Genomic DNA, 72,089 nt, shown 5'->3' with positions numbered 1-72,089 from the left:
CCTCAACATGTATATCAATGGGAGGTTTCTCCCTACTTATTTTGCCCAGATTGAAGATATGAGCATCTGTACCAAATCTCATTTCAATCATGTCTTCAGGAGTACTGTTCTTGTTTCTCCAATTTATCTACACAATCGACATCCCTCATCCCTCTAATCATTCTCGGAAACCTTTTTTACACTCTCCCCAAAACATTCCCATCCTTCCTAAAATGTAGTGCTGGGACTAGACACATTGTGGGGGTGTCCTTACTGCACTGAATGACATGGGTATTAGCCAGACAGCTGAGAAAATATGGCAAAATGGACAGAAATTAGATTTTTGATGATGAGAGACAAAAGTTCAATTTTTGAAGTGAGGAGGGTTTGTCTGCTGAGTCGATATGGGTGGAAGTCAGAAACAGGAAAGAAGCAGTCACTTCATTGGGAGTTTTCTGTAGACACCCCAATAGCAACAGAGACTTTGAGGAACTGATTGGGAGGCAGATTTTGGAAAGGTGCAGAAGTAAGAGGGTTGTTGTCATCGGTGACTTCAACTTCCCCAGTATCGACCGGAACATCCTTAGTGCAAACAGTTTGGATGGAGCAGATTTTGTCAGGTGTGTCCAGGAAGGATTCCTGACTCAATATGTAGATACGGGAGGCCATATTAGATTTGGTGCTTGACAATGAACCAGGCCTGGTGTCCAATCTCTCGGTAGGAGAGTATTTCAGTGATAGTGATCACAACTCCCTGACCTTTACTATAGTCATGGAGAGGGATGGGAGCAGACGATATGGGAAAGTATTTAATTGATGGAAGGGGAATTACAATGTTATTAGGCAGGAGCTGTGGAGCCTAAATGGGAGCAGATGTTCTCAGGGAAATGCACGATAGAAATATGGAGGTTGTTGAGGGAGCACTTGCTGTGAGTGCTGGAAAGGTTTGTCCCACTGAGGAATGGAAAGGATGGTAAGGCGAAGGAGCCTTGGATGACAAGACATGTGGAGCATCTAGTGAAGAAGAAAGCTTACTTAAGGTTGAGGAAGCAAGGATCGAACAGGGCTCTAGAGGGTTACAAGTATCCAGGAAGGAACTGAAGAATGGAGAGCAAGAAGGGGGTATGAAAAAGCCTTGGCGAGTAAGGAAAACACTGAGGCATTCTATACTTATGTGAGGAAAAAGAGGATGGCCAAAGTGAGGGTAGGGCCGATCAGGCATAGTAGGCGGAACTTGTGTGCGAAGTCGGAGGAGGTTGGGGAAGTCCTTAATGAATATTTTGCTTCAGTATTAAAAAGGGGGAGGAATGTTGTCATTTGTGAGGCCAGTGTGAAACAAGCTGATATGTTCAAACAGGTGGATGTTAGGTAGGAGGAAGTGCTTGAAATTTTGAAAAATATGATGATAGGTAAGTCACCTGAGCCAGATAGGATATACTCAAGGTTTCTATGGGAAGCACGGGAAGAGATAGCTTCACCTTTGGCAATGATCTTTGCGTCCTTACAATCCTCTGGAGTAGTACCAGATGATTGGAGGGTGGCAAATGTTATTCCCTTGTTCGAAAAAAGGAATAGGAATAACCCTGAGAGTTACAAACCAGTCAGCTTTAATTCTATGGTGGACAAATTATTGGAAAGAATTCTGAGAGACAGTACTTATGATTACTTGGAAAAACATGGTTTGATTAAAGCTAGTCAGCATGGCTTTGTGAGGGGCAAGTCATGCCTTATAAGCCTTACTGAAATTTTAAAGAATGTGACAAAACTCATTGATGAAGGTGGATCAGTGAATGAAGTGTATTTAGATTTTAGCAAGGCATTTGATAAGGTTCCCCATGGTAGGCTCATTCAGAAAGTAAGGAGGCATGGGATTCAGGGAAATTTGACTGTTTGGATACAGATTGGCTGTCCAATCAAAGACAGAGGGTAATAGTAGATGGAATGTATTCAGCCTGGAGCTCGGTGACAAGTGGTGTTCCACAGGGGTCTGTTCTGGGACCTCTGCACTTTGTGATCTTGATAATTGGCTTGGATGTGAAAGTGGAAGGGGGGGTTAATAAGTTTGCCAATGACACGAAGTTTGGAGGAGCAGTGGATAGAGAGGAGGGCTGTTGTAGGTTGCAATGGGAGATTGAAAGGATGCAGAGCTGAGCAAGGAATGGTAAATGAATTCAACCATGAAAAGTGTGAAGTGATTCATTTTGGAAGGTCGAATTTGAATGCAGATTACAGGATTAATGGCAGCATTCTTGGCAGTGTGGAGGAACAGTGGGATCTTTAGGTCCACGTGCATAGATCGCTCAAAGTTGTTAACCAAGTTGATAGGGTCATTAAGAAGCCATATGGTATGTTGGCTTTCATTGGCAGGGGGATTGAGTTTAAGAGCCACAAGGTTTACTTTAGCTCTATAAAACCCAGGTTAGACCACACTTGGAATTTCATGTTGAGTTCTGGTTACCTCATTATACAAAGGATGTGGAAGTTTCAGAGAGGGTGCAGAGGAGATTTACCAGGATGCTGCCTGGACTGGAGGGCAGGTGTAATGAGGAAAGGTTCAGGGAGCTAGGGCTTTGCTCCCTGGAGCAAAGGAGGGTAAGAGGGATAGTTAGACTTGGTAGCCAATGACTTTTTCCCAGGGCAGAAATGGCTATAACGAGGGGCCATTATTTTAAGGTGATTGGAGGAAAGTATAGAGGAGATGTCAGAGGTAGGGTCTTCCCACAGAGAGTGGTGGGCATGTGGAATGCACCGTCAGCGGTGGTAGTAGTGTCAGATACATTAGGGGCATTTAAGCAACTCTTGGATAGACACACAGACAATAATAAATTGAAGGGTATGCAAATTTGTTTGATCTTAGAGTAGTATAATAGGTCAGCACAACATCATGGGCCAAAGGGCCTGTACTGTGCTGTACTGTTCTATGTTCCATTTCTATGTTCCAACCACATTTTGAACAGCAAGGCAAGAATCTCACTAATGAGCAGCAATAGGCCTAACGGCAGACACTTTCACATCTTTATTACCTAAGCTCACCTCATTGATCGGCAGTTTCCTGCTCTCCTACATACTGGACAGAAATTGGATGGCAACAATTCCTGACATGAAAACCAGAAAGGGAGCTATGGAAACTCTAGCTCACCAATTGCTCACCAACGTCTATATCTTGGATAGCAGACCCAAGCATCACAAGGCACTGTCCATAAGCAGAGATTGTCCGCAAGCCCACTATTCACAGAGGTTAACATTGGACACATACCAACCTCACTGCCTCACCATAATACATCTCCAATTCATTGTCAGTGCAGTAGTGTACTGGAAGCCTTCAGTGCTGTTCATTAATTGTATTGCAGTTTCCTAATGCTGCTGCCAGAACACTTTGCTGTAAGGATCCATCTCATGGATTCAACCAGGCTGTATTTCAGGCCTTCTTACTTGCCCTCATGGTGCTCATTAACTTTGTGCCTACTTGCAAGCTCACAGTATCTCTACCTTGACTTCCCTTTTTGCACTTCTCCCCTTCAAACAGAGCTTAAAGCGTACTTCTGAATTCACTTGATGTCTAGTGCAGGCAACAAAGCCAGGCAGCTTGCCATAGTTGTCAATGGTCATCAGCCAAGACTTGTTACCACATGACACCAAGCTACTGAAATCCGAAGTCAGTCCTGCAGGTCCAGTGCAACCAGTCCAGGGAGCAACATTAAACCAGTTGGGGAGCTAAATAGAGATCAGTCAAAGGTCTGGTCTGTCAGCAATCAGAGCTGTCGGTCCAATTTTGTCAGGGGGTTGGACCAAGGTCTGTCCTGTCGGTTAGCTCCATAAAGGTCAAAGGAAATTCACAGGCTACTTCTGCGGGAAGGAAGTTGGGAATTCAGCTCTGGTTACAGAGGCTGCATGCTAAAAGCAGAGGTGACACCAATTGTGAAAAGGAGAAATTCAGCATATGGAGGAGACAATGGCATTGGAAGATATTAGCTTACTGTGGAGGTGGTTGTGAGCGTGGCGGTCATTGAAGGCCACAACCGCCCTGGCTTCAATGGGTTGGGGGTGGGGAGAACAGTGTGCCACAATAGATGGCATGACTAGGTTTAAATGATTTACTGAAGCAGTAATATCAGGGGATTAAGTGTAATTCGAAGATGTACGTGGAAGCTTAGTAGTGAAGGCCTTGACAGGGAGTACAGGGGGGGAAGGAACATGGAGATTCAGGATATGTCCTTCATTACCAGGCTGCAACTGTGACTCACAGTGCTAAGCATGGTCTGTGTTGTCCCCCATCCTCCTGTGAACCATAAATGCAGAATGGAAATGGAAAATCACTGTGACCATACCCAGCTTGAGTGGAGTAAGTGCTTATTTTTCTGTCTGAAACTCGTGGGCTCATTGACAATTGCATTAATCAGGCACTCGTGCAGTGTGGATGAAGATACCTGTAACCATAGTACCCTGAAAGTGAATGCATGCAGCGTCCAACTGTGTGGGATACAAATCCTGGTCACAAGTATTCTTGGCCATGTCACTGATCAGTACAAATTGATAAAATAATAAAAACTGAAAGAACCACAGATGCTGTAATTCAGAAACAAAAAGAGAAATTGCTGGAAAAGCTGATTAGATCTGGCAGCATCTGTGAAGAGAAATCAGAGTCAGCATTTCAGGTCTGGTGACCCTTCCTCAGAACTGATGGTAGCTGGGAAAACATTGTCTTTTTATGCAGAAGATAGAGTGAGCAATGGAGTAAGGGGTAAATGATAGGTGGAGATAAAGCCCAAAGAGAGAGAAGAACAATTAGACAGACAAAGGAATGAATTACAATCTGGCTAGGAGGATGAATAGCTAATAATGGGGAATGTTAGTGGCAAACAATAGGTTATGTGCAATAGCACACTATATGATCACAAGGCCTGGTTTATCGGGGTGGGGGCTGGGACATAGGACAGTTCAAGCCCTAAAGTTGTTGAACTCAATGTTGAATCCTTGAGGCTGCAGGGTTCTGAAGTGGAAAATGAGATGTTGTTCTTCCAGCTTACGCTGAGCTTTGCTGGAGCACTTCAGCAAGACTGAGACAGAGAAGTTGGCCAGGGAACAGGGTAGTGTGTTGAAATGGCAGGCAACTGGAAGCTCAGGTTCATTTTTGCAGACAGAAACGTAGGTGTTCCGTGAAGTGGTCACCCAGTAGACGCTTTGTTTCCCCAGTGTAGAGAAGACCATGTTGTAAGCAATGAATGCAGTAGATTAGATTGAAGGAAGTGCAAGTAAAGTGCTAATTCACTTGTGAAGTATTTTTGGGCCCTTGGATACTTAGGAGGGAGGCGGTAAATCGGCATGTGTTACACTTACAGTGATTGAATGGGAGGTGCTGTGGGGCTGTGGTGTTGGGAGTGAAGGAAGAGTGGACCAGGGTGTCCCAGAGGGAACGGTCCCTGAAGAAAGGGAGGAAAGAGGAATATGTGTCTGGTGGTGGCATTCTTGCTGGAGGTGGCAGAAATGGTGGCTAATAATTTTCTGGATGCGGATACTGGGGGGATGGTAGGTAAGTCAAGGGGAACCCTATCACTGATCTGGGAATGAAAACACGGGGTGCGAGCCAAGGTGCAGGAAATGGATTGTCCCTGTTGAGGACCCTGTCAACAACGGTGCTGGGAAATCCTTGATTGATGGAAAAGGCTCTCAGACTCCCTTGCGGAAGTTGGCTCATCTGAACATTTGCAACAGAGATGGAAGAACTGAGAGATGGGATGGAGTTTTTACAGGAAGCATGGTGTGAAGATGTATAGTCCAAGTAGGTGTGAGAGTCAATGGGCTTATGGTGGATTTTAGTGACCAGTCTATCCCCAGAAATAGATGTCGAGGAAGGTAGGAAGGAGTCAGAGATGGTCAGATGGTAGAGTGGAAATTGAAAGCAAAATTCCAATTTTCCGATTCCAGACAAGACAGTGAAGCAGCACCAATGATATCATTGAAATATTGGAGAAAGCATTTTGGGTGGGGTTCGGAATGGACTGGAACAAGGAATCTTCCATGTACCCTACAAAGTGACAGGGATAATGTCTTTGGAACAGAAGCAATAGCAGGAGATGTTAATCACAAAAGCATAAAAATGATCCAAAATGACCCTATTGTTGCAAATGAAGAATTCAGAAATTAGAGTTTTTAAACCAAATCATTTTATATCTTAAAGCCAATATAAATAAATTTGAAGAATCACTTCAAGCAGCAAGGAAAACAAGTTCTAAAATGATGAGCCGGATTTTACAGGGATTGACAATCTCATGTAGATTAGGTGAATGGGCCAAAATTTGGCAACTGAAGTTTAATGTGGACAAATGTAGAGTAATTCATTTTAGTTGAGGAATAGAAAGGCAACTTATTATCTAAATGGAGATAAACTGCGATGTGCTTAAGTGCACAGGGTTCTAGGTGAATGAATCGCAGAAAACAGTGTGCAGTTACAGCAGAGAATAAGGCAAATGGAATTCTGAAAATTATTACTAAAGGAATAGAGTATAAAAGTTGGGAAGTGTTGCTGCAGCTGTATAAGGCACTAGTGAGACCGCACCTGAAGATTGCACACAATTTCAGTCCTCTTACTTGTGGAGGAAAGTAATTGCATTGGAGGCAGTTCAGAGGAGGTTCACCAGATTGATTCCAAGATAAGGACCTGGTCTTATAAAGACAGATTTGAAAAGTTTAGTCCAACAGAAGAATGAGAGGAGATCTAATTCAGATATATACATAGTATATACACAGTATAAGTAGACATAGAGAGGATGTTTTCTCATGTAGGGAGGTTTAGAATGAGAAGTCATGGTTTTATGATGACGGGAGCAGATTTAGAACAGAAATGAGAGGAAATTACTTCTCTCAAAGGGTTGGGAATCTGTGGAACTCAATAGAGTGTGGTGGATTCCAGGATATTGAGTAAATTTATAGATGGGACAGGCAGATTTGTAATTAGTGATGTGTTGAAGGGACATGAAGAGCAGGCAAGAAAGTGGAGTTGAGGCTGAGATGAGATCAGCTACGATCAAGTTAAATGGCAGAGCACCTTCGAGGGGTGGAATTGCCTACTCCAGTTCTGATGTTCTTACCTGCTTACGATCCAAGAGCTTTGCTGGATTTTAATTCCTTTCATGATGATAATGGTCAGTTTATGATAAACATTTACAGTCACGTGCACGGACAGGCGATATGCTAATAAGAAAGGAACCCTGCCCGCTTAACTCCTGACCAATTATGGACTATTTTAGAAACTACTTATGATGTTTATACAGCGTACTTTGTGGCTCTCACAGATTCACTATGAATCCACTGAACACTGAGTTAGATTTTCTGCTGACAGATGGTAACAAACTTATCAGTTTCAGCTGTAAGTGACATTCTGACACTTTTTTCAGAGAGTGTGAGGTTTCTACTATTGATTGTTTTTGGTCACATTTTGGTCATAAGGAAATGCAACTTTATGAAGATGCTAACAAAGTGTGGAGCTAGATGAACACAGCAGGCCAAGGAGCATCTCAGGAGCACAAAAGCTGACGTTGCAGGCCTAGACCCTTCATCAGAGAGGGGGATGGGGAGAGGGTTCTGGAATAAATAGGGAGAGAGGGGGAGGTGGAATGAAGATAGATCGAGGAGAAGATAGGTGGAGCGGAGAGTATAGGTGGGGAGGTAGGGAGGGGATAGGTCAGCCCAGGGAAGATGGACAGGTCAAGGAGGTGGGATGAGGTTAGTAGGTAGGAAATGGAGGTGTAGCTTGAGGTGGGAGGAAGGGATGGGTGAGAGGAAGAACGGGTTAGGGAAGCGGAGACCGGCTGGGCTGGTTTAGGGATGCAGTTGGGGGAGGGGACGAGCTGGGCTGGTTTTGTGCAAGAGAGTTGCAGTGGGAGAGAGATTCCCTGAGGTTGGTCCGGAGGGAGGAGGGTAACTTCTTCAGGTTAGGCATCCCTGGAAGAGGCTTCACAGTGAGGTTAAAATTGTATCAGTGATAATGGGAACTGCAGATGCTGGAGGATCCAAGATAACAAAGTGTGAAGCTGGATGAACACATCAGGCCAAGCAACATCTCAGGGGCACAAACGCTGACGTTTTGGGCCTAGACCCTTCATCAGAGAGGGGGATGGGCCCCCCCTCCTTGACCTGTCCATTCTTCCCTGGGCTGACCTATGCCCTCCCTACCTCCCCACCTATACTCTCCTCTCCACCTATCTTCTTTTCTCTCCATCTTCAGTCCGCCTCCCCCTCTCTCCCTATTTATTCCAGAACCCACTCCCCATCCCCCTCTCTGATGAAGGGACTAGGCCCGAAACGACAGCTTTTGTGCTCCTGAGATGCTGCTTGGCCTGCTGTGTTCATCCAGCTCCACACTTTATTATCTTGGATTCTCCAGCATCTGCATTTCCCATTATCACTGATACAACTTTAACCTCACTGCAAAGCCTCTTCCAGGGATGCCTAACCTGAAGAAGTTACCCTCCGGACCAACCTCAGGAATCTCTCTCCCACTGCAACTCTCTTGCACAAAACCAGCCCTGCTCGTCCCCTCCCCCCACTGCATCCCTAAACCAGCCCAGCCTGTCTCCGCTTCCCTAACCTGTTCCTCGTCTCACCCATCCCTTCCTCCCACCTCAAGCTACACCTCCATTTCTGACCTACTACCTCATCCCGCCTCCTTAGCCTGTCCATCTTTCCTGGACTGACCTAATCCCCTCCCCAACCCCCCCCCCCACAACCCCAACCCCCCCCCCCCCCCCCCCCCCCCCCCCCCCCCCCCCCCCCACCGATACTCTCCTCTCCACCTATCTTCTTTTCCCTCCATCTTCGGTCCACCTCCCCCTCTCTCCCTATTTATTCCAGAACCCTCTCCCCATCCCCCTCTCTGATGAAGGGTCTAGGCCCGAAACACCAGCTTTTGTGCTCCTGAGATGCTGCTTGGCCTGCTGTGTTCACCCAGCTTCACACTTTGTTGTCTTGGATTCTCCAGCATCTGCAGTTCCCATTATCATTTGTGAACATGCTGATTGATTAAGGGAATAAAATTCAATGGTTTAAGTGTTAGAGCCAATATGCTGCACTTCCACTGGGAACAGCTATGAGGATACTCAATCGACATTGAACTTCTGCACAAGCATCACTTGAAAAATAACACGCTCACCCCTTTTATTATTGTGGCCTACAATCTGCAACCTAGCCGAACTTTCATTTCCAAAGAAGCAACTAACTGTTTGATTGTAGAGAGAGATAATGGGAACTGCAGATGCTGGAGAATTCCCCGAGCACCAAACCATCATCTCCAACGCCATTCACGACCTCATCACCTCAGGGGACCTCCCACCCACAGCCTCCAACCTCATTGTTCCCCAACCCCGCATGGCCCGTTTCTATCTCCTTCCCAAAATCCACAAACCTGCCTGCCCTGGTCGACCCATCGTCTCAGCCTGCTCCTGCCCCACCGAACTCATCTCCACCTATCCGGACTCCATTTTCTCCCCTTTGGTCCAGGAACTCCCCACCTACGTCCGTGACACCACCCACGCCCTCCACCTCCTCCAGGACTTCCAATTCCCTGGCCCCCAACACCTCATATTCACCATGGACGTCCAGTCCCTGTACACCTGCATTCCGCATGGAGATGGCCTCAAGGCCCTTCGCTTCTTCCTGTCCCAGAGGCCCGACCAGTCCCCCTCCACCGACACTCTCATCCGCCTAGCTGAACTCGTCCTCACACTCAACAACTTCTCTTTTGACTCCTCCCACTTCCTACAGACTAAGGGGGTGGCCATGGGCACCAGCATGGGCCCCAGCTATGCCTGCCTCTTTGTAGGTTACGTGGAACAGTCCCTCTTCCGCACCTACACAGGCCCCAAACCCCACCTCTTCCTCCGGTACATTGATGACTGTATCGGCGCCGCCTCTTGCTCCCCAGAGGAGCTCGAACAGTTCATCCACTTCACCAACACCTTCCACCCCAACCTTCAATTCACCTGGGCCATCTCCAGCACATCTCTCACCTTCCTGGACCTCTCAGTCTCCATCTCAGGCAACCAGCTTGTAACTGATGTCCATTTCAAGCCCACCGACTCCCACAGCTACCTAGAATACACCTCCTCCCACCCACCCTCCTGCAAAAATTCCATCCCCTATTCCCAATTCCTCCGCCTCCGCCGCATCTGCTCCCACGATAAGACATTCCACTCCCGCACATCCCAGATGTCCAAGTTCTTTAAGGACCGCAACATTCCCCCCACAGTGATCGAGAACGCCCTTGACCGCGTCTCCCGCATTTCCCGCAACACATCCCTCACACCCCGCCCCCGCCACAACCGCCCAAAGAGGATCCCCCTCGTTCTCACACACCACCCTAACAACCTCCGAATACAACACATCATCCTCCGACACTTCCGCCATTTACAATCCGACCCCACCACCCAAGACATTTTTCCGTCCCCACCCCTGTCTGCTTTCCGGAGAGACCACTCTCTCCATGACTCCCTTGTTCGCTCCACACTGCCCTCCAACCCCACCACACCAGGCACCTTCCCCTGCAACCGCAGAAAATGCTACACTTGCCCCCACACCTCCTCCCTCACCCCTATCCCAGGCACCAAGATGACATTCCACATTAAGCAGAGGTTCACCTGCACATCTGCCAATGTGGTATACTGCATCCACTGTACCCGGTGCGGCTTCCTCTACATTGGGGAAACCAAGCGGAGGCTTGGGGTCCGCTTTGCAGAACACCTCTGCTCAGTTCGCAACAAACAACTGCACCTCCCAGTCGCAAACCATTTCCACTCCCCCTCCCATTCTCTAGATGACATGTCCATCATGGGCCTCCTGCACTGCCACAATGATGCCACCCTAAGGTTGCAGGAACAACAACTCATATTCTGCCTGGGAACCCTGCAGCCATATGGTATCAATGTGGACTTCACCAGTTTCAAAATCTCCCCTTCCCCTACTGCATCCCTAAACCAGCCCAGTTCGTCCCCTCCCCCCACTGCACCACACAACCAGCCCAGCTCTTCCCCCCCACCCACTGCATCCCAAAACCAGTCCAACCTGTCTCTGCCTCCCTAACCGGTTCTTCCTCTCACCCATCCCTTCCTCCCACCCCAAGCCGCACCCCCATCTACCTACTAACCTCATCCCACCTCCTTGACCTGTCCGTCTTCCCTGGACTGACCTATCCCCTCCCTACCTCCCCACCTATACTCTCTCCACCTATCTTCTTTACTCTCCATCTTCGGTCTACCTCCCCCTCTCCCCCTATTTATTCCAGTTCCCTCTCCCCATCCCCCTCTCTGATGAAGGGTCTAGGCCCGAAACGTCAGCTTTTGTGCTCCTGAGATGCTGCTTGGCCTGCTGTGTTCATCCAGCCTCACATTTTATTATGTTTGATTGTAGATATGGCTCAGGAGTTAAAATCATCAAGGCTTCATACCAACAGAGTCAGAAGGACAGATCTGATTTTCACCCATGACCTGCCAGCTGGAATCCTTATGTATCCGTCAAATCGTTCCAAAAATTACGTGTGTTCCACAGGATCCTATATTCCTTCATTTTTCAGGCAATGGCTGCTTTCCTTCTTGGTCATGCATTCTGAACTGTCTTACGCTTTGTTTTTGGTGAGAACATTCTACAGAGTCCAAGCAAGATGTCCTCTCTCCTTTCGTTGTAAGAATGGCCAAGTGGTGTTCAAGCATAAATTATGGATCTGTGAGAGCCACACAATATACTCTATAAATATCATGAGTGTTTCCTGCACTTGCTTCTGCCTACTTCCAACTTAATGCTAATGTGCTTAGCCTGAAGCCTCACTCATACAAAATCCAAGAAACAATCAACTTTATCTACAAACTACATGCAAATATTAACTAGAGATTAAAATAAAAGTTGAAAAAAATCTCATGTCTAACTGTACTTCAATGATTAACTATTTCAGGGTTGAATGCTCGCAAGGATTAAATTTCCCAACACTCTTTTGGCTTTCGACAGAGCACTCGCCACTTTCAACACAAACCTGATCCTTCACTATTTGGCTCAACACTGTCCTCAAATTTACAATAACCCACCTACACGGGAAAGCATCAGTGAATCAGAGAACATCCATAAACGTATCTCTTCCTTAGCATTAAGTAAGCAGTCACTTGACACCAGGTTATAGTCAAACAGATTTATTTGAAATCGTAAGCTTTCAGAGCAGATAATACAAATCTTGGCTTCACCTGATGAAGGAGCAGCACTCCGACAGCTTGTGACTTCTGACTTTAGCCTCCCCATTCCAACACCGACACCACCACATCATGGTTACTCAATATGAATCACATCATATGTATACCCAATTCAGTAATCTATTGCCAGCTCAGGTCGGTCATAGAATCATAGAATGATGGCAGCATTAAAAGAGCCCTTTGACCCTCGGGTCTGACCCTCTAAGGGAACAATTTACCTAGTGCCATGGCCTCCCTTTTCCCTCTAGAACTATGATTTTTGATTTCTTTTCAAATAATGACCCAATTCTCTTTTTAATAGCCTCAATTTAACTTGCTTTGACCTCACTCTCAGGCAGCAAATTCCAAACCTTAACCACATGCCAAATGAAAGGTTTCCATTGCTTCTTCCTCCTACCGAAATGAATCACATCACATTTTTATCTGCCACTTGTTCAGCCATTCTGCCAACCCATCAATATGCTCTTGAAGTTCTGCACTGTTGTCCTCATGGTTCACAATGTTTTCAAGAACATAGAACTTTCAACAACATAGAACATAGAATAGAACAGCAGTGGAACAGGCCTTTTGGCCCACGATGTTGTGCTGAGCATGATGCCAAATTTAACTAATCCCTTCTGGCTGCCCAAGGTCCATATCCCTCCAATCATTGCACATTCATGTGTTTATCTAAAAGTCCCTTAAATGCACCCTTGTATCTGCCTCCGTCACTACCCCTGACAGTGCAATCCAGACTCCCACGACTCTCTACGTAAAAAAATGTGTCCCTCACGTTTCCTTTGAACTCCCCTTTCTCACCTTAAATGCATTCCTCCTAGTTTTCGACATTTCAACTCTGGGAAAAAGATGCTGACCTTCAACTCTATCTATGCAACTCATAATTTTTGTAGACTTCTATCAAGTCTCCCCTCAGTCTTCTCCATTCCAGAGAAAACAACACAAGTTTTTCCAGGCTCTCCTTATAGTCCATACCCTCTAATCCGGGTAGCACCCTGGCAAACCTCTTCTGCACTCTCTCCAAAACTTCTACATTCTTCCTGTAATGTAGCGACCAGAATTGAATACAATACTCTAATGTCATTGTAGGTCTACAGAACATGGACTGCAGTACTTCAATGAACAGCTCACTAATACTTTGTCAAGGGCAATTAGGGAAGGCAATAATTGCTGGCCAGCCAGCATCACCCATATCCTACAAGTGAATAAAAACAAAATCTGATGGGGAGTACTGTGTTAAATGTCCTTTGAAAGTCTCTGTATACTACATCAATAACATTGCCCTCATCTACCCTCTTTGTTACCTCATCCATGCTTGTAATCACTTATTCATTTGCATTTGCCCAGGTGATCATTATTGTGCTACATTACCATTTCTGAACTGGGATTAAAACTGGCTGGCCTGTAATCAAGCTCATGTGGTACATGTTTAAAACACCAAAATAGAAAATCTACAAGAAGTTAAAACTCATTACTTTTAAAGTACAATAAACTGAATGAAATGAAATGAAATCATCAGTGTATAAGCCCAAGACATGCCCCTTTCAGTTGTTTTTCAAATTCTTCTTGACTTTCACGCTCCACTGACCTCCTAAAGTTCAGCTAGTGATGTTATCAAACTAACTTCCTCCTGAAATTCAGATGTAAACTGAGGATAAATTTTATTGTATTCTTCCCACTGGGCCAGAGATCAAGGAGCTGTATGCAATGATTAGTGCCTCGTCCCAGAAGATTTTTTGCTCTCTGCTATGAAAGCAAATGCATAAAATTCACTCAGATGTTCAGATACTGCTAAAGAATACTGCAAAAAAAAGCACAGAGATCAGAGGGCTGTAGAGTCCGGAGGATTACTGCCTGCCTCTTGACCTGGTAAAGATGAATAGAAAGACAAAGCAGAACAAACAAAATTAATGCTATGGATTCTGATCATGCAAGGAGAAGTCCACAAGAAAATTGTGTAAAGTTTTGGAAGCTCTAATACAAGATTATACTGGAATTTCTGTTTTAACAGAATAAAACAGGCCATGCCACCCTGCTTCAGCCCATGACCAAGATGAGCACTCCTAAATTTAAGGGGTCAGGACACTTGTATGGCTGCCTTGCACCCCAGATAGAGGCAGTTGTATTGCAACCCTGTCCATCATGCTGTATGAGCTCTCTGCACTATTGCTCACTAGGAAGTCATTTAACTGCCATTACCTTCTTTCCTGGTAGGGATCTACAGGGCTTGGTTGGTCTGGTCTGCTAGTGGAAAACCACTTGGAGGTCTAATGAGAGGAAGATCTTGACTTATAACACGATACAGTTTATTGAATGATAAAACCATATGCAAGTTACAGTGATGCGATAGACTTGAGAAAAGCCTGAAATAAAAACAGAAAATGCTGGAGAATCTCAACAGATGTAACATTGCCTGTGGAGAAAGAGTCAGAGCCAACATTTCAAGTGCCATGACTCTTCTTCAGATTGCCATTATCTGCAATATTTTGCTTTCATTTTCTGTGAGAAAAACACAATAGTAACCCTTAGTCTTTTGAGATCCTAAGCTGTTCTCCTCCCAAATTCATGTGAAATCATCACTATAGTGGGTTATGCTTAATGCACACCTCAGCAATAACCGTTTCACACTTCCACACCCTTATACAGCAGCAGGAACATACAGCAGCAACAGAGGGTGAAGATGTAAACCTGAGAAGCTAGTTGTTATATGGCTGATTCAAAATCCCTTAATTTGTCTGAGTTTCCTAGTGTCCTGCCAGTTATTGAGCACTAACTTGTTTTTTTTACTTCTTCCAAAGTGTATCACCTCACAATTATCAGGGTAACTTCCATCAGCCACTTGATCTGCCTATCTGACCAATCTGCCTATATCCTCCTGTAACCCAAGACCTCCTTCCTCCTGGCCAATCTTCATCTTATCTGCAAATTTGCTTATGAGCACCATCTAACCCCCCACATTTTTTTCGATATGGTTTTTATGCATCATGAACAATAAGGATCCAGCACTGATCCTAGTGGTATACCACTGGATACTGGTCTCCAGTCACACAAACAGCCTTCAACCACCACCCTGTCTGCTATCAAGTTGTGGATCCAATTTGTCAAGCCACCTGGATTCCATGTGCTTTTGCCTTCTTTATCAGTATCCCATGTGGGACCACCTCAAAGGCCTTGCTGAGATCCATATATTAATAAAGTCATATATCAGACTACATCAACAGAGCTGCCCCCATCTACACACCTGGTCACCTCCTTGAAAATGTCAATCAAATGTGCTGTGCACGACCTCCCTCTTACAAAGTCATACTGACTATCCATGAGCAAATCTTGCTTCTTCAAGTGTAGATTAATTCTTTCCTTCAGAATTTTTCCAATCGTTTCCTTACCACTGGTCTATAATTTCCTGGTTTGCTGGTCCAGCTCCCCATGCAATGTATGCTCTGACCACAACTGATTATGTGCTATCAGCAGTGGGAGGAGATCCTTAATCGGGCATTCGTAGTCCATGTAAGAACCTCAATTGGCATTGCATTAGGAAGATCATCTCCATACCTTCCTGCCCTGGGATTAACCAGGGCAGAGATGGAAAGGCGGCAGTGTTCCCAAATGAACCCCTCTTCCGATTAAATTGCCCTCTCCAAAATTACCTTGGGAAAGAGCAGTAAATTCCACACTTAGAATTTAGAAAAACTAGCAATGTCTTTAAGTGAACATGAGAAGACAAAAATCAGGATGAGTAGGCCATTCATCTCCTCAAGCCTACTCTCACTACTCATAAGACCATGACTGATCTGATTGTGCTCTCAACTTCACTTTCCTGTCTGCCCTGTCATGAGCCTGGTTTTGCTGATCAAAAATTTAATTCAACATTGAAAGAGATTTGCAAAGATGATTTGTGGGATAAGAGGCTTTAGCTACAATGAAAAGTTTGAGGAAACTGGGCTAAATATAGATCTGATGTGAATGTTCAAATCTATGAAGAATTTTAGTCAGGTGAGCTGGATAAACCATTTCCACAGGATTGTGAGTCAGTCACTAAAAGGTGTGAATCTAAGATTATGACCAAAAGAGTAAACATTAGGAAATGTTTTTACATAGCAAGGTGAGCTTTTTAGATGTTAAAATCCAATCCATAACAATTATTCTCTGTATTCTCTGTTTTTTCTTTAAACATGCAGCTGGAACGGAGTTAACATATATCCTTCTTCCTCTTAGATGTTTCACATGTTGCAAAAGTTGTAAAATGGTCCAGGTGTTTAATGACAGGCAGCAATATTCACATCAAGATCTGACGAGAGATGCAGAAAGAAAACGAATTGAAATCACTAAAAGTAACAAAGTAAGATTCCATGACAAATTTCATCTTTTCTCTGCTTGGTTTCACATGATCCTACTGTTGTATATAACACTGAAAGCATGAATATCTAATTGAGTGTAATAAGTACTTCCCAATATGATGTCATGGGGACTAGGTCACAGTAAAGAAGGAGCTTGATGGAGATAGCCCTGTGCTCGAATGTTCCTAACAACCTCTGTAATAACATAGGTCATCTTCCTGTAACCTGAAAATAGTAAATAAACTTCATAGTGCTTACTCAATACGCTTGAGTTTTATAATTAGATGGAAAAGATGACACTCCAGACTCTTTTGGGTTTGAAAGAACTGCACACATTACCACCATCTACAAGCAACCAGGTACATCATTCATTGCTTCCCATGGCTAACCAGTGTTTAATATTGCTTCTTTTCTCCCTGCCCTCAGATCCCCAAAATCAGTTCTTTTATGCACAATATTTTAGCTGTTTGCTCACTTCCACTGCTCTTTACTGTCAGTATGTTTATTGTAATAAACCAAATCCATGAATGGTTCTGCAACTCCTGTACGTCCTATATCTGTTTTGAGACCATCCTTTTCCACTGCTTTTACACCTACCCCTTTCTCTGACAAAATTCTCTCGAAATCTAAGAATTTCTAACACATGCATTTTGACATTCAATTTGAAATAAAAACAACCTTCAGAATAATACTGCTATGGACAATTTTGTAATTTCCTTTCATGCATCTCTACCTCTCTTTGTCAAAATTAGCAAACAAGGGAAATTATCTCCATTATGCTACATCTTGTGTGACTTAATAGGCTGTGTCCATAATTTCTGTTGCCTTGTGTAAAGTAAAATTATAGTAGAGCAAATGACTAAGTTACATTAAGCAGCACACTTATTACAGTCTATCTTAATTTAAACCATGTTCAGTAAAAACAAAGGCATGGCAGGTATGTAGCATAATGTATAAGTTTGTGTCTGTTTTAGCTTAAAACAAATCCCTGGTGTGCCCAAAGTAACTTTCATAAACCTGAAAGAGAGTCTACTGATTTATAGCCACCTGTTAACATAGCAGTAACATAGTTCATTCCTGTTGTCTAGATGTTGCCCGTGCAGTGATCTTTTCATTCGAAGGTGGCTGAAGGGCAAGGCTGATCTGTAAACTACAGCTGTCTAATCATTTCTTATTAGCAGACTTTCTCTTTGGACAGCTTGGTACCTCTTAGAGTAATTTCACGGTGTTTAAAAGCAACCCTTTTGCAATGCCGTATTGCCAACTGCCACTCACATAAAGACATTTAAAAAGAACAGTTTAAAAGGTTCTAAATAATTGTAGTATTATTCCATTGTTTGTGCAAATGTACTAACTGAAAGGTTTGAACTTCCTCAGCATTAAATGCAGTAATTGAAGGTTACTATTCGATAATTTCAATTATTTGTAGTTGACAGCTAAATTAGAAAGACCCCGAAACGGCCATGGGGATCATAATTCACTATTAACATATGCATATGGTTTGAAATGCAGGCCATACGCTTTCTCCGTGCTGCCAGTTCATTAGCATGATTTCTGCATGCAGTCAACTCTAATTACAGTGCTCATTTACTGCAGTCGTCAGCAGGAGGCCTAAACTTGTAACTCCCTGGCACTGTGAAACGATAGCCCGCCCACCCCCCCATTAAAAATACTGGTGAATTGTGGTTGAGAGTTATGCAGGAAGTGAATCTGACCTAACAAATGCTGAAAAATTGCATGATATGGAACAACAGGTTCAAAGGCTTTCCAATGTTGCTCTGGAGATTTTGGTTGAAAGGAAGAGAGATGTTTTATATCTGCTGGCGACCTGGAGCCCTTATGAAGTCAAATGGCAGTAGAAGCAGATAGTCTAGAAAATTAATGGTAGGAGGATCTGAAATGTAGTGGTTGAATAAGCTCAATGATCTCATTCAAATGGTCAAGGTCAATGAATGTAGCTCCAAATGCCATATTCATGTGGAATCTGTCCTGATTATGAGAGATAAAGCATCAATTGAACGTCAGAATGAAGTATACAGATGTTACACCTGCTAATGTTTGTAGAACACTACCCACTCATGTATCTTAATCATAGAGCTTGCTACACTAATCATTCATAAGCATTTCAATCTACTGGCTCTTCATAAATTCAGGCAAAAAGTGAAACATGTCATATGTAGTAATTCTAAACTGAAATTTGACTTGCTTAATTTTCTATCAGTAGTTGCATTCAAAGACAGTAACTCTTCAGGAGAATTTCTAACTGCTACACATATTTATTTGATTCAAATGCACCATGCATACAATAATATTTCAAATCAATTATCTGATAGAATGTACAATTAGCATAGAATTTCCTCCAAAAGAAATGCCCATTGTAAATATGGACTTGGAGATCAAAGCACTCTGTTCAATCTTCCATGCAATAATCATAACCATACTTCTTGGCCCTATGCACATTCAAGTTTATTATTTTTCATCTTGCAAGTAACATGTTGTGAATTCATCTTAGTGTGTGCATAATCTTTTTACATAGAACATAGAACATAGAACATTACAGCACAGTACAGGCCCTTCGGCCCTCACTGTTGTGCTGACCTGTCATACCGATCTCAAGCCCATCTAACCTACACTATTCCATGTACGTCCATATGCTTATCCAATGACGACTTAAATGTACCTAAAGTTGGCGAATCTACTACCGTTGCAGGCAAAGTGTTCCATTCCCTTACTACTCTCTGAGTAAAGAAACTACCTCTGACATCTGCCCTATATCTTTCACCCCTCAATTTAAAGCTATGCCCCCTCGTGTTTGCCGTCACCATCCTAGGAGAAAGGCTCTCCCTATCCACCCTATCTAACCCTCTGATTATTTTATATGTTTCAATTGAGTCACCTGTCAACCTTCTTTTTCTTAAAAAAATTGGTAAATCTATAATGAGAAGATGCAAATTTTATTCAAGATTCAAGATTTGGACCCAAGATGGCGGTACCAGCAAGGTGGACCGCATTCGGGATCCTGGGCCCATGTGCTCCAGGCAGCTGCTTCCTTCCTTCTTTCCTTACCATTTTTGGCTTCTTTCTTTATCTTCAGCTTCCTCCTGTTGGTGCTAGCAGAGGGGGTGACATCGCAGAGGGGATCAGCCGGGGCAGGACTCCTGGCAAGGTGGCTGTCTGGCCTGGCAGTGGAGCCAGGAACTCCTGGTTACAATAGGCCCAAAGTGGGGACTTCTGGTTATCGGCATGGTGGCAGCTGCAGCTCCCAGTTGTGGTAGGCCCAGAGCAGACTCTCCTGGTGGTTGGTGTGGTGACAATGGCAGCAGAGGCCGGGACGCCTGGTTACAGGGCCTGTGTGGGCCCAGCACGGGTCATAGCATCAGCAGCCCATTGGCAGGGTGGACGCAGCAACAAAGAGATGGGGCCTGCACAGTGATGATGCCAATATTGGTGGGTCTGACGCAGGTGTTAGTGTTTGGCTGCCTCAAAGCCCAGGACTCATGGTGGAGGAGGTGAAGTGAAGAGGGATTTTCTTTCAGCTTTGTCTTTTTATTCGTTTTATTCTTGAAGTATTCAAATGACACTGGATTGTGGCGACCATCAAAGCTTTTCACTGTATTTTACCATGTTGTTCATTGTAGAGCATGAGTGACAATAAATCAACTTCCTCAAATTTCAAACCACAACTAATTCAAAAATATTATATACATGGGATGCAAAATTAATGGCAAGCCAGCATTTATTGTCTATCATTAATTGCCCTTGAAAATGTTGTGTTGAGTCACCTTATGAGACCACTGCACTCGATCTGGCATAGTGCGGCTAGTAAAGCAATTTATAGAACTTTGATCTTTCAGCAATGAAGGAACAAGTCATTCACTAGCTCATGAAACAAGTTGGGTTCCAAAGTGACTAATCAAGGTAAAATTGTTTATTGTAGGTACACACAGAAGTTACAAACCCATCCCATTACATGGAGTAGGATTAAAAAGTATCTTAGAAAATGGATGTTTTGGAGTTGGAGCAGTGAAACAAATTCCAGTGGAAGGAATTAGTTTTATCTTGAAGAGCGATCTTGTTTGTTCAAAAATATTGAGTCATTGACTGTGTTCAAGTAAGCAGTGAAAGTAAAAGAAACTGAGATGCCACAAACGGAACAGATTGGATTGTGTCCTGATTAGGCTATGATTAGATGTCATGCCTCTGGAACCAGGCAAGAAGAGGAGGCATCTATGAAAGAGGAAGATAATGTGAAAATTCAGCAACCTGACATGATTTTCATAAATTGAAGTTAAAAAGGTGAAGGCGAAGAGAATAAAGCTAACATATTTGGCCCATCTTTTACTACAAATGCTATCAACAGATCTTTCTTTGAGAGAGTAATACAAAACAGCTCACTTTAAAAACTCAAACCAAAAGTAATGCCGAATGTTATCATTTAAGATGCACATGTTAATGAGGAACTAAAGACTACCTCAAATACAAGTTGGTAAGGAATGTGCAGAAACAAACACAGGGAATGCTGAAGAACCTCAGCAGGTCAGGCAGCATCCATGGAGAGAAATAGCCTGATGTGATTCTTCTTCACCACTGGGATCTGCAATATTTCATCAGATGATAGCTCCAGCTGAGTACCATAACAAAACATTACGAGTGGCTCACAAAATTCCAAGCTCAGGTCACTTGCATCTTAGGAAGACACAGGTTAAATACTAAAAGAGTTTTATTAGCCAGGATTGCGCAAAAACATGACACACACATCAGTTAGTGGGGAAACCAAAACCATTAAGGCCACAGCATTAAATTTGATACCAGATTTCATAGAACCATTTAAATAGATGTGAAGGATATCGACCTAAAGTCAAATGTGGAAAAGTGGATTATTTCAGCAACTATGGATGCTTCAACAAGATTTTCTGAGGCAGTACCTTAAAATTGCTACAAAACTGGTCATGAAAAACTTTATCTGATTTTTGACAAGATATTGATTACCTAAAGAAATATAAGCACATCATAAATATTCAATAAATAATTAATAACTTAGAAAGAAAAAAGATTAAGTTTTCAGCTTATCATTCTCAATCTCAAGGACAATTATAAAGATTACATAAAACTTAAATACCATGTTTAAAACTTATTGTTTGTGATTATGGATGCCTCTAACGAGTCCATGAAATTCAACATACATGGACATGAGCTGAGAGGACCGCCTTAATTTATTTTTAAAAATTTGTAAACCAAACTTCAACTCCTCTTCCAACCCATATTAGATTTTCAAGAAAACCAATCAATATGCAAGTTGCCCAAAAAGCTTCTGAAAGTGATCAGCAAACAACAAAAACTAAAGCAGATAAAAAAAACATTGCTCAGAACTTTGTTGCAGGATAAGGTGTCTCTGGGGAACCATTAAAATCAAAATTCACTGGACACTGCAAATGAAGAAGACACTCAACAATGTGAAATCAAACATAAGGACATAAGAACTAGGATCAGGAGTAGGCAGTTCAGCCCCTTACGCCTGCTGAGCCATTTGATGCAATCATGGCTCATCTCATCCTGGCCTTGACTTCAGTTTCCTGTCTGCTCCCCGTAACTCTTCAACACATTTCTAATTAAAAATCTGTCTGTCCCCTCCTCCAATTTACTCAGTGTTCCAGCATTCACTGAACTCCAGTGTATTTCACAGATTCACAAGGTTTTAAGAGGAATACCTTTTCCTCGTTTCTCCTTGAAATCTGCTACTCCATATCCTAAAACTATGACCTCTCAATCTAGATTTTCCCCCAAGAGGAAACATCCTCTCTATGTCTACTGGTCAACCCCCTTTAGCATCGTATATGCTTCAATTAGATCATCTCTTACTTTTCCAAATTCTAGGGAATATAGATCTAAACTGCTCAATTTGTCTTCATAAGACAAACCCCTCATCACAGGAATCAATCAAGAGAACCTCCTCTGAACAGCCTTCAATGCAACTTCATCCCTCCTCAAGTTAGTAATTAGTAGTCAGTACCCCGAACAGGAGAGGGGTTCAATGAATATGTCATGTTTATATTTTAAAGTAATATTTAGTGCAGGGAGAGGAGTCAGAGCACAGGTGTATTTGACTTGATGAAACAAATGTGTTTGCCCACTCACTCATCTTGCTAAATCACCTTGAAGCCTCCTTGCCTCCTCCTCACAATTCACACTCTCATCCAGTTTTGTATCATAGCAAACTTGGAAATGTTTCATTTTGTTTCCTCATCCAAACCATTTCCATTTACTATGAATAGCTGGAGACCAACTACTGACCCTTGCGGTGCCCCACTAGTCATTGTCTGCTATGCAAAAAAAAAGCAGCATCCGCTCTCTGTTTCCTGCCAGTCAGCCAACACTCAATCCATGCCAATATATTACCCTATGCTTTAATTTTGCCCATTTTACCAGTTGACTTGATCAAATCAATTTGACTAGAACCCAGTCATAGAATCTCCACAGTTTGGAAGCAGGCCATTCGGCCCACCAGGTTCACACTGACCCTTTGAAGACTATCTCATTCAAACCTGTCCCCGCCACCCTATACCTATAACCCTGCAATTCACATGGCTAGCCCACCTAGCCCACACATTCTCGGAATCTATTGGCAATTTAGCATAGCCAATCCACCTAAGCTGCACATTTTTAGACATTGGAAGGAAACCAGAGCATCCAGGGGAAACCCATGCAGACACAGGGAGAACATGCAGACTCCATACAGAGAGTCACCATGAGTTGAATCAAACCCCAGTCCCTGCGTTGTATTCCGAAAATCCAAATACATGCATCTAACTGTTCTCCTTCAACTATATTACTAGGTATATCCTCAAAAATACTCTAGTAGATTTGTTAACTTGACTTATCTTACATAAACCATACAGTTTTTAACCAATAACCAATACTGTTAATGCCTTCCAAATGTTTCATACATACCTGGCGACTCCAGTTTAGTTTCTGGCCAATGGTAATCTCCAGGATATTGATAGTAGGGATTTTGGTGGCAGTAATACCACTGAATATCAAGTAGATTCTCTTTTAAGATGGAAAATAGAAGAGTGCAACACAGGAACAGGCCTTTCAGCCCACAATGTTATGCCAAACATGACGTCAAATTAAACTAATCAATATACTCAAGCGCTTATCTAAAGGTCCCTTAAACACCCTTATCATATCTACCTCCACCACCACCACAGGCAGCGTGTTCCAGATTCCTTCCACTCTCTGTGTAAAACATTTGCTCCCCACATATCCATTAACCATCCTCCCCACCGCCTCACCTTAAATGCATGCCTCCTAGTTTTCGACAATTCAACTCTCCTAATTGAGCAGACGTTCCCTGATGTTTATAAAATAGATTTTGCAGGGTTGACTGGGCTAAGTGTCATTATCATTTCCGGTATCTAGATTACCATTCCGTGGTCCATCCAGTTTTATTGCTTTTCTGATTTTCTTTTGCAGTGATTTGAATAGCAGTTGATAAGTGACCTCTAGACTCCATTAGACTGCCAAGGGTTTACACCTCTATAACCATATTTACCAGTGATCTTAATTATTACAGTGCCAGAATTCAAATTGGAGTGTTTGGGAGGAATCTTCTCCCTGTAGACCCTACTGGAAGGAGTTGGGAATCTGACTAATATTCTGCCTAAAGGAGAGTGGGTGATATGATGATCTATCCTGTCAAAAGATGAATTTCTAATTGACACATCACAGTATGGGCTCAACTGACCCTACCAGCAATGATTATTGAGGAACATTACCAACTGACAAAATACTTACCTTCTCCCCAAAGCTGTCTGCATTTCCCTTTGGCTAACATATTTCCTGAGGCCTAAACCCAGAAATCCACAGTTAAAATTGTAAAACTAGTTAAACCAGAGGCTTCCAGCCTCACTAAAATATTGAATTGGCCAATGCATCTTTTGGAATTGTGTTGGGACCCTGTCCCTTATCCACCTCAATTAAATCTAATTTGAAATTTTAACTCTCTTTTTAAATCTCACTTGACCTCAATCCACTGATGTTATTGTTTCTAATACAATAACGTTCAGGGAAGGATGGCATGATTCAGTTTTCCGTTTCTGAGAAATTTATTCCTGCGTGAGTGTCTTTCTCAGCTTTTAGTCAACTAGCAACTGCCTGAGATAATGTTCATTTTATACAAGCCATTGGAAGGAGGGTCTTCACAGAGTAAAATACCATTTGCAATTCCACATTTGTTAACTCATTGCCAATTATAATTCAATTAGCATTACTAATCAGCCAATATTAGCCCAAAAGTAAAAGGTGTACAAGAATGATTTTAGTGAAAAGTTATACTTATCAAAATGAAGGATATCAGCAAAAGGAAATTGAACACATTCTAGTTTGGGTCATCCAGGATCATCTTCAAATATTTTCTTTTCAGGCATAAATAAAACTCCCCTCGTACCCATAGATTCTTGATCAGTACAGGAATCAAAATTTATGGGGAAAAATGTTGGAAAGAGGAATGTTGGGTTAGCCATGATCCTATTGAATAGCAGAGCAGGCTCAAGGGGCCAAATGGCCCATTCAAAGAACAAAGAACAAAGAAAATTAAAGCCCAGGAACAGGCCCTTTGGCCCTCCAAGCCTGCACCGATCAAGATCCTCTGTCTAACCTGTCATCTATTTTCTAAGGGTCTGTGTCCATTTGCTCCCCTGCCCATCCATGTACCTGTCCAAATATACCTTAAAAGACGCTAACGTGTCTGCGTCTACCACCTCCGCTGGCAACGCATTCCAGGCACCCAACACCGTCTGTGTAAAGAACTTTCCACGCAAATCTCCCTTAAACTTTCCTCCTCTCACTTTGAACTCATGACCCCTAGTAATTGATTCCACTCTGAAAAAAAGATTTTTGCTATCCATTCATAGCCCTATTTCTTATGGCCTGTACTGTCCAGCGATATGCCTCAACAAAAAAACCTCATGACAGCCTCTCTTAATTATTTCCCACACTTATGATCATAAGATGCCTCTTGAATGGATTTGCCAAACAAAAGAGTTTGCATCCATTGAAACTTGATTTGAGGTTATCTGAGCTGATTTCATTAGGGCTGAAACTTACCACTTTTTGGTAAAGTACAAGCCATGTCCAGTTTGGTGGAGTGATTGTTAGTACAAGAGTGAACACATCTTCTTGCAATACCTTATCAATCTCACCGCATCAATTTGAAACAAATAGAAATATGCTATTAAACTTGAGAGGGTACCGTAAAAATTTACAAGGATGTTGCCAGGACTGGACAGTTTGAGCTATAGGGAGAGGCTGAATTAACTTTTTTTTCTCCCCTGGAGCATCAGAGGCTGAGGGGTGATCTTATAGAGGTTTATAAAATCATGAGGGGCATGGATAGGGTGAATAGTCAAGGTCTTTTTCCTAAGATGGGAGTGTTCAAAACTAGGGGACATAGGTTTAAAGTGAGAGGGGAAAGATTTAAAAAGGACCTGAGGAGTAACATTTTCACTCAGAGAGTGGTTTGTGTATGGAATGATCTGCCAGAGGAAGTGGTGGAGGCTGGTACAATTACAACATTTAAAAGACATCTAGATGGATATATGAATAGGAAGAGTTTAGAGGGATATGGGCCAAATGCTGGAAAATGGGAATAGGTCAGATTGGGATGTCTGATTGTGGCAGATGAGTTGCACCGAAGTGCCAGTTTCCATGTTATATGACTCTTTGACTCTATTCCATTAAAGTATCCATTTCCCTGTTTTCAAAATGAATGCTTTCAGCTAACCAGTTTTTTAAAAAATGTAAAAATATTATGTCACACCTTATTCTGTAAGTGTAGTCGCTGTTGCTGCTTCAGGCTTTACAGATGCTGGAAATCTGAAATAAAAACAGAAATTACAGGAGAAATTAGTCAGTTCTGGCAGCATCTGTCGTAAGGAAGTAGAGTTGACATTTTGGATTTGGTGATTCCTCATCAGAACATTAATTCACATTAATATCATTGACTCACTGCTTTATTTACCACTTAGCCCTCACAGTGAGAATCTTGGCCTATTTCTGCACCGTCTTACCACAGACCCTTGATGGAGCAACTCACCGCTCAGCAGGAGTCCTCCATCAGACTATCATCCCAAAGGGCTGCACCATCTTACAAAGCAAATTGTACAGATGTTTTGCCATCTGCAAACTGTGAATCTTGGCTGTGCTAGACAATGACAGAGATGGCAGTGAAAGAGAAACTGATACCATATTTCTCTGAGAGGGACATTGAGGTCCTTGTGGACAAGATGGTGGAGAGGAGTTTTCCGCCCAGAGGACTGTCTGAAGATGTGATGCCACCATACCATGCCAGCTTGATTGAAGATCACCACCTGGATCAATGCAATCTCCAGAGTAAGGTGGGCTGGGCAGGAGAACTGTCAATTATCTTCCCTGCTCTGTCAGGGTCAACACAATGCTCTTCTCTCTGCAACCTCACACTTATCTATGCCACCACACCCACCTCCTACCAAATCTACTGTCTCACACCCTTCTGCACTCACTCTTGTTACCCCACCCCATCCTCGCACATCCCTAACCCCGCATGGTCTCTGTGCTACCTCCTCACACTTTTACAACACCTCAAAACATTTCCTTAACATGTTCCAGTCTTACCAGCCTTGCTACCCACTTTCATTTTCCTCATTCACCCACATAATGTCATTGCAGTAGAAAATATCCCAGTACAGGGATGAATGATGCTGCACTCCAAAGTCTTCATACCCCCTCAAAGAAAAGTCTTCTTGTCCTGGGAGGGGAAGTCAGGGACCTCTCCTGTGGGGTGCAGAGGTAACAGTGTCCTGACACCTGAGTAAATAACAATTGTCATCCTACTGCAACAGTCACCAGGTATCAAACACCACAATAACCAATGGCTACAATACCTTCTGCTTCTTATGTCTTACTAGCAGATCCATCCTCCTAAGGAGAAAGCTGTCTTCTGCCAGGACCTGTAAATTATCATTAGGAAAGAATTGCACAGATGAAGATGTCTCTGTGAGGTAGCCCATTGAGTTTTACATAAAAGCTTCTCATAGATGGGTGAGGGACAAATGCCCAGGCTTCTGGCAGAGACCAGGCACCTGTTGAAGCTTCAGAAAGAGGTGACCCTATGGTCTTGCCTGTGAGTGACTTGGTGCAATTATGCAGGGAGGAGCAGCAACAGGCTAATGTACAGTAGTCCCTGGTCTTTATTGCTGAAAAGTTGGGCCAATGCAGCCAATGTACCAATACACTCCCTGTCATTGCTCAGATGCTGCTGCAGTGTAGGCAGTCCATTGACATCACCCAGACTCTGCCACACGGTAGCTGGTCTTGTGACAATCTGTGTGTCTCAGTAGACAAGTTGGCAGCTGCCATCATGAGATAGGACCAGCACAATCAGGCGGCTGGAAAGTTGACAGCATCTATACTCCATTGCCCCACGCAGTCAGTGTCAGAACCGAAGGCAGGATGAAACTGCAACAGGAGCCAGTGCTCCCCTCTCACAAGCGCACATGAGGCACTCAGATGGGGAAGAGTCACACACAAACAAGCTCCTTGACAGTCTCCACTCAGAAGACAGTGGAACTGGCCAGGCCCCTCCATCTCCACACTGCCCACAAGCCCCTTCCCGAGTTGACCATTAGAAGTTCAGCCTAGGATGGTCAACTTGTCTCTGACAAGAAGACCTTATGCGTGTGGACCCGCACACAGCCAAATGCCCTCAGGTTGTCTGACCAAACTTCCAGGCCCACAGGCATCACATTACAACAGGTTCCCTCCAACCCAAGTGCAAAGTAGGGCAGCTCAGAGTGTCACAGCTGGAGAGACAGGAAGAGGAATATTATGTGTGGGTGATAGTTGACAAGCCTGTACAAAGTATATTGCTCATCATACCTGATGTAAATACTTTGTTTACCATATTGTGTCTACAGTTTATTTTAAATAACCTAATGTTCAAAGCTTTTTTAACAATGACATATAAATTGTTTGAACATTTCACCTACCCTTGCAATTCACCATGATGTGGCTGAACTGGTCACTGGGTTAGCTGTAGATTGTCCTCTTCCTGATATCCGGTGGCATCACTCCTTGGCAGAAAGGATGCATGGTGGCTGGGGGTTTGTGGTAATTGTCAAATACATCCTGTGGGAACAGGTATTCCAATGACACATGCACCAGCTCACTCCATTACCTTAGGATCCCTTCTCACCATTACCAACTGTTCAGTCGGTTGAGGGTGCTGAAGAGTAAATCTGAGAGAGTTTCCCAACAGTGGTGGTGGCTTGGGAGGTATAGCCAAGATACAGCCTTGCCTGTGTGGTCGACATGTTTATATGTTGAAGAACAATGTTTGTCCCCTGTGAAGACCCACTGAATGGTTTCAGATGCAGACTCCTCCCTCATAGGTAGGCTCACTTACCCTATCCGTTGTGAATCCCTTCATAGCCATTTTCTTCAAGATGTACTATTCATGTACTTCGCAAAGATAGGCATCCTCTGTGAATGGCTTTCAGCCTCAGCATTAATGAGCCACTGAGAGCTCCAAAATCAGCTTCTCTATTCTAGATATCCATTCCATAAACCCCACAGGCTTCATGCTGCCCAAAGCTCTCTCCTAAGTTGTGAACATACAACTGAAATTTCCTATCTGTTCCCCCTACATCCAACTGCTCCTTCCCATTAGTTTATGTGAATGGAGGTGATGGGACAACCATGGCCCATCACCTCAAAGAACCAGCATCATTCCAGACACCTGGCTGGTGGACAGACATGTCCTCAACCATGACAGTCTCCTCCCCCTCCCAGACTAGTCTCTATGGAAATAAAGGATTGACCATGACCTGCTCCCTCTTAGCACAGAGGCCAACTCCCCCTGTGCAGCATCACCCTAACTGGATACATGGCAGTGGCCCAAATCCAGTTAGCTCAGAGGCTGGACAGCTGGTTTATGATGCAGAGCCATGCCAACAATTTGGGTTCAATTCCCACACCAGCTGACGTTACCATAAACTTCCCACCTTCTCAACCTCACCCATAAGCTGAGGTATAGTGACTCTCAGGTTAAACTGCTACTAGTTGACACGCTTCCTCTTTCTCGCTCTCTCTCTCGCTCTCTCTGTAATGGCAGTGCAGTCCTTTAGGACCATGGCAACGTTAGTTACTTTACCTGCTACTGCAACCAAACCACTCTGGCAGGGCACAGGACTAACACATGGGAGGATGCCAAGATGGTAGCGATTCCTTCTTAAGAGTGGAGTGCCGTATCTGTGTTGGAAGGTACATGTGGCTGGTGTTGGTGAATTGTGCTCTGCTGTCCAGCTTGTCTGTGGTCAACATGGATCTGCCTAAACAAGCAGCGAGTTGAACCCCTAAAAACCCACTCTGGTCTCCACTTTGAATTTTACAATATCCAGTTTGAATGGTGGTTTTGTAAGATCACAATCCATGGCAAATTAGGCTGTTAACAGATCTGGCAGCATCTGTGGAGAGAAATCAGACTTAACAAACACAGATGCTCCTGATCTGTTGGGCTTTTCCAGCAATGTTTGTCCTTGCTTGTGATTTAGAGCATCCACAGTTCTTTCGGTTTTTTATTGGGCCATTATCAAGCCATTTAACAAGCAATATTGATCATTAATTGGGAACTCACTGCTGTCTACTGAGGGATCTTGCCATGCCACTTGAGAAAATCCAAAAAGATGCAACGAGAAAATCTTGATGTCCAAGTCAGCCTTGCTAAACATCTCACCTGATTCTACCACTCATCTCACCATAGTCCTTGGCATACAGAATCTGGTCAGATTATGCCCTTAGAGTGAACAGCTGAAGAAAACTTTCATCCCTAGGAGATTTGTATTCATGGCCCATAGGTCAAAGGCTGGTATCTACCCCCACTGAACCACCCAGCACATTCCACCACCATGGTCTGTTTGTTGCTATTTTCCATCCAAGATCTCAGTAACCAGCACTCAACAATACATATGCAGTGTGTTGATCATTCAAGTAAACATAGAGATCACAATTTGTTTGACTTATTATGCACTTGTATTTTTTGAAACAAACATTTTGCACTAAGGAACCATCTGGAGATCATTTTTTCTGTCATCAATTGCTACACATAGTTTCAACCTAACCAGTTCCTGCTTTGTTGGCTAGATTTCACAAATCCCATTATAGTAATATTACTTTGTACTTTAAATTCTAAGAAAATCCAACTTTTTGTTTGATTTGGAATGGAACATTAGTGCTATTTATATAATGATGTTAACTCAACATCTGTGAAAATCACTTTAGAACAGGTGGCACTGAGTATTTGCACATTATGGTCTAGTGCTACAGCAGAGTAGGATGCTAGTTTGTGCCTAAAGGCCTCATTTGATGGTTTCCTAACCTTTAACAGGTTTGCTTTGTCTCAGTGGAAAAATGTAAATTTTTGCACATGAATCCTCACTTAGTCGAAACTGGGACAAGATTGTTAGTCGGGGGTCGGAATCAGAAATGGGTGCTGGTTCCACTACCCAAGTCTGCTTTGATAGGCCCAGGCACTTCACATTTCCAACATGGAATAAACGTTAGCATACTGCTCATATTTCACTCTTGGAAAGTTGGCAGAGCACAGTCCAAGCTTTCATGCCTAGATCTCACTCTAAAACTAGCCGAAGATTTGAAATAGTATTTGAAGGGAAACTAGGAGATGCAACCAAAACATAGGTTATTCAATGAGGGAAATGTGGCAGAAGAGAATATTGTGAAAGTGGAGGTAAGGTAGAGTCTGTGGGAAGATACTTAAATCTGTGAAATTAAAGCTGTGTGCCTCTACAAGGAAATTAATAAAAAAACTTTGATGATCTCTACAGTTTTGTGACTCTCAGCACATGGCTCTTGCCCTGGTAAGAAAACCATGGCCATTTTCACAACTCAGGTCAAAGTTAATATTATGGTCAAGGTACAACTGTATCATCAGATCCCAATGACATCTGTAAATGTCGCTTTCCAGAGAAATCCCCTTGCATCATAAACAGCAGGGCACAGTTCAATGTGTAAGCATTGTAACTGACCATCCAATTTTCATCTGGAAGTTAAAATCATTTCAGAAATATTGATGAATTCAAAGGGAAATGTATGCCATGTAGTCAAAATGCTACTAGATTCAACTGGGTTAATGGTTTTGGTAGAGAAAGGAATGTTGGCTTGAGGTAAATCAACTCCATTATCTTTTGCATTATGGTTAGTTACCAAGATACTCTGACTTTGTGTAATAATACAAAATGGGTCATCTTAAGTCAGCCAAGTCATCTATCAATTCTTCCTCAAGAATGGTTTAACATTTTAATATCCTCCTTAACCTATTGGTAAAAACATTGTGGAACAGATCGTCTAACAAAGCTGGATTCCTTCACTCACAGTACCAATCTGGAATATTTTGACCATACGGATGATAAATTACACTGACTGTGAGGATGATAGCATAAAATTTCAAAAGAACATCAGTTAGTGAAAAGGGTCAGATGATTGATAGATAAAACGTGATGCAGATAAGTGTGAAGTGATTTAATTTGGTAGGAAAAATACAGAAAGACAATATCGAATAAAGTGAACAACTCTAAAATGTTTTTTAAACACCTATAGAACACTAGTATAGCCTCAACAGACATGTTGTGTCCCATTCTGGATGCCACGTTTTAGAAAAGATGAGAAACTATTAACAATAGTGTTGAAAAGGATTCACGATACTGGCTTCAGAGATTAGCAACTGTAGTTATATAGATAGATAGATTGGAAAAGTTGGGACTTATTTCCTTGCAGAAGAGAGGGCTGAAAAGCTACTTGATAAAAGTTATGCAAAACCATAATGGGTCTGAACAGAAAACTCAGCACACCAAGGTGCCTATTTTGTGCCATCTGTAGATTTTGAAATTGTATCCTGTTCACCAAAGTCTACATAATTAACACAGGTCAGGAAGAGCACATGTCCTAATAACAGTTGGATAATAGGTATGATGGAATTTGTTTATTGCCTTCTGACGTTTCCCATTTCAATGGTCTGAAATTGAAAGCTGTCCTGTTACAACTTCCTGTGGCAATAGAATATAGTGGGACTTGATAGAGGATACTTATGATAGTGAGATATCATAATGGAACCAAAGAATGGTTATAAAAACAACACAGTATTATATTTTACTCTGGAAATCAATGTTGAAGATATTGAATGCCACATTATAACAGGTAGGGGTGAGGGGTGTGGGGGAGTTCAGTTAGTTTAGTCTGCTAAATTACTATAATATCATGTAAAGTAAAAGCTAACAGCATAGGTTCAATTTCTACACTGACTTCAGTAATTCAGGGTGATGTATGTCCTCACTTTAATAGTAATTACTGTTAGTAGTTAATTAGTAGTTACTCTAGTAGCTACACATAACCAATCATCTTTTTCGCTCTTTCTAATAGAGAGATATGTGTCTAGCTCTTTGTGGACTATGCTTCCTTCCATATCAGGCAGTAAACCATTTATTTTCAAAAGAAGTTTGAAGCATTTGTCTGATGAAGACAATAATAATTTCTATGTTTGCTTTTATATTGTTGAACTGTAATAATCTTTAATGTGTAACTGAATATTAATTATGCTTGCTCAAAATTGATGGACCCAATTCTCTTCAGCTTGATATGATACTTCACATTCTACAGTGACTGCATTTTTTTTAACAGCCGGCTTCATAAGAATGAAATAACAGTAGTTCTTCCAACGTTCAAAAGGTTTTTTTTTAAGACAAGTGTTTTATATATGCTACAGTCTTCAGGGAGTCTACGTTCTTTGCACAGTTAGGTTTATTTTAAGTCACTGTTCCCAGTATGCCAGCAGCTGCAAGTGAGGAACGCCTAAAAAAAACTAGTTAAAGTACCACTTAATGCTGTTAACTGCAGTGGGTGGAGGCTGGAGGGTACTGGGTTTTAACAAGTCCCATTTGAAATACAAGCTCAGTGTGATTGTCACGACACTTGTCTTCCTGGCTGAGGTTGTATTGCTAACAGATGGGATTCTGGCAGCTTTTTCTAATTTATGCAGATGCTCTGTAAAATGACTGGCTATGTAAAGTGATTGTAACATTAACCTCTCATAACCTTTTGCCTCTTATAACAGTAAGTAGAAGTTGGTTGAAGCTTGCATTTTCTTCACAAACTTAAAGTGCAAAGTTTCAAAAACATTTCTTATTTTGTTTCCTCCTCCTTCTGCTCCTGAGACTAAAATTGAAAATTTTGTCCTGACTGAAAGCAATCCAACAAGATTTACTAAATTTAAAACGTTGAATCATTTTCAGGATTATGGTTGTAGGTGAAGATGCATTTTAGTGTTGAGCCTGCTTATGTGTTGTGTCCAGCGTGTATTAGCAATGATGGGGTATGTTGTTCTTTACATCATACCCAATTTCAAATTGGCATCACGAGAGGGGTTAGGACCGGTGCACAGCATCAGTTAGCATAATTACAGTCAGCCTTACCTCTGGCCCCCCCCCAGTGACTAATACATTAAACTTTACAGCAGTAGGGCTAATTAGATGAAGGCATTTTCTTCACAACAGCCATTGAAGGGGCCATTTATCTCAGATTATCCTGCTTTTGGCTGGACTGCTGCTGACAGATATTGGGGTCTGGATATTGTCACAGTTTCCATACCCATCTCTTCCAATGGGTATTCCAGATATGGTGATTTTGGAAAAGATGCATGCCCATTGCACATACATTTTTCAACAGTGGGTCTAGGCCTGAAACGTCAGTTTTTCTGCTCCTCTGATGTTGCTTGGCCTGCTGTGTTCATCCAGCTCTACACCTTGTTATCTCAGATTCTCCAGCATCTGCAATTCCAACTGTCTCTGAAACAATTTTTCAACTGTGTCAGGCACTTAACTGTGTTCTTCACAAAATACCTTGCATCATCAATATTGTATGGGGTGTTGAACCATGGACCCAAATGTTTGCTACGAAATGCCAATAAGAGGGACAAGTGCCTGTTTACATCAAGATTAACACCCATCTCACAAAACTGTGGAAACATTAAGTGGAAAATCATGGTTGTCTTCTAGAATTTCAAAACAAAAACTGTTTCCATACCATTAAACTCTTTTACCCAGGTTTTCAGAAAGAAACTTTGTTCTAGGTACCTGTCCAGTGTAATGGGGCGTGGAGTCAAGATAGAGGTTCTATTTTGCCGGTCTTTGGAGAGGGGTTTGGACAGGAGAGGGCAGAGAAGTTGCCGGAAACCCTGTCAGAATACTTCACTACCGCTGGCCCCATCCCTCCAGTGAATTTCCCAGGTATGAGCTCATGATGGAAATGGAATTCTAATTCATAGAGGCAGTCAAGGAATTAAACTGAATACAGTTCCAGTTGTGTGCTAATTTCCTCAGTGCTTCACATTTCCCAATGCCACACCTGCTCTGCCAGAAGGCCAGCAGTGGGTTGGCTTCACAGTGAGGAGAACAAGCTTTGATACAATAGAAAATGTAAATTAATTTGACTTGGGTGTTGGTTTCCAACATAAAAAAATGTCTGTCATGATCCATCTAAGCATGTGCAGTTACACCCATGACATCATGGCAACAAAACACTAAATTTTAAAATGGCTGTAAGATCTAGGAAAACAAAGTATCAATTATAATCACTCGATTAATTCTTTTGCAGATTGGCCCTCTGCTATTAAATAGCCTGGTCTCTACACAGATGCAGTGCAAATGTTAATATTGTAACTTAAGGGAACATTTTAATAGATCTAAATGTAGGCCAGACTAAGTAAGGATGGCAGATTTCTTTCCCTTAAATACGGTAGTGAACCAAATGCATTATTACAACAATTGATGGTCATTATATAGCATCATTACTGAAGTTAGCATTATAATCCAGACTATTTATTAACTGAATAATTTAAAAGTAAATTCACAAGTTACCATGTTGAGGTTCGAACCCTCATAGCATTATGGAGGCTATTTGATTTTACACATCTACAGATACCAGCATCTCTCATTATCCCTGAAAAGTATGATCAATCAAATGCAGAAGAGTCTGTGCATGAGTTTTATTTTCAGAAGGTGTTGTGTGTATTTAAACTTCTGGAAAAGGCCCACATACAGGGGCCTCAGAAAAACAAAAAAAGCATGTTGAAGGGAAAAGTCTTAATGAAGCAAACGGAAAGATTTTTGTCAAACATCGCTCCCCAGCAACGTAAAGTCATCTCATGCACGCCATCCCGAGGGTAACTCTATGATTTTAATTGAAACTGTTGGATTTACAATTCTCAAAAATGTGGAACTGTGTCAATCATAATTCGCAGTTTGCAAATTTAAGAGAGAGGTAAAACCAGCTACAATCACAGCAGGGCATGCCCTTCCGGCCCTCTGATACAATTTCCCTTCCACAGAACAACCTTTCCCTCTCACTGACTGTCACTTGGCCTGATAACTGGGCATCACCCATGCTGCCAACACAGATAGTCACCATCACCATGGCCCATGCTGATTGGATTTCCTGATGCTGGAACCTAACGGCCATAGATAAGAATCCCAAAGGCTACCTCCTGAAAGATTAAAATCCACCTTTCTTTTTAATAAACTCTTTGTCAAGCCTTCTGATCTCTGCTTCTTTGATTTGGTAGAAGATGATGTCCCACAGATTCTTTCAGATCCCAGATGTGGAAACCATCTCAGTATTGGGATCAACACACCTATAGCAAAATTCAGCCCAAGATACTGATGCAACAGAAGGACTGAATATCAGCAGACTTCCGACCCGCAAGTCACAGGGTGAGACAGATAAAGAGCGAAATGCCCAGCTTCACCTTCTGATTCATTTGCTGAAGATCAAGTTTAATTTCACCAGAAGTTGAGAAACTGACAAAAATAACGCATGCCGATATAAAACAAAATAAGAAAACGCAGGTTTATTTCCCAACTTTTTAGAGCTATGTAATAATAGCAGGAAGTGAGGTTAATTATATAGCTCTTTCAAAGAACTAGCATGGGCACAATTGGCTGAGGTTATGAAATTCTAAGTAAGAACTGACAGAGAAATAAATGCTGGCTTGGGCATCTGGAAAATTCCTGCTCTTCTTTGAATAATAGCATGTGATCATTGACAGCCACCTAAACTTAGAAAGGCAGGGTGTTGGTTAAACCTCTCTGACATACCAGCATAGATGATACGGTCAAATTCTTGAACAGAGCTCAGACACATGACCTCTTGATTCCGGCAAAAACTACAAGCATGATGGCAAGCTGGCAAACAATGTAAAATAAGAATCATGGACAAAATAACAACAGCTCATTTTCGCATTGAGTGTGCTAAGGCACCTCAGATAGATGTAAAGAAAATGGAGAAACAGAGATTAGCAGGCCAAACAAACAGTTTATTAAAAAAGGGTGAATTGTCAGGAAAGTCTCAAAGGAAGAGTGAGAGGTGGGCGTACACGCCATTTTAGGTAGGGAGCTCTAGAGAATGGGACATCAGCAGTTGAAAATACGGACACTAATTCAAAAGCAAAGGGACGGGTTGCAACGAAAGATCACAGTTAAAGGAGTAGATCCAAAAGGATGGTGGGCTGCTGGGTAATGGATCCAAGAGAAGAGTCCATTAAGGGATTGAAACATGAGGAAAGGAAATTAAAATCTGAGACACTGGACAAAGAGTCACTATGGTAGGTTGGGCAAAGCTAGTGATGGTTAACTGTGATGTGGATTGAATTGTGGATTATAACAAGCAGGCAGCTGATGGGAGACCCGCTTCACTTGTGGTACCATGGGCAGAAAGTAAACTCTCGACCTGCATGTTATCGGACAGTCCAGAAAGCAGCCCTGGCCAGAAAGCAGTAGGTCAGATAGGTTGGGGAAATCTATCTGCAGAGAAGTCAGTATGGCAGGGAGCTGATTGGGGATCTCTCTTATTTCTCCTTTTAGGCTCCACTTTTAACAGACCACCAGCTGGAACTGGATAAATTGTTCATTAGTGCATACCCAACCCTCTTCTGTCATAAAATGTGTTTTTTATTCGTCTGTGGGATGTGGGCACTGCCGGTTGGCCAGCATTTCTTGCCCATCCCTAGATATCCTTGAGAAGGTGGTGGTGAGCTGTCTTTTTGAACACTGCAGCCCTCTTGCTGTGAGTTGACCCACAGTGCTATTAGGAAGGGAATTCCTGGTTTTTGATCCAGCAACAGTGAAGGAACAATGACATATTTGCAAATCAGGATGGTGAGTGACTTGGAGAGCAACGTGGAGGTGATGGAGTTCCCATACATCTGCTGCCCTTGTCCTTCTAGATGGAAGTGGTCGTGGGTTTGGAAGGTGCTGTCTGAGGATGTTTGGTGAATTTCTGCAGTGCATCTTGTAGACTGTACGCACTGCTGCGACTGAGCATAGGAATGAATGCTTGTAAGTGTAGTACCAATCAAGCAGACTGCTTTGTCCTGGATGGTGTCAATCTTTTTAAGTGTTGTTGGGGCTGCACTCATCCAGGCAATTGGGGAGTATTCTATCACACTCCTGACTTGTGCCGTGTAGATGGTGGACAGGCTTTGAGGAGTCAGGAAGTGAGTTGCTCGCTGCAGTATTCCTAGCTTCTGGCCTGCTCTTGTAGCCACTCTGTTGATGTGGGGGGTCCAGTTGAGTTTCTGATCAATGGTAACCCCCAGGATGTTGAAAGTGGGGGTCAGTGATAGTAATGCCATTGAATGTCAAGGGGCAGTGGTTAGATTGTCTCTTATTGGTGATGGCCATAGCCTGGTATTTGTGTGGTGTGAATGTTACTTGCCACTTGTCAGCCCAAGCCTGGATATTGTCCAGATTTTGTTGCATGTGAACATGGACCGCTTCACTATCAGAAAGTCACGAATGGTGCTGAACATTGTGCAATCATCAGCGAACATCCCCTCTTCTGACCTTATGATGGCGAGAAGGTCATTGATGAAACAGCTGAAGATGGTTCACTACCCTGAAGAACTCCTGCAGAGATATCCTGGAGCTGGGATGATTGACCTCCCACAAGCACTACCATCTTCCTATGTGTCAGGTATGACTACAAACACCAGACCGTTTGTGCCCACCCACCCCCCCACCCCGGTTACCCATTGATTCCAGTTTTGCCAGGGCTCCTCGATGCCACACTCAGTTGAAAGCAGCCTTGATATCAAGGGCTGCACTCACACCTCACATCAGGAATTCAGCTCTTTTGTCCATGTTTGAATCAAGGCTGTAATGAGGTCAGGAGCTGAGTGGCCCTGGCAGAATCCAAACTGGGTGTCGCTGAGCAGGTTACTTCTGAGCAGGTGCTGCTTGATAGCCCTGTTGACGATACTTTCCATCACTTTAATAGTGATTGAGAGTACAGTGATGGGGCGGTAATTGACTGGGTTGGATTGGTCCTGCTTTTTGTGTACAGGACATACGTGGGCATTTTTCCACATTGTCAGGTAGGTACCAGTGTTGTAACTGTACTGGAACAGCTTGGCTCAGAGAGTGGCAAGTTCTGGAGCACAAGCCTTCAGTACATTTGCCGGAATATTGTCAGGGCCAGTAGCTTTTGCAGTATCCAGCGTCTCCAACCATTTCTTGATATCACGTGGAGTGAATTGAATTGGCTGAAGACTGGTATCTGTAATGCTGGGGACCACTGGAGGAGGCCGAGATGGATCATCCACTCAGCACTTCTGGCTGAGGATTGCAACGAATGCTTCAGCCTTATCTTTTGCACTGATGTTCTGGACTTTTCTATCATTGAGGAGGGGATATTTATGGAGCCTCTTCTTCCACTGAGTTGTTTAATTGCCCACCACCATTCACAACTGGATGTGACAGGACTACAGAGCTTACATCTGATCCGTTGGTTGTGGGATCACTTAGCTTTGTCTATTGCTGTCTGCTTTCGCTGTTTGGCATGCAAGTAGTCCTGTTTGGTGGCTTCACCAGGCTGATGCCTCATCTTCAGGTCTGCCTGGTGCTGTTCCTGCCATGCGCCCTGCACTCTCCATTGAACCAGGGTTGATCCCCTGGCTTGATGGTAATGGTTGAGTGAAGTCTATGCCAGGCCATGAGGTTACAGATTGTGCTGGAGTACAATTCTGCTGCTGTTGATGGCCCACAACGCCTCATGGATGCCAGTCTTGAGTTGCTAGATCAGTGCAAAGTCTGTCCCATTTAGCCACTGTGATAGTGCCGCCCAACACAATGGGAGTTATTCTCACTGTGAAGGCAGGGCTTCGTCTCTACAAGGACTGTGCAATGGTCACTCTTATTGATACTGTCATGGACAGATGCAACTGCAGCAGGCAGGTTAGTAAGGATGAGGTCAAGTACGTTTTTCCCTCTTGTTGGTTCCCTCACCACTGGCTGCAGACCCAGTCTAGCAGCAATATCCTGTAGTTTAGATGCAGTTTTTATATGTATCTTATGTTTATTGTCCAGTTTCCATATTCAAAGTGTTGATGTCTGATAAGGATGTGTGTTTCAGCCACCCACTAGGTGGCCTTTTAATAGATGGTGCCAATACAACACACATTGGAATTTAAACTATTTTTTTCATCCCACTTACACTACATGACCCATATTAAAATTAGGACCCACCGGATGTAAAAGGCAACTCCTTTGGCAGAGTATGAAACAGTGTGTACCAATCAGTTGACTGTTAAAAACCCAGCTCAAGGCTCTTTCCAATGGTAAGTATATTACAGGCTGACAAAGGAGAAAAATAACACTGTGGTCCATCACCTTTGTTTTGCTGTAGTTGAAAGTGAGGATTATGATCAGCAGAAAACTACTGCAGCAATTATGATCCATCAGAAATGAAGGAATTATGCTATATTTCCAAGATGTGTGATTTGGAGAGGAACTTTCAGGTCCTCTGCATCCGCTGACTTGTTTGTTTTGGGTGATTGAGGTGGTGGGTTTGGAAGGAGCTGTGAGGAGACTTGGTGAGTTGCTTCAGTGCATGTTGTGGGTGATACATGAACTAACTCCACAGAAGGTGGTATCCCATTACCAACACACTGTTTTGTTTACATGTGGAGTGTCCTTGACACTGATTCAGCTCCCTCAGAGCCAGCTCTCAGAGTGAACAGTATGTCCAACAATTACATTCTTAATCTGTCAACCAGGGCTCCCCGATTGGACCAGATTAACAACCCCAAAGTGGAAACTTATTTTCGATGACCTCTACCTCACTGACCTTGTTACAATCACTACAATACAAAGTACTGCTACTATGCATCAGGAAGGGAGAGAGTGAATATTGAAGGTGATGGTTTCATTGCAAATCAAGCAGGCTGTTTTTTTTTCTCTCCCTGGAAGGTGTCAAGTCTCTTGAATGCTGATGGAGCTTCGTTCACTCAGGTGGGGAGTATTCCATAACATTCCTGACCTGCGCCATGAAAATGGTGGACCAGGATTGGAGAAACAGGAAGTGAGTTAGTTAGAATTCTCAGCTTGTACCCTGCTTTTGAAGGTTCAATGTTTATATGGCTGATCCAGTTGAGTTTCTGGTGATTGGTGGCCCCCAAAATATGGATAGTGGGGGATTCAATGATGACAATGCCATTGAATACTAAGGCTTGAATTTGACCTTGTTGAAGATCGCCATTGCCTGGTACTTGTGTGACATGAATATTACTTCATGTTTACCTTCAATCCCATGTCTGTTAACCTGACAGTCCTCCTTCTAACATGTGGTTTTATTTTCCGTTTTAGAAAGGCACAGCTATTTTAAAGCAATCTCCACTGTGTCAGTGGAACTTTTATTTGTGAGGAACAGAATGCTTTTTTAAGAATTGCAGTTTGTCTTCACTATGAGATCTCTGAGAACTCTATTCAAACTCCTATTGGGCAGTTAGATAGCCAAATGTTCAGGACCTGCTCAGGACAATGCTACAGTTAAATAAATTAGGAAGTAGCATTAGGTTTTCATACTTGGTGCTACCTACTGCACTTTCATGAAGATCACACTTGGAACCCATGCAAAAAGTAATTGTACTGATCAATTTTGAATCTCATGCCTTTAAAGCAAGGTGATTAGCAGAATTTTGAGTGAAATTAAGAAATTCTTTGTTAATCTTGTCCACAACTTCCCCAACAGTCAGTTTATTTCTATTGCAAGGTGTAGATTTTCAAAAAAAAATCCAATCAATATTTGTTCAACATTTCTTTATGATCTATACCTCCCAACCTGGCATGGCAGAGTTTCAGCTCAGCATGGCAGTCTTTCGGCCCAGTGTGGACTCCCGGCCTCGAGGTGATTCCTCGAAGTATTGTATCTAAGCACTTAAGAAAGACTGTAAATGTTTGAACTTTTAGCTTTATTTCTTTACTTTTCACTTGAAACTAAGAAAGTTTGCAATGTGTAATTTTTAACCATTTTTTGTATGTTTATGCCATACCATAATTCCTGCAATTTTTAACTTTTAACTTTGTTCTTTCTTTCTACCCTGTTCTTAAGACTCTGTACCTGGGCTCTTGTACCTAACATGGAGTCTTGTGTAGTGATACTGTACACTTTTCACTGTACTCCTGTACTTTTGTACTTGAGCACAAGTTACAATAAAATCAAATTAATATTGGGTTATTTGAAACTCGACTCCCAGTAGTACATTGAATGTTTTAAAGATTATGGTTTGGCAAGAATCTGTTTTAGCATCATGACTATGCTGCTGCAGGGTGGCTCAGTGGTTAGCAATGCTGCCTCACAGCACCAGGGACCTGGGTTTGATCCCAACCTCGGACGACAGTCTCCATGGAGTTTGCACATTCTCCCGGTGACTCTGTGGTTTCCACTTGTGCTCCAGTTTCCATGCAGTCCAAAGAAGTGCAGATTAGGTGGATTGGCCAGGCTAAATTGCCCATAGAGTCCAGGGTGAGCAGGTTGGGGGTTTAGCCATGGCAGTTGCTGGGCTACAGGGATGGGTTGGGATGGCCTTCAAAGAGTCAGCGTGGACCCAACTGGCTGAATGGCCTGCCTCCACATTGTAGGACTTTTATGATGATCTGTGACTGTTCTTCTGAGCTGATATATCTTTCTGAGCGAAAGCTACCAGTATACCCCGGCTATTTTTGCTTTAATTCATGTTTCATTAGTGCAAATTGGCAGTAACACAATTAATGAATAGTGGACACTGTTTGGATAACATGAACTTTCTACAGTACAGTATATTGATTTTCTAAGTGATTTCCCTATAACTCAATTTTCTATAACGCAATTTTCTATAGTGCGTTTTTCTGCAGCGTGATTTTCTTTAACACAAGATCACACAAGGACACAACTATTGTGTGATAGGAAATACAGTGTTATCTCTATTTATTCACATAGGTCAGAGATGGAGTGAATTGAGCCCAGTTAGATGTTTTTCAACCAATGTCAGCAAAAAGCTCTAGCATGTCGGGTGCAGCATGGGTCAGAGAAAGAGCAAAGAACCCTTTGTATCTTACCTTACCTCCAGTCTCAGAGAAGTGCACCAAGAACCATGTTGCAATGGGAATGTTTCCTGCCCATATTTCAATCATCCTTTTCTATATGAAACTGCTAATTGTATAATAATTTGTGATAAACTTGCATTTCATTACTTCCACAAAGAATAGAGTTAGGTTTGGCCAAAATTATGTTGTACCAATCTGTTAACTTTGACAGAGAAAACACCTGTATGGAGAGATTTCAAGCACAGATTTGTGGCACAGTGGTTCAGTGGTTAGCAGTGCAGCCTCACAGCACCAGGGACCCGGGTTCAATTCCTGCCTCGGGCAACTGTCTGTGCGGAGTTTGCTCATTCTCCCCGGGTCTGCGTGGATTTCCTCCGGGTGCTCCAGTTTCCTCCCACAGTCCAAAGATGTGCAGGCTAGGTGGATTGGCAATGCTAAATTGCCTGTAGTGTTCAGGGGTGTGTGGCTTATAGAGGGATGGGCCTGGGTGGGATGCTGCAAGGGGCAGTGTGGACTTGTTGGGCTGAAGGGCCTGTTTCCACACTGGAGGGAATCTAAAAAAAAGAGGAATCCCTGCTAATTTAGCACAATAATCCCAATATCTAAATTTTCTTCACACTTTGTTAAAAAGAAAGGAAACATTTTTTAACTAAATCATAAAATGTACATATACATGATAATGGGCAATTAATACATTTAACACCTCATTTAAATTTAACCATGCCTGCCGTCCCAGGATGACTTTTTGAAGGATTGCACTGTTAAAGTTCCAGAAATTATTTCTTGGCAAATTTCTCGACAATTCAAGTCATATTTTACCATATGTGTCCAGAACCAATGTGATTATTACTTTTTCACTATATAAAGTTGCCCCCACCTTGTTCAGTGCACCTGACGTTATTTTAGAAAGCTAAATAAATGCTATCTAGAAAAATAAACTCTGGGCTATAAAGGAAGCAAAAAAAATAAGCAATATTCAGATTCAAAAGGTAATTCAATCTCTGAATTCTGTTGTCATTGATGAAATGCTTGAGTTTGACTTTCATGCTTTGTAAGATTATCAGAACCCCTTGATTGAAATACCAGTCACCTGTATTTCTTTTACTTGTTGTTCACTTTTCTCGAGTCATTTCACACCTTAAGGTCAAGGTGACAAATTTGTAAAAGCTATTTTCCACATCTTTCAAATGCCAAATGACAGACAAAATACAGGTTCACATTTAAAAAAAGCTCTTCCATTACTAATTTCTCTCGGTAATTTGAAATCCTGGCACATACTATTGATTGCATATACAAACACACAAATAAAGGAACAAAGATAGGCCACTCAGCCCTTTGAGCCTGCTCCATCATTCAATAAGGTCATGTCTTTCTGTTTTTGACCTCAACCCTACATTCTTGCCCATCTTCGATAATCTTTCATCCCATTGGGAATCAACCTCTGCGTTAAAAATGTTTAAGGATTCTGCATCGGTTACCTTTTGAGGGAGGGAATTTCAATGTAATAAATGCCGAAGAATCTTTCATATTCAAGATCATAAAATATAGGTATTCTCGTGGTTATAACAATAAGCACTGAACTTCATTAGAAGTAACAAGATTGATTATTCATTTATTATCTACAGAGCGTCTTGTGAGATGCAAATACGATATGGGAATGCTTCTGTGGTCCAAAGTTTTAAGAAAGTGTGAATCAGATCTCAAATCCCAACTTTCCTGTTTTCAATAATAACTGTTGAAAAGCATATTTTGTTCTAATCATTACTAAAACACAGAAAGATCAAGGAATATCCCAATCTGTGAGAAGGCAATTTTTGGCAACTGGAGAAGTGAACAGTGCACCATAAATCTTCAGTGTGGAAATCTGATGTTGGAACAGAAATATTTTGCACACACCCCAAGAACTCATGGAATCCCTGCTATCCCCATCCAGATCAGACTCAGTCTATCCATCCTGCTGCAGTTACAAGGTTGATAGTCCGGTACTCAGATTCGGATTGTAAATACCTTTCCTATTAATATGGAAATGGTGCAACTTTGGCCAAACTCATAAATAACAAGATGGATAATACTGTAAGAGAATCCCTTTAGTTTGTCCAGCCTTCAGGTGGTGAAGCACCAAACAGAAGCCAGATCACTTCCCACACCCAACTCCAGAGCCCCTTTGAAGATTCATGTCCTCCTCCTGCTGCTGATGTGCCTCCATGGTTATCCGAGTTATCTTCATGTCAGCTAGCCCTCCCCTTCAGCACTTAAGGTTAATTCCTCAAAAAATCTAGCTCAAGAAATGCTAAGGAGGAGGCAGCCCCTGTTGTGCTACGAAGATTGCAAAGTTCATGGATATGCAAAGCCTACAAAAGCAGGGTCAGATTCAGCAAGTTTAGCTGCCATCCCAATACAACAGAAAATCTTTCAGACAAGTCCTCACCATGCTGTTCAAGCCATTCAAAGCTTTGCAGTAAAAACCAAACAGCCTAGCAACAGGTCATGCACAATGTTTAGCTATCAGTGTTGCAGGACCTAGAACATGTTAAGATTATTAAGGATGTATTAGATATCTTAGCAGGCATACAGTTGCAGGCACTGATGAGATATATCCTAGGCTGCTATATTTAATACTTCACTGACCACAGATAATGTGCCAAATGCATGGATGGTAACTAATGTAGTTTCTTTATTCAAGAAGAGTATCAGGGATAGCCAGATAATTACAGACCACTTAGTCTGACATCAGTGGTAGGGAAGTTATTAGAAAAATTTATGAAGGTCAGGATTAATCAATACTTGGAAATTCATCAGGGATAGCTAGTATGGATTTGTTAGAGGAAAATCGTGTCTGATTAATATAATTCAAGCTTTTTAAAAGGTAGAAAATTATATTGATGAGAGTCGCACAGTTGTTGTGGGTTGTGCGGAATTCAGTAAGGACTTTGGCAAGGTCCCATATGAAAGATTGGTCCAAAAAGTAGGAGCCAATGGAATCCAAAGCAAGTTGGCAAACTGGATCCAAAATTGGCTTGCAAATAGTAGGCAAATGTTGATGGTGAAGGGTTGTTTTTAAAACTCAGCCTATGATCAGCAGGTGACTGGTGATGGGGCCTTTTCTGTTTGTTTCATACATTAACAACTTGGATGTCAATGTAGAAGGTATTATTAGTAAGTTTGCAGATGACACAAAAAAATGGCATTGTTGATGCTGCAAAGGATAGTCTCAGGCTGCAGTCTGATATTGATCAGCTGGCAATTTAGGAGCAATGCAAGAAGAAATTCAATCCTGATTAGTGCAAGGTGAAGCATTTGGGAAGGACATACTGAATGGATGGCACGTCGTCAGAAAATAATAAGGAACAAAGAGAGCTTTGAGGACAAGTTCATAGATCCCTGAAGGTGTCAGCCCAAGTTGACAAGGTCGGTGAAGAAGATGAAACAGAGGCAACTGGGCAAAACTACTTTAAGACATTAGAGCTAGAGTCATTTGCTGAGCATTCTGCATCTGTACATTTGAAAAGTCCTACATGCTGTGCAATTGTAGGATTTGCCGATTTATTTTCCCAAACGGTGTCAAACTTGGTACTCCAATGATTGTTGGGGTTGGATTAGAGTCATAGAGTGTTACAGCATAGAAACAAGCATCTGACCCTCCATGTCTGTGCACAGACTAAAATACATTCATCCCATTTACCTGCTCTTGGTCCATAGCCTTATGTGTTCTGGTATTTTAAGTATTTATCCAGATATCGCTGAAATATTGTGAGTACTTACCCTCCAACACACTGTCCGCCATAGTGTTCTATATTTCTACTATCCTCTAGATGAAAAAAAAATTCCTCAGATCTCTTCTAAACCATTTACTCCTCACTTTAAATTTATGGCCTCTCATCTTAGACATGTCTGCCATGGGGAAAGGATTCTCACGATCTATTCTGTCTATCCCTCTCATAATTTTGAATGTTCAGGTTCTCCCTCGGCTTCATCTGCTCCATGGACAACAAACCCAGCCTATCCAGTCTGTCCTCATTTTTGAGTCTTTTCATTCCAGGCAATATCCTGGTGAATCTCCTCTGCACCCTCTCGAATGCAAACACATCCTTCCAATAGTGTGGTGAACAGATCTGGACGTAGTATTCTATCTGTAGCCAAACCAATGTTCTATAAAGGTGTGGCAAGACTTCCTTACCCCTCTATTCTACACACCAGCTAATGAAGGTAAGCATCATGTAATGCCATTTATTTAAATGCTGCCCAACTTGCTTCAGCTCATTATCATCAGGTACTATGAACAGAAAGATAGGAGATACAATGATTGGCTCGATAAAACATTCTTTTACTATCTTATTAAGTTTTACTTCTGCATATATATGTGTGTTTTCTTTTCCACACACTTACAGTTCACCATTCTGCCCTATTTTATAACCCAGAAAATTCCAAAATTTACAAATGATTTGGATTCAAATTTAACAAAGGAGTGAAATTACAGTCTCGTTTCAAACCATAACATCTGTACTATGATAATCTTTGAACACTTCATATGCTTAAACATATTAATCCTTTAAAAGCATCATTAATGTTTAGAAACTTCACAAAATAATGCAGTATAAATGTCAAAAGTTTCAATAATCCAGTCACAAAGAAAATGTCTTATTGCTGTCATCAGAGGAATTGTCAATTAACAAACTCATCAATGGTGGAACAATTCTAATGGAACAGCCACAAACATTCACAAAAAGCAAGAAGTGGGACAGCTGATAACGAAATGGAAATTCTCAATGCTTCAGGCACTTGGCATAGGCCCCAAAGAAGTTGCATGATATGAGCAGGACCACTAAGATTATAAGGTTATAAAGAAGCAACATTAAAAATACATGTTGCATATAAAGAATAGTTATTGTTACAGATAAATATAAAACAATTTGGCTAATACAGAGAAATGTTGCTGAGGCATAATAAACAGGATATGAGAAAGAATATTAAAATATTTATACCTATTACAACTTATGTGCCAAGTTGAGAGAGTGAACATAGTACAGCAGGCAATTTTGCTCTACGAGAACACTTATTGGTCTTCTGTTCAACAGTGGAACTTACATACAAGCTTCCATTTTCCAAATCCGTGCAACCATAGAATCATTGACTAAACCAAAATAGAAGCAGACTATTCAGTGCATCAAAAGCTCAGCAGGTCTGGCAGCGTCTGTGGTGGAGAAAACAGAGGTAACATTTCAGGTCCAGTGGCCCTTCCTCAGTTGGGACCCTTCCTCAGTTCTGAGGAAGAGTCACCAGACCCAAAACATTAACTCTGCTTTCTCCTCCACAGATGCTGCCAGACCTGCTGATCTTTTCCAGCAACTTTGTTTTTGTCCCTGATTTACAGCTTCCGCAGTTCTTCTGGTTTTTATTCAGTGCATCAGGTCAGCAACGGTTCTTTCAAAGTATCCAATTAGTCCCACTCTCCAGCTCTTTCCCCATGTTCCTAAAAGTAATATATTAGTGTGGGTAGAGTGGTTGCTAGTGGACTGGAAGCAAAAAGGATGCATAAACAGAGCATTTTCAAGTTGACCAGCTGTGACTAATGCGACTAGGATCCTCAGCTAATTATAATCTATCTTGATTGCTTAGGTGAATTGACTGAAAGTAATATATTCAAGTTTACGGATGATACGAAGCTATCTAGAAAGGTAATCCACAGGGAGGACATAGAGAGGCTGCAAAGAGATATAAACTGATTAAAAATGTGTTACCTACTTACTTGCTTGAAATACCTTTGCATTTACACTGAAAATAGCAATAGTACCATGTTCTTCCATCTCTTGAAATACTTGAGCATTCTCATTCCAGGAGGAGAACAGTTCACAATAGGACAGAAATTATCAAGATGAGGTAATGGGCTGTCTGCCTGCCGACTCCTAACCCATTATGATGTGTATTCCCCAAGCAGCTCTGGACTAATATCAGAGGCTGAGGTCATTCAGAGCAAGGGGAATCCACCAGGTGCTCTCTCTGGTTTGCTTGTTGTGCTTTCCCGATGTCGAGTGTGCTTGGCAAGATTGCTGAAGTTAGTGGCAGAACCTCGATGAAGTGAGTTCTGCTGTTAACAAAGTGTTTTACAAACAACAATCACCATCAACTGGCAAATCATTACAACCCTGCAAGAATCTCATGATGCTGCTTGTCAGAAGCATAAATGATGCCCTGAGTTTTTCCCAACATCAAGATGCACCTCACCATACCTGTTGCCTGATTTTACAACAGGGCATGACCACATTGCTCAAGCTTTTCTAAGATCCTGACCACAGCAGCAGAGTTTGCACAAATGTCCATCCTGGGCCTCCTCCAGTGTCACAATGACGCCACCCGCAAACTGGAGGAGCAGCACCTCATACTCCACCTTGGGAGCCGACAACTCAATGGTCTGAATGTGGATTTTACCCGTTTCACAATCTCCCCACCCCCGGCCTCATCCCATGCCCATTCCCCCCTCTCTTCCCGGCCTCCTTGACCTGGCACAACCTGTCCATCTTCTGTCCCACCTATCTGCTCCTCCCACCTCACTGACCAATCTCCACTACTTCCTACCTGCACTCACCTATCACCATCCTAACTACCTTCCCCAGCCACACCCATCCTCCTTCTATTTATTTCGGAGCTCCCTTCCCCCCCTGCCATTTCTGAAGAAGGGTCCTGACCCAAAATGTCAACATTCCCGCTCCTCTGATGCTGCCTGGCCTGCCCTGTTCCTCCAGCTCCACACAGTGTTGTCTCTGACTCTAGCATCGGCAGTTCTTACCATCTCTGAGAATGGGATGAAGATGTTTCTCTTTGAATGGAGAGCCTCAGTGGACTCTTTTCCACAGCAGAACTTAAGATATTCATTTATTTTTCCAGCAGCAACCGAGAAAATACCAAACACATAAACATTAAGAGTTCCCACCATGTTAATAGCCCAGGCAATGCAGTCCATATCCACAGGCAGTGCAATTCTTGATCTGATAGAGGTTGCAGTTCATAGGCTTCAGTCAAGGCCATGCTACTGAAGTAACTACATTTACACCGATAATCGCTGAAGCTGGAGCAAGAGCATTGCTGACTGAATTCTGTCAGTATACTAACGGCTACTAGGAGCTCTCCTCTTCATCCTCATCCTCCCACTGCTTGCCCTGCTCATTTCATCATTCATAGTTTGATCAAAATAAATCATTCCTGGCCACCCCATCCTGGAAGCAATCTGTCTCAGCACGTTTAAATGATATAAAATTGTAGAGCGAAACCAATCAGAATATTAACATGAGAGATAATGGGAACTGCAGATGCTGGAGAATCCAAGACAACAAAATGTGAGGTTGGATGAACACAGCAGGCCAAGCAGCATCTCAGGAGCACAAAAGCTGACGTTTCGGGCCTAGACCCTTCATCAGAGAGGGGGATGGGGTGAGGGTTCTGGAATAAATAGGGAGAGAGGGGGAGGCGGACCGAAGATAGAGAGAAAAGAAGATAGGTGGAGAGAGTATAGGTGGGGAGGTAGGGAGGGGATAGGTCATTCCAGGGAAGACGGACAGGTCAAGGAGGTGGGATGAGGTTAGTAGGTAGATGGGGGTGCGGCTTGGGGTGGGAGGAAGGGATGGGTGAGAGGAAGAACTTGTTAGGGAGGCAGAGACAGGTTGGACTGGTTTTGGGAATCTTAACATGGCATATTCAATATAGGAAATTTTTTAAAATGTACATAATTGTACCAACAGCCAAAAGATACAATCCAGCAGCTTACCTGAAGGTACTTTGCTATTTCTTTCTAGCTCATTGGTGAGCCACCATTCATATTTAGCTACACAAGATTAAATTGAGGCATAAGCTTGAATGTAGGAAGCACTGGTAGTAAGTGAGCACGTTGCACACTGATTGACATCATGCTCTGGCTTTAGCCGCACACTCCATGACAGTACGATGGTGTCAGAACACTTCCAGGCAAAGTGTGTGTGTGCATTTCAGGAAATATTTTCCAACAGAAGGAGCTGGGTGCTACAGAGTGAGAGAATTTCTCTCCCATTGCTCAGATGTATTTTGTTGACACTTCTACCCTTTTCATATCAGCACATTTCATCCTCAGGGATACCAGGCAGTAATCACAATGGTTTGTGTGAAATAAACAGCATAAACATTATAAAGGTTTCCCATCACTACTTAATAGTGGTAATAATGCAATAAAATATCCATGAACTTTATTGCATTCTTGTGACTATAATTTGGAACAAGTATTCATGATTTGTTGTGTAAAAGGGGTTCAGTTGAAATATGTCTTCAACTGCAATACGAGCCATTCAAAAAGCAAATTGGTTCACCTTGAATGGCTTCTTCATGATCACCATATCTGCTGAATTGAAATTCTCTAATAGGAACTTATGTTAATTGGCACTCTTTAGGTTATGAAGTGAAATGGTAAATCCAGAAATGTATTATGTTCATGCCAATGCAGGCAAATAGAACTGAGGTATATATAGAGCAGTATGGTATCTCTCCCAGAGGAGAGATAGAAGGAGATAGTACCGCTGCTGTTAAATTAGTCATGTCCATTAGGATTGGTCTGTGTCGATAGATGTGGAAGTCATATTACAATGATGCGTTGCATGTATGGAATAAAATCAATATGTTTAGCAATAGGATTTTACTTCACATTCTGAAAAATCACAAGGTTATACAGTTAGAAAGAGACAAGTAATTTCTAAATATACTCATATGAAAATGTTAAAAGATTCACAGCAATATTCTAGAAACAGTGCTGTAGGTATGATAAATGTCAAAAAGACAGTAGGTCCTGTAAGGAACATAGGTTCTAGGGCAGAGATCCTCCTCAGGCAATGGGGCAATGTTGCAAAGGCCATCCATTATATGCACCATGTAATACTCAGTTCCATAGCAAATCAGCAGTCAATCGAATTCTACCAATTCTGTACCATCACCAAGAGGGAAGTTCTACCCCTGTTGTGAGTAACAGTAAAGGTTACTACCTCTGGGATAGCTACAATAGGAACTAAGTCAATATGTGAAGTGTTCATTTTTTAGGAGTTACTCAGCTATATCAAACTGAAATATACTTGCAAACAAAATTTCCAGACGATGCAGCACCACTCACAAAACTCAAAAATGAATCTGAAACTACGGCTTTCCCTTCTTGACACACACAATATAGAAATATAAATCAAGCTTAAACATTAATCTGGTTCTGTCCACTTTAGAGCCCTTGTTTCCAAATAACAAAAATAACATTTCACAAAGCTTCATCACACTAAAATTCAGAATCTCTAACGTGAGTGGTCTGGATGGACTTACAGTACATTTCAATGAAATGAACTTTGCCAAACATGTTGTTTTCAGACACAACTGGCTTGAAGTGGAAGGATGAAGAGAAGCTGTGCCAACCATGATGCAGCAGTTAGGAAGGGGAGTTGGGATAAAGGTAAGTCATATCCACAAGATCCACTCTCTTGTCTCAACTTGACGAAGACAAATGCTCAAGGCAGCTTTACTTTACTAAATACATTCTGACTAAAATATAGCAACTGCTATCGTCGCAGCTGCTGCCACAAATCGGTAAGGACATCATTTTCTGCAGCTGACAAGGTGACAAAAGCTCCTAATTGATTTTGCTCTGGCTCCTTACAGCCTGCTGCAGGATGTATAAATAATATCTTGCAGTTTTCAGAACACCAATGTATAAGAGAGTTCACGGACCCTTTCATTCTGAGAGACAGCTTCATATCATTCTCTCTTGACAAGCAGGTAGAATGAGACAAGATTTTGTACAGATGGCAAGGTTACAAGCTTCCTAAGAGTACAGGGTACCATTGAACATGCACGTTTTGTCTTGTGTGCCCCTCTGATTATGGCCTTTTTGGCTCCATGTTGAGGGAGCCAGCATGTGATTACAAGCTGTTCATCACAGAGCAAATGCTGGTCACCCAGGCAGCATTCAGTAGTGTTTCGTTCTGTAGTAATCATCAGTTCCTGTCGTACTTCACCCACCACAGCAAGTCAAGGCTGGCCACTGGGAGGGTATCCAGTGTATCCAGTGTATCCAGGTTATCCAATGACAACATGGCACGATAATAAAATGTGAGGCTGGATGAACACAGCAGGCCAAGCAGCATCTCAGGAGCACAAAAGCTGACGTTTCGAGCAACATGGCACATGATGGCTATCGAAAAATCGCACACACCCTCTCTGGAGGCAGACAATGACAGTGATACTATTACAATGAATGTTATAGAGCAGGAAGTTAGTGTCCCTCAACAACAATTCTGCAGCCTGGACCACTCTGCATTGATGGGGAACAATGCATCATGATGGTTCCCCATCAATGCATCAGGGATTTACATTTACATATTACTGAGTTAAAACCTTCCAATTGATTATAAAGATTAACGCCTTCTTAGGCTTGTTTAGTACATCCTCATCAATCATGTAAACATTTGATCTTTTACTTAGAAATTCTGCGTCTGATACTATCTCTCTCACTAACATGCGAAGAAGGATTGAGGTTCCAGAAGCTTGTGATTTCAAATAAATCTGTTGGACCATAACCTGGTCAGAGATAATGGGAACTGCAGATGCTGGAGAATTCCAAGATAATAAAATGTGAGGCTGGATGAACACAGCAGGCCCAGCAGCATCCCAGGAGCACAAAAGCTGACGTTTCGGGCCTAGACCCTTCATCAGAGAGGGGGATGGGGAGAGGGTTCTGAAATTAATAGGGAGAGAGGGGGAGGCGGACTGAAGGTGGATAGAGGAGAAGATAGGTGCAGAGGAGAGTATGGGTCGGGAGGTAGGGAGGGGATAGGTCAGTCCGAGGAGGACGGACAGGTCAAGGGGGCAGGATGAGGTTGGTAGGCAGGAAATGGAGGTGAGGCTTGAGGTGGGAGGAGGGGATAGGTGAGAGGAAGAACGGGTTAGGCAGGCAGGGGCGAACTGGGCTGGTTTTGGGATGCAGTGGGGGGAGGGGAGATTTTGAAGCTGGTGAAACTATAACCTGGTGTTGTGTGATTTCTGACCTTGTCCCCCCCAGTCCAACACCGGCAGCTCCACATCATTTCTTGGGTGATGAGTGCAGGTGTGTGACGACAAGGCTTCATTAATTCTATTGCATTTATAATCTTCTACTGCATTTTGTGTATCATTGTTTATGGTGCATACATAAGAATAAGGCCACTATGTCAATATCTATGTACAGGAGCCCATGGCTCTCGTTACTGGAGTCTTCCTTGTCCCATTGAATTGAAGACCATGGTAAGCTGTCACTTGTGTATGATGTGAAAACTGTCTGCTCATACTACTGAGGACCTGCTCCGTTTCGGATATTCCCCACGTGGGTTCATTGAAAATACAACCAATAAATCCAGTCACAGTAGGGGTTAGTGTCACTCTGGCTGTAATGCAATGGTGGCACAGAGAAATGAGGAGCAGATACATCAGCAAACCCAGGACCGGAAGTAATCTCCAGCAACTGCTGAACACCCTCCATGTGTTGAAGTCACAGCTGAAGGTCCCCTCAGGATGTGGAGGAGGTACAGGGAGCCCAAAGTCTATTGTCCACGATGTCATTTCTTCCAGATGAGCAAGCTGCCACTGACTGAGGGTATCCCAGGTCAGTATCATAGAATTATATCATCTGCTAGTGCAGATCTTGCAATCTGAAGAGTGGGTGGCCATCCTATTCTAGTGGCCATCAAGAAGATTGCCTGTTTCTAAGGATTCACTAGAGACCTGTGTAGGATCTCTCAATCTTCAATATACAATTATATCAAGGCTATTATTGATTGTGACAGATCACAGCACTCCACCTCATTTCCCTGTGATGAGGCCAGTGTTGCAGCCTGGATAGTAAGCTTTTTCAAATAACTGGCATCCCCTAAGTGCAGGGTACTGCAGACTGTACACATTGAATGTTAAGCAAACCATGTGTGAACATGACTGACGTCGTCAACAGAATAGTTCCCCATTCCATCAATGTATGAGTCATCTGAGATCAACAAGTCCACACCAACTCTCAGAGCATGCCACCCTGGTCATCCCCCGTTAACCTACCTAATGTACAAATCCCTGAACACTATGGGCAATTTAGCATGGCCAATCCACCTGACCTGCACAGCTTTGGCTGGGGGAGGAAACCCATGCAGACACAGGGAGAATACCCAAGAGTAGAATTAAACCTGGGCCCCTGCTGCTATGAGGCATCAGTGCTAGCAATGGCTACACTTCAGAAGTATTCCATTGGCTGTAAACCACTTTAGGACAGCATGAGATCAAGGCAGAAGTTATGCAATTGCAAGATATTTTTTCTTTAATTCAGCTTGCATTTATAATTATGTTACTTATTCAGTTATTTGATTAGATTAGATTAGATTCCCTACAGTGTGGGTACAGGCCCTTTGGCCCAACAAGTCCACACCGCCTCTTAGAGCATCCCACCCAGACTCATCCCCGTATAACCCACACACCCCTGAGCACTATGGGCAATTTAGCATGGCCGATCCACCTAGCCTGCACATCTTTGGACTATTTATTAGTTGTTCACTAGTTATTCTAGTTATTCACTGTGGATCTTGAAAGGATGCCCCTGTCAATCAATAAATTCTAAATCAGGGCATCCTAAAAACTATACAGGGTGGAGGCAGGCTATTCAGCCCATCAAATCCACATCAACCCTCTGAAGAGTGTTCCTTTGAGACCAATCCCCTTACCCTATCCCTGCATTTTCCGTGGCTAATCCACCTAGCCTGCACATCCCTGCACTGTGGGAGGAAACCCACATGACATGGGGAGAATGTGCATCCACCACATAGAATGTTGCCCAAGGGTCGAATTAAACTAGGGCCCTAGGCACTGTGAGGCAGCAGCGCTAACGACTGAGCTGTCATGCTGCCCCACTTATATCAGTGACATAAGATGGATACAGTCTAATTGTAGCATTTAATTCAGTTACGTATAGAGCTCAAGAGGATCCATTGCCTTCACACAGTGGTCCATAATAAATTGAAATATTGCACGTGATTGCATAGAAGGCTTTGTGTGCTGGATCAAAAAAATCAACAGTGAGATAATGAAAACTCTTCCAAGCTGTTTCTGAAGCTCTGATCCTAAGTTGTCTCTTAAAAGATCAAAGTTTAAATTTTCAATGATGGTATTTTCTTGTTCAAAATCCATCGTTCCACATTTCTCTTCTGATTTACTTTACACAATAGAATTCCTCGATATGAATAATCTAGTAACATCTCTGCTATGAAAACAAATCAAGTCTCAGTCTTCCATTTATCCTGAGGTTTATCTCTAAAGTCTGTATGTTAACCTTTATCGAAGTGATTGAACTCTTAATAGTTAGGGCTTGTCAGTTCATGAAATTCCAATGCTGTGAAACCCCATGCAGACAGACTGCATTTTCACAATGATCTGCCTGACAATGATTGCAAAATACCTAACAGTATATCTGCACTACAATCTAATCTCCATTACCTATTAGCCAATTCAATAAAGCCCACAGCTGGGGAGAGTGCCAGTGAAAACCGGGCCAATTCAAAACATCTTTACCTACAACTAAGTTGGTTAAAACTTGAAAGTGAAATACAGTGGATGCTGGAAATCTGAAACAATTGCAGAGAATCTTGGAGAAACTCAGTAGGTCTGGCAGCATTTGACTGGAGAGAGAAAAACAGTATTAATGTTTCATGTCTTGTTTTCAGAAGTTGATACTGAATCCTGTTAGGAAACAGCTTAGGAATTGTTTGTGACTAGTGTTGCCAGGACTGGATGTTAGAAATGTTACCATTTATAACCTGATTGGTAGCATCTGCAATAATTAGTGACTTATGTCAAGATAATTCACCAATTAAAATGGTTTTGTACAAATGGCTGTCTGTAAAAGCAACTTTAGAAAATACACAAAACCAAACGCTGACAATAGTATTTATGAAGAGTCAAGTAAAAATGGAAAAGAAATCTCAATTCCCTCAAAATCGCTCACCTCGGGTCAAGTGTCAGTGACCAGGAGGCAATTTATTTATTTAAATATTTGAATAACACTACATTTCTGAGAGGTTATCAAGCTTAACACTGGCTGTTCGGATTTCCCATGAAGGCTTCTACTGTGTAACCTTTGACAAGATGACTTCATGCTGACAGCCGTAAACTGAATCAGCTGAATGTTATAACAAAGGTAACCAAACCAAAACATTGTATTATAATCTTAAAATAGAGTCAGATGACTACAGATAATTGCCCATCATGAGCCTTCGTAGTTTGACTACTCAGAAACAATAAAGGTCAGACCTTGCTTTGAAATTGACAGTATTTAAATTTTTTGTGGAAATTGAATCAGGTAAGATCTACTTAGAAATTAACATTAATACAAAGCTTATTTGGGGTAAAAAGAAACTGAACCCAACTAAAATTAAGATGCCACCCTCTATTTAAGAGAGTAATCATGCAGTCTCAAGAAATACCTTAAATATTGAGTGCACACATTGGAATCTTAGATTTGCAGAATTTTTTTCAGTGTTTGTTATGATAATAGTAACTGGGGCTTAGTGGTGATGGCTCTCTCCATAACTGGAACAGAGACATCTTGGAATCATGGAGTCATAGAGTTGAATAGTATGGAAACAGACTCTTTGGTCCAACTTATCCATGCCAAACAGATAGCCTAAATTAATCTAGCCAGTATTTGGCCCATATACCTCTAAACCATTCCTATTCATGTACCCATCCAGATACCTTTCAAATATTGTAATTGTACCAGTTCTCAGCACTTCTTTTAGCAGTTCTAGTTTTGAACTTTCCTACCCTAGGAAAAAGACCTTAGCTAGTCACCCTATCCATGCCTGTCATGATTTTATACACCTCTATAAAGTCACCCCTCAGCCTCGTATGCTCCAGGGAAAATAGTGCCAGTCTATTTTTGAGACATATAAGATAATCAGAGGGTTATGTAGGGTGGATAGGGAGAGCCTTTTTCCTAGGATGGTGACGGCAAACATGAGGAGGCATAGCTTTAAATTGAGGGGTGAAATATATAGGACAGATGTCAGAGGTAGTTTCTTTACTCAGAGTAGTAAGGGTATGGAATGCTTTGCCTGCAACAGTAGTAAATTCGCCAACTTTAAGTACATTTAAGTTGTCATTGGACAAGCATATGGACGTACATGGAATAGTGTAGGTTAGATGGGCTTGAGATCGATATGACAGGTTGGCACAATATCAAGGGCCGAAGGGCCTGTACTGTGCTGTAATGTTCTATGTTCTATATTCAGCCTCTCCCTCTAACTCTAACCGTCCAAGACTAGCAACATCTCTTGTTAATATTTTCTGAATGCTTTCAAGTTTACCAACATCTTTCCTATCATAAGGAGACCAAAATCATTTTATTTACTCTTTCGACTTCACTCAGGGATTAAAGTAAATATTACCTTTACATTTGATGGGTATCCTACTGAAAATATTTTACTGTAGCAACAATTGAATTTAAGCACCATATTCTTAATTAGAAATAAGAGAGTGTTTTCTCTGTTTTCCTGGAAATTCTAAAGCTGCAATTGACCAATTTCATTACACTGTGAATTGTCTCTTCAGTTCTTTAATGGAATTCAAATAGTTTAGAATCTATATTAGTTCATAAAGTCATCTGGATAACTAACTTATGAACCTGACTTCATACCCTCTTGCTTATAGAATAGCCAGGCACATTCCTCAGGAACTATATCCAGAGCCTAAAGTCCAGGATACTATAATCTGTTTGAGACTTAATAGAAAGGTAATGCAGAGGTCAGTTAGGGGTCTTCTTTTGGGGATGGGGATAGGGGGAGAGAGATTAATCAGTCCTTCAAAACTTTTTAGTGTTTTAGGATCTGTCTTTCTCAACCTAACATTAAGAGAATCATCAGAGGTACACCCAATCTAAGCTTGTCTCAATAAGGTTCTCAGATTATAGTTTTTCACAGGCTACTAAAAACACCATGGAGTCACTAACAACACTAATCCTATTGCTCACCCTAATCCTAAGCCATCTCTTTTGGCTTGCAGCCTGTTCTGCAGTGTTTTGGTTTCAGAACTAGAAAAACTTTCCCTCGTAAACCCTCTAACCTACGCAATTCCTGCTCCAGTAATATGAGGGATGCAGAGTTTAAATCAGGGAATATATGTTAGAGCAGTCAATTCAATGTGAAATCTTGTTCAGAATATAAAATAAAGAGAGGGCAGAAATGTAGGGGTGCAAGGTTGCGACTGGCAATTCTCCCAGAGGTGAGGCTCAGTTTTAGCAAACATTACCTGACCAGTAGTAGCAGGTAGCCAATTTAAATAATTACCTGCCCATAGGTGGACTGATCGCATACAAGTCAGCACCTTCCAGATGAGTAACAACCCCCACAATGACAGCCAACTTGTCAGGAGGCCTGTAGGGCCACTACAGTAGCATGGATGATGAGGCCACAGTTGAGGCCACTGCCCATCTGTGGAAGGGTTTCTGCAAACTGCTGATAGTGGCTCTCTCCTGATTCTCACCCGCACGGCAGGCTCCTGACAGTTGTCTGAGAGCAAAAGCCAATAATACTTGGAAATGAATGTACTGGTTGGGCTTGGCAGAGGTATTTTTTAAAAAAACATTCAAACCTTTTCAAGTGTGCTTCAAGATGAAGGTGCTGTAGCCGTCCTCTCCCACAGCAACATTGTCCTTCTCTGTTGGTGGGATTACTATCCTTCCAAAACTTTAGGCCCTATGATTGGGCCTGCAATCTCTCAGGGTCTCACCTGCCATTCACAATTGACCACCTCCAGGAAGATGGCCCAGGTACGCCACTGACATCAATGGTGGAGCTAAGGAAAATTGTCTGGCATCTCTATTATTGTTAAAGGGGGCATTTTCTACACAACTTGATATTAGATATTAGTGAATAGTAGAACAGATTTAACATTTGCATGTAGATTTTAATTTTGAGAAAACCACACCACAAAGGTGATAATAAATAAGCAAAATGTTATAAATTGGAAATAATGCAGAAAGCCTGGAAAACACTCATCAGGTTAATCAGCCAGTTATACAATAAATTTGATTTTATTTATTATTGTCATATGTACCTAGGTACAGTGAAAAGTTTTGTTTTTGCGTGTAATACAGGCAGATCATACCATACAAAGTACATAGGGGTAATAGAGCAGAAGGAGGAATATAATATTGCGGCTGCAGAGAAGGTGCACAAGCAGCGAGACCAACATTAAATTTAAAATTTGACAGGTCCATACAGAAGACTAACAATAGCAGAGAAGATGGTGTTCATGGACCTGCTGGCACATGTCTGTAAGCTTTTGCATCTTCTACCCAACAGAAGAGTTTGGAAGAGATTATAACTGGGGTGGGAGGGGTTTTTGATAATGTTTGTTGCCCTTCTGAGGCAATGAGGAATATAGATGGGAGCAATGGATGGAGGGCACTTGCATGATGGTCTGGGCTGTGTTTACAATTCTCTGTAGTTTCTTACGGTCCTGGGCAGAACAGCTGCCGCAACAAACCATGACATATCCAGATAGAATGCTTTCTATGGTGCATCTATAAAAATTGATATTTTTTACAGATATGCTGAATTTCTTTAGCCTCCTGAAGATGTAGAGCTGTTGTCGTAAATTGCAACATGGTGCAAAAACAACATTGTTGCTGATGGCAAAGTGTAGAGAAGGATGCTCTACACTTTGTTATCTTGGATTCTCCAGCATCTGCAGTTCCCATTATCTCTGATACAATAGTTGCTGATGGGCCTGCTGTGTGTTTCCAGCTTTTCCTGCCCTTATTCTGCTTGTAGTAATTAGGCTTTGACTCACTTTGTTTTCCTTTAATGTTTCTGAGAAGTAAATCAAGAATCCTCATGTGAAAATATATGCACATGGATTAGGCGAAGGCCACTCGAGCTGACTCTACCATTCAATAAAATCATGGTTGCTCTGTTACTCCACATTCGTATTTAATTCTGATAATCTTTGCCCCCTTGCCAATCAAGATTCTATCCATTTCTGCGTTTAAAATATTCAAATAGACTGCTTCCACCACATTCTGATGAAAACAGTTCCATAGACACACAATGCTCAGTAAGAACTATTTCCCCTTAGCTCTATCTTAAATGAATGATGCCAAGCACCATATTGCCCCAAAGGAGAAAACATGCTTTCCGCACACATCCTGCCATGACCCCTCACGTTCTTACAGGTTTTAATAAAGCTGCCCCTTCACTTTTAACTTCTGATCCAAGCCTCTCTTGCCCAACATTTCTTTCTAAGACAACCCACTCACTGCAGGTATCAACCTCATAAATCTTTTCTGAACTGCCTGCAAGACATTTAAATTCTTCTGTAAATGAGGTAGGTCGTAAGCTGGATGCGGTCTCATCAGTGCCCTGTATAACCGGATCATACTAATTTTGTTTTCAATTTTCCTTGCAAAAAATGATAACAGTCTATTAGCATTTCTAATGGCTTGCTATACCTGTGCAATAACCTTTTGCAATTCTTGCATGAGAACACCCAGCTCTTTCAGTATCCCAGTACTCTTCCAGTGTATTGGAATAAAATGTTTCTTTTTTACTTTCCCTGTTCAAATGGGAACACTTTTTGCCAGGCCTTTGCCCACTCATTTAACTGTCCATATCCCTTTGTTACTTCCTTATGTAAGTTGTCTTCACAACTTACTTTGCAACCTATCTTTTTCAGCAAAATATTTAGCAACAATCTCTTCATCCAATTAATTGATATAATTTATAAACATTTGAGAGCCCAACACTGACAACTGTGGCAGAACCTTTATTACAAATAGTCAAAGTGCAGATTATCCACTCATTTCTACTCTCTGTTTCCTATTAACTAGCAATACCCTGTCCATGCTAATATGTTACCTCCAGCACTATGAGTTTTTATCTTCCACAGTAACCTTTGATTTAGTATCATATCAAATGCCCAGGGGCAATCCAGGTACAGTCTATCCACAGGTTCTCCTTTATCCACAGCCCATTTTACTTCTTCTAAAAACTCCAATCATTTGGTTAAATATAATTTCCTTTTCACAAAATCATACTGACTCTGTCTAACTACCTTGAACTTTTCTGAGTGCCAAGTTATAACCATTTTAATATTAGCATCAAACATCCAAAGGTTAAGTAGATTGGCCATGCTAAATTGCCTTTAGGAATGTCTAGGCTAGGTGAGTTAGCCATGGGAAATGCAAGGTTACAGGGATAGGATAGGTGGGTGTGTCTGGGTGGGATGCTGTTTGGATCATCGATGTGGAATTGATGGACTGAATGGCCTGCTTCTATGCTGTAAGGATTGTATGATCTTTCAGATGACAAATTTTAAACCAAATGGTGGTTTCCCATTTTCTAGCTCTCTCCCTCTTTGAATGAAAGAGTTACATTCACTATTTTCCAATCCAATGGAATTTTTTTCCAAACTGAGGGAAATGTCTCTATTAATTTGCAGAATGTGGGTGTCACTAGCTGAGCCAGTAATTATTGCCCCTGTCTAGGTGACCTTGAGAAGACGGTGGTGAGTTGCTTTCTTGAACTGCTGTACCCCATATGGTGTAGGTATGCACACAATGTTGTTAGACACGAAGTTCCAGGATTTTGAACCAGTGACTGTGCAGGAACAGTAGTATATTTCCAAGTTAGAGTGGTGAGTAAGGATTAGAGAGGAACTTGAAGGCTTATGTTCCCAGGGTAGTGATCATGGGTTTGGAAGGTACTGTTGAAGGAGTTTTAGTGAATTTCTGCATCTTGTAGGTGGTACACACTAGTACTACTGAGCATGGGTGGTGGAGGGAATGAATGTTTGTGAATGTGGTGCCAATCAAGCAGGCTGCTTTGTCCTGGATGATATCAAATTTTTTTGGTCTTGTTGGTTTTGCAGTCTTCCAGGCAAGTGAGGAGTTATTCCATCACACTTCTGACTTGTGCTTTCAAGTTGCTGTATAGGCTTTAGAGAGTAAGAACGTTAGCTATAGGTTGCAAGATTCCTTGTCTCTGACCTGCTTTTGTAGCCATAGTATTCATATAGCTAATCCGATTCAGTGTCTGGTCAATGGTAATATCCGGGATGTTGATAGTGTGGAATTCAGTAATAGCGATGTTACTGAACGTCAAAGGGCAATGGTTAGATTGTCTCTTATTGGAGATGGTCATTGCCTCACATTTGAACGGCATGAATCTTAACTGCTATTTGTCAGCTGAAGCCTCGTCATTGCACAGGTCATGCTGCATTTGAACATGGGCTGTATCAGTGTCTGAGGAGTCACAAATGGTGCTAAACATTATGCAATCCTCAGCTAACATCCCCACTTCAGACCTTATGATGGAGAGAAGTTCATTGATGAAGCAGCAGAGATTGCACCTACAGTTTCTGCAGGGATGTCCTGGAGATGAGATGACTGGCCTCCAATAACGACAGCCACCTTCTTTGGTGCCACAAAGGACTTCAACAAGCAGAGAGCATTCCCCCGATTCCCACCGGCTCCAAGTCTGCTGGGACTCCTTGATGCCACACTTGGTCAAATTCTGCCTTGATAACAAAGGCAAATATGTTCACATTTGGAATTCAGCTCTTTTTCTCTGTTTGAACCAAAGCCACAATGAGGTCATGAATTAAATGAACTTGGCAAAACCTAAATTGAGTGTCAGTGAGCAGGTTATTGTTAACCATGTTTTAGCACAGTTGATGACAGCTTCCACCTACTATTGATAATCAAGAATAAATGATTGGTAGGGTTGGATTTGTCATATTTCTAATGTAAAGGACATACCTGGACAATTTTTTACATTGTTGGCTAGATGCCAGTGTTGTAGCTGTAAAGAACAACTTCCCTAGGGGCACAGCAAGTTCTGAAACACAAATCTTCAGTGATATTGCTGGAATGTTATCAGGCCCCTTAGCTTTTGCCAGACATGCTAAAGGACATTAGTGAGTCAAACGTGTTTCCAAGGCAATCAAAAATAGCTTCACATTCAACATTTAGTTCCAAATTTTTAATGAATTCATATTCCACTATTCAGGATTTGAACCTGGATCTCCAGAACATTATCAGGGTCTTTGGATTACTAGTCCATCAAGAATACCACAACAGCATTACCTCCAGTTGGACCAATTAGCTCACTCGTCAGTTATTTAAGACCTGAGGATGAAGCCCATCAAGAACCATGGATTTGTCAGCCCATAGCTCCAACAATTTGCTCCAACCACTTGATCCATAGTGCTCAACAGCAATTACACTTGAAAAGAGCAAAAGAGCTTACATATTACATCACTGGGAGGTAAATTATTTTTGCTTAAGGTATCTTGCCTACTTTCTGTTTAAATGTTTTTTTTTTGAAATCTGCTTTTTTTTTGAAGTATTCCCCGTTTCTTGAAAACAGTTGCTTGAGTATTTAAAAGCTGGGACATTTTCTTTCTGCTCCACAATAGAAATAATCACAGAACATTTTTCATCCTTAAATTACAGAGCGCAACTAATAATTGCCTGAATGGCACTCGTAATACTTTGATAATCTGCATTTACTGGCTCTGCTATAATTTCACAGGCATCTCATTCTGCTCTTACCCATTTCAGAGACCAAGCACTTCCCTCTCCAACTCTCCAGTGGTAATAAAGGGGAGAGTTTAAACAGATTTTAATTTGCTGTGAAAGTACAGTAACACCATCTGGCTGCATGCATAGCCTGTGTAATCTCATCGCACATAAATCATTGCCAGAACACTTGGTGAAAATATTATTTTGTTCAATTAAATTATCTATACATTCATATTGGCAATATTGTCCTGTAGCCATTTAGCCTAAGCATTCAGACACAGGTTTTAACTCTAAAAGTATGTCACCCTGAAATAAGGTTTGGGGCAGAAATTCTCCCTACTTTGCAAGGCACGTTGTTTTCCCACTCATGACCTCTGCTGTAAGGACAGATGAATGACAGACAGGCCATGTACAATATCTGATATGTTCTGCATTCGAACCTCTGTGCTGTGCTGTGTCTGGCATTGAAATATATTCAACTAAAACTTAGTTTCGAGTGCAAATTAAGATGCAAACTGCCAAACCTAAACAGAAAACTCATTGATATAATTTGCCTGCATATGCACAATGTGTATAACACAGGATATGGCATAAGGCAAAAGCAGGGGACATAAACAAAGGAACTTTTACATGTTGAATTCCTTGATCTTTTTTCAGATTTGTTTCATTTCTTTTTTAGTTTCTGCATGGTGCAGAGTTTTGAGGAGGCACAAAAGATCATGAAGCTGTGGAAGCTTAAAGCGCACGGTGATTGATTTTGATGTCTGAAAGTGCCTGTTGAAACACTCGTTTTATCAAATTGCTGCCAATTCTTTAAGAAAGAACCTACCATCATCTTAAGCAACTAGAGATGGACAACAAATGTTGGCTATGCCAATAATATCTATAACTAACATTTTAAGAGAGAAAACAGAAAGCAGATATTTGGTCCAACATAACAACGCTTTGCAAGACAATTTCAAATCTGATCCTACTGTCCTTCCCTTTCTCTATGTCATTTTTTTGAAAAGGTGCCATTACAACTACCCACTGTGGCAAAGTATTGCAGACTTTTTCAACTCTTTGCATAATATCATAATCATTTTGTTCTCTGTTCTATGATTTTTGAAAACTAAGTTAAAATTAAATAAACTCCATGTCACAAACTCATGAGCTATAGAAAATAATCCTTCATTTTTTACTTTTATAGCTCGAAGAATGAGAATTATTTTTAAAAAGTTCAATCTATTAGCTTCCTCTGTTCTGGTTGAAATTATTCCTGTCTCTCAATATTTTCCATATAACTACAGTGTTCCAGTTCAAACATCTTCCTGGAGAATATACATTATTCTAATGATTTTATTGTATTTTCCATGAGGGAGTGCCCAAAATTGCATGTGATGTACCAACTATAACAATGTTTGCAAAATTATTGTCACCTCTCGGGCTGTTGTATTTTATGCCCCTTTTTGTATAACTACATGCTTGATTTCAACCATATGAGTATCTTGGCCGAAAATCAGAAAATAAAGGTAATACTTGGCATGTTGAGCAGTATCTATGGAGGTAGACACCGGGATAAACATTTCAGGTCAGAGGCTTTTCAACAGAACAGCCTTAAACCTGAAATACCAGGCTGACTACTCCTAATTATGGAGTGAGTGTGCCTGTGTTGGATTGCTGTTGGCAACTTCAGAAATCACACGATACCAGATTATAGTCCAACAGGTTTATTTGAAAACACAAGCTTTCAGAGTGTAGCCCTTTCATCAGATGTTAGTGATAAAGAAGCGCACCACTAATGACGCTGTATTAAACAAACCCAAGATGCTGTTGAATCTTTAATCAGTTAGAAGGATTAATATGTATATATAAATCCCTGAATATCTTTAAAGCCACTGCCCTGAGAGAACTAAGCGTTTCATCAGTATAAAGAAGTGGTGACATTTTAGGTCACATAATGCATGTTAGGAATTTACATATTCAAATGAATCAATTCAAACCTTCTAACTGATTAAAGGTTTATCGGCAACACAGGTTTGTTTAATGCATCCTCATCAGTAGTGTGACCCTTTGATTTTTTACTTATAAATTCTGTGTTCTGTGTGCTTCTTTCTCCCTTCACCTGATGAAGGGGCTACGCTCTAAAAGCTTGTGATTTCAAATAAACCTGTTGGACTAAAACTTGGTGTCCTTTAATTTCTGACCTATTCCTAATTAGATTGTGAGCCAAACATTGCCCTCAGTTCCAGTTCAAGGTCCCAGAAGGAGCTGTAGCAGAACATTAGAGATAACATGGTATGGAGCTAGAGGAACACAGCAGGCCTGGCAGCATCAGGGGAGCAAAGGTTGATGTTTCAGGTCAGGACCCTTCTTCGGAAATGGATCCTGACTCAAAATGTCAACTTTCCTGCTACTCTGATGCTGCCTGGCCTGCTGTGTTCCTCCAGCTCCACACTGTGTTATCTCTGACTCCAGCATCAGCAGTTCTTATTATCTCATAGCAGAATATTAGCCTTGTTTCCAGACACGGACAATCAAGAAGATACCTCCAGAACTCTATCCAATGAAGATGACAAGTAGACTAAGGATAACAAGGTGTAGAGCTGGGTGAACACAGCAGACCAGGCAGCATCAGAGGAGCAGGAAAGCTGATGTTTCGGGCCTGGACCCTTCTTCAGAAATGGGGAAGGGGGCTCTGAAATAAATAGAGAGGGTCGAGGGTGATGATGGAAGGTGGATAAAGGAGCAGATAGGTAGAGAGAAAATGGACAGGTCAAGGAGGCGGGGATGGAGCCAGTAACAAGGTGTAGAGCTGGTAGACTAACGAGGCAGGAAGTTCAACTGGAAAGCCTGCAGCCCTTGTTGGGAGAGATGGACATCAATGTGAAAGCAGAAGACATGAAGATGCCCCAAAGGGAGGTGCTGTCAGAAACATGAGGAAAAATATATTTTAAAAACTGCCTTGTGCAAGTTAGCTCAGAGGTGGAAAGTTGCCAGTGCCGATCAGCATCAAATGTGGGAGAGTAATATCATGTGATTGCTTGAACAACAGGTATTTAGGAAAATAATTTATAACAGAAAGGAGTCACTGGGGGGCTCCTTTTTTTCTGAGACCATGCTCCATAAGCCGTTTGTGGATCCAGGAGTTCCAACTGCTGGATACACTTTGGCAGTACCTCCCTGGTTTGGGTGGGTGCGGAGGAAAGGGAGGAGTTGGCTGCAAGACAGTTGTGAGAAGTGAAGGAAGCTGCAAGATAGGTATGAGGGCATAAGGAAGCTGCCTCATGGATATGTTTGTTATTTTGGAAATACCTTCTGTAGCTAATTTATATCTGTTATATTGTACCAATATAAGTACTGTGGTAGCTAAGAAAATAATGTTTTCCTTGTGCATGGTGGCTTTCAGTTTAACATAAGAACATGAGAAATTGGAGCTAGAGTGGGCCATCTGGCCTGTTTAGCCTGCTGTGCCATTCACTGAGATTCTGCCTGATCTTTTCATGGAGACTCAACTCTACTTACCCTTCCACTCACCATAACCCTTAATTCCTTTACTGTTCTAAAATCTATCTGTCTTTGCCTTAAAAACATTCAGCGAGGTAGCCTCAACTGCTTCACTGGGCAGGGAATTCCACAGACTCACAACCCTTTGGGTGAAGAAGTTCCTCCTCAACTCAGCCCTAAATCTGCTCCCCCTTATTTTGAGGCTATGTCCTCTTGTTCTAGTTTTACCTGCCAGTGGAAACAATCTCTCCACTTCTACCTTATCTATTCCTTCCATAATTTTATGTTTCTGTAAGAACTCCACTCATTCTTCTAAATTCCAATGACTATAGTTCCAGTCCACTCAATCTCCCCTCATAAGCCAACCCTCTCAACTCCAGCATCAACCGAGTGTGCCACCTCTGCACCCCCTCCAGTGCCAGTACATCATTTTTCAAGTAAGGAGACCAAAACTGCACACAGTACTCCAGGTGTTGCCTCACCAGGACCCGATACAGCAACAGCATAGCCTCCCTGTTTTTAAACTCCATCCCTCTAGTAATGAAGGACAATATTCCATTTGCCTTCTTAATTACCTATTGTTCAGGATATGGATTTTTTTAATTCTGTTTTTGTCTGAGCCCAATACATCAATACAAGTGCAGGAAGTACTGTTAATTCATGAATGTACTGCTAAATAAAAAAGTTAATGAGAAAAAAATGTAGACACAAAGATCAAAAAGTCACCCTCAAGAAAATTTTGAAAGGAAATTTCATTAAAAAATTGACCCCTGGATAGCATGTTGGAATTTTAGACTTGTATCTGTTGTCCATCTCCTTTAATTTTGCTGGAGCTTGTTGTGGAATGTTTGTCTTTATCAGTCTCATTAAGGAGGCTTTTCCAATCCCCCTGTCTCAGACAAAAGCATTATGAATCAGGCGCTGGTCAATCTACTGGACGTCTCAACACTGAGCTGCTCAAGTAATTCTTGTTTTCATTTTGCACTTGCTGTATATGCAATTTTTTAGGCTCCCCTATTGCTTCAACAGTTTGATTTTTGTACATAGTCTGCATTCATAGAGCCAAGCAGCCTATTGTTTTCATTTGTAATCAGCATCATGTATTACACACATCGGAATGCGCTCAGAGCTGGCTTACTGACTGTAGCCATTAGCACCTACGAGATGCATCACTTATGTGTTGTAATGGGCTGTGGTCTCCAGAGCATCAAAAAAACTGAAATGAATGTTGCCTGAAACCAAAAACAGACAATTCCATAACAGCAGTGGTGCTGCTGTTTAACTTGACATCAGAATCATGTTGTGTTATCATGTTACACTGGCAACATTCATTCAGCTACCAGATGCTCACATGCCAGAATGTTCTCAGGTTGTTATTAAACACTTGCCAATACGGATATTGTTAGCTTTACACCCACTGAGTGCCAAATGGAATCCCCTCAAACAAATTAAAGTACCGCAGGAAAAACAGATAGGTTGATCTAACCAGAGACTAAACCAGACAAAATATATCGTTTACTTGAAAATAACAGTCTTTCTGGACAACAACTTCAATCCTCTACTTCCAGGAGAAAAGAGAGTGGAATGAGGAGGTGGCTGCAAAGATTAATCTTCTGATTTAAGCCTAATCTTTAAATTCAGTCACCTCCGTGCAGGGAAAACATGTTCAGCAACTAACAGGTCTGTCAATCCAAGGATTAAGTCGACCAGCTCCATTGAAGAGGCTGTGTCTTGTCCTGAAAGGGGAGTGAAGGAGCGCATCAGAGACAAACAGGAATAGTGTCAACAATATGTGTTAATAATATCCAATGGGGAAGCCAGCAGCATTTAACCACATTTTTTTTACTAAGTGCAGCAATAGAAAGTGACCCAATGTGATGTGGAAGGCCATATACCAGTAAAAGCATACGAGTCAGGGAAAAATCAGTGATATCTTATCACAGAATCCCTACAGTTTGGAAGAAGACCATTCAGTCCATTGAGCTTACACTGGCCCTCCACAGAGAATCCCACTCCCTACCCTATAAGCCTGCATTTCCCAAGGCTAATCCACCTCGCCCGCACAGTGGGAGGGAACCCAAGCAGACACAGGGACAAAGTGCAGATTCCACGCTGACAATTGCTTGTGGATGGAATCAAACTTGGGTCCCTGATGCTATGAGGTAGCCGAGTTAGCCACTGATCCACCACGTTAAATTGGGTGAATCTCGTGCAGTATAATTGAAATTTCAACTGAGAGTGAATGCTGAGATCTGCAACACCATCTGAGCTCACTTTTAAAGGAGGGATGTTGCAATGACATGCTTTCTGCCGGCCATTTCCTTTCATTTTGAGACATGCATTCATTTTCTGCACAAAAATTGCACATGACTGCAGGGAGAAAGTAAGGATGCATGAGGTATTCATCACACCAAAAAAAATCTCCTGATTTGAGACAATGTCCCTTTGATTTTTAACCTATGAAACTGTGTACAGAATCACCAAACAGCAGGCATCAATAATCTATTATTATAGGAAAATAAGAACATAAACAGTAGGAGCTAGAATGACCATACAACCCATGCAAACCCGATCTAGCTTTTAATAAGACCATATATAACCTTCAACCTCAATTCCATTTTCCTGCCCAACTCCCATATCCTTCTGTTCTTTCAGGTTGCTCTTCACACCCAAGTGTAAATGTCAGGCCAGAGACTGCATGCCCGCAGCTGACTCACCACACTTTCATTTTTTGGCCTCTGGTCCTTATAAACAGGGAGGGCTTCCATCTGTCTCAAGAAAAAGGTCGTACCTCACACAGCAGCCAGGAGCTCCGCACGCTGGTGACATAACCAGGTGTGCTGATGCTGCAGGTAGGCCAAGGAGATGGCATTCAATGAGGGCCTTGGATGTTCAGAAATACCTAGGATATCATTGGAGCCTAGCTGACTGGGTCTGGAAGGGGACACTTGGAAACATGTTGGACAGTGTTGGGTGGTCAAATCTAGGGAGGCAAACCTGTGATCTGATTGGTAGCAGTAGCTGTCTAACAGCTCACGGGAATGAACTTGCTGAGGAACACATAAAGAAACAGCCTTTTCTGTCATTACTAAATCATAGCGATGACTGGATCTGGCCCTTAAGGGTCACACGCAGGTGACCTATCCAATGCCACCAATTGTAGAATGAAGGCGAGCAGTAGAGGTAACTGGGCAGCTGTGTATAGGTCCCGGCCACCTGCGTTACCCATGGTTAGCCCATAGTGTATCATCCAAAAATATATCAGCCTCTGTCCTGAATATGCTGTGGGCGCACCAGTGTTTGGGCTGGGGTGGACAAGGTCAGAAATCCCATGACACCAGGTTATACTCCAACAGATTTATTTGAAAACACAAGCTTTCGTAGCCTCGCTCTTTCCTCGGGTGTTAGTGACACAGGTAGTATCAGAAACAGAATTTAAAGATCAAAGGGTCACACCACCAACGACAATGTATTAAACAAACCTGACATGCTGTTAAATCTTTAATCAGTTAGAAGGTTTTAATTGATTAATATGTATCTGTAAATCCCAAAATTTCTTTTCAAGTCACTGCTCTGAGAGCAATAAAGGTTTTATCAGTGTCAAAAAAGAGGTGACATTTTAGGTCAGACAATGCATGTTAGGTGTGAGGCCTTGTTTAGAATCTGTTTGATTTTGGTTTGGAGTCAGACTGGTTTTATTTCTAAGGTAGGAACTTATAAAAAGCCGCATTGACTGATGGTCTATAAATTGTGTGAATTTTGAACAGAATACAATGTATCTGCAAATATAAATTCACCCCATAGATTCACATGTGCATATGGGCGTGTGTGTGTGTGTGTGTGTGTGTGTGTGTGTGTGAGGGAGAGACAGAGTTAGCATGTGTGTGTATCTGAGTGGTGGGAGGGAAAGAGAGATTGTGTGCATGTGAGGGAATGTGTGTGTGTGTGTGTGTGTGTGTGTGTGTGTGTGTGTCTGTGTGTGTGTGTGTGTGTGTGTGTGTGAGTGTGTGTGTGTATGTGGCGGGGG

Source organism: Stegostoma tigrinum, chromosome 6, assembly GCF_030684315.1.
Source record: "Stegostoma tigrinum isolate sSteTig4 chromosome 6, sSteTig4.hap1, whole genome shotgun sequence".
NCBI classification, from domain to species: Eukaryota; Metazoa; Chordata; class Chondrichthyes; order Orectolobiformes; family Stegostomatidae; genus Stegostoma; species Stegostoma tigrinum.
Note: the sequence above shows the minus strand (reverse complement) of the source record.